Genomic DNA, 72,089 nt, shown 5'->3' on the forward strand with positions numbered 1-72,089 from the left:
CTTGGTTATATTAATGAAGCGGAGATGATGAAAGTGCAAAGGAAATGTCCATGCTTAGAGAAGATGTTCCGGTGCATCTTCTAACCTATCTCCTTTGGTTTTTCTAAAAAAAAATGTCTCTCGACGTCTCAACATAGTACACAAGTAATCTAATATTTAGAAGTGTTATTAAATATGGTTTAATTACTAATAAATAAAGAAAATAGATGTATTATTTAATTTTATTAAAAACGTTGAGGGCCAGTTTTGTTAATATATATATAATGAATCTTCCAAGATCGGAAGAAAAATCACGTTTGCAATTGAGAAGATTTATATTATCACATGTTATGTAGCCATGTGGTGTAACAATTCTCTCTTATTTAGCAATTATATATGTAGCCACCAACCATTTCCCACTTAATTGGATGAATTTTCTTTACCCTGTATAGCTATTTTCTTTCTTTATATATAGTGGAGACAATTAACTCAATTAGTTTGAAGCATTTTACAAAAAAAAAAAAACTAAAAATAAAGCCAACAGAGAGTTTATGTACAAGGTGGATAATATGATCCTTCATTGGGAAGATACATAGAAGATCATTGTTTCACTAACAATCTCAAAATAAACATATGAAAGGTGTGCGAGAGAATAATAAATGTGATAAATATATTAATCTAGTTGAGATGTTTCGGATGAAGTTACTGATCTCTTATTACCTGTTTTTTATTTTAAAAAACATAAAACATACAAAGAAAAAAAAAACATAGAAAAACACAAACAAACATATAAAAACTCAAAGATTGTAGCCTTTTTATTTTATAATTATTATAGATCCATTCGTAGATGAGATCATAAAAGCAACCGTGTATTAATAATTTAGTGTAACTTTCTAAAGGTTTAAAAAAGTGTAAAAAAAAAAGTAGTTATAAACGTTTAGAAAGTCGATTCAAATAAAGGACCGTTAAAGTTAATTAACGTTATGACTTGGTTTTCCACGGAGAATACAGGAAACGAGTCTCGTACTTTTCCTCTTGATGATTATTATCTTCATTCTTAGCATACAAGAGAATGTGGTAGTCATGTCCATGCATTGTGTGCGCGACCGATTCTTTCAACAAACGAATAAATATCAAGTGATGACCTTTATTGTTGTATTCCCGGACTGCCCACTTTGTTTAGTCTTATCACAAGTGCGTCTCCTTTCCGCGACAATGGACGCCGATCACCAACAGTAGCAGTACGCTCCTCCAATGAACTCATATGTAATATTCTTGTTCCTGATAAATCCTAACTTATAATTCTCACAAAATTTATTACCTACTTGTTATCTGCTATGCTTTGTTTTGTGCTTCCAGCTTTTAATTTCAAAACAAAACATAGTCTTAAATTTATATTTACTTCCATTTCTTCCACTTTACGTTTTAACGTAATAAATTATTATTTTTTTTAATTTATGGAATCTAATTCGTGTAATTCCTTTTAAGTATTTATGACCCTAATAGGGCTTTTGCATCCATTAACATGATTTTAAATCCTAATTCAATTAATTAATATTGTTTGAAGGAACAAATATTTCTAATTATAAGTTCAAATGAATATAACGCCCAACTACACATAATGTTTGTTTTATAAAGTTATCTAGCTAGGCTAGGTATTCATTTTATTTTTTTGGCCAAATTGTTTTCAATAAATTAAAGTTTTTGTTTTGGTTCAAGCATTGATCTCGGTGGTGGATGATTTATTGGAACCATTTTCCAAAGTGTTCCTTTTGTAAAAGGCGAAAAACTTTAAAGTGCTATCATCCTTTTTAAAAAAGAGATAGAAATATAAAATTAAAAATAGAGTTGGATTATTTAAATATGCAATAGTATTCTTTATTTTTAAATATATTATTTTTAAAAAATAGAAAAAGTCTGCTTAAAAATTTTGGGAATAAAAATAATAATAAACAAAAAAAAAAGATAAGAGAATATATGACATGGTATTGTTTTAGATAAGATATAGGCCATGTATTGAGTAACACAATTGTGCAATTAATTATGTATGCAATTTTAAGGGATTAGCTTAATTTTTGGGACTTAAGGATTGGATTTAGCTTAAGCACTCAAGATGTGTATCATATCATATGCACTGCTCCCTGTGCTGCAAGGAATAGATTTAAATTTCTATTTGTGTGTCATACAACCAAGGAGACCACTGAATGACAGGGAGATAAATCACATGGAATATATCATCAAAGCCTCCCTCCCAAATATCCAACCAGACATGAATTTAAGCAAACCTCTTTGGAATTTGAAGGATGACAACATCTTCACCATCGCATCGGTGAAGCAGTCCTTACAAAATGATGATCCTATAAATACCCTCAGTACTGATTCCCATAGGTACAAAACTTTGTGGAAGTCAAAAATTTCAAAAAAAATGCAAGTTCTTTATATAGACCATCATTCATGAACAAATCAACACCATGGAAGTCATCCAGAAAAAGTTTCCAAACACATGCCTAAACCCAAACTTGTGTGTACTTTGCAAGTCAAAAAGTGAAGATATGAATCATCTCTTCCTTCACTGTGAAAAAGCAGCAGCTCTTCGGGAAAAAAATCCAGAAAGAGACTGGGCAGATTATCGAGAGCGAAAGCGCAAAAGCTCTATGCCTGCCAATTTGCAATCTCAGACACACAAATAGGAAGAATGTTATTATCTTCAATACAGTACCGGCACTTCTATGGACAGTATGGTTGAAGAGAGACAATAGTATTTTCAACAACAAATATAAAAGCACCGCTAGGTACGGTCTTCGCAAAACATATAATAATTTAGTTGGTTTATGGTCAAATAGACACAATCTATTCAAAGACTATAAACCAAGCACTATCTCTATCAATATATCAATGCCTTAAGATAAGGGAGTTTGTTTGAGGCTTTATCTCTAGCCTTCATTACACTATGTACTACATACATATCAATAGAATTTCGTGGTAATTGGATATGCTGTAAGAAAGCCTGCAGCAGGTTTCCTAATAGCACCTATTATCATGTACGTTTCCTTGTTCAAAAAAGAAATAGATATTAAATTAATCACAAGTTTGAACAAGGCTACAAAAGAAAGCATAAATGATATAGGAAAAGCATATTAAATTAAGGACCATAAACCAAATTTAAAATTGAGTTTATTGATAATTGTCTAGCTAGCTAGCTGGTTCATATATTGTTAATTTTTTTTAGAGTAAAAAGTGATCATAACTTTGATATCAGGAACTAATTTCTTTTCTCTTCCACTCAACGTCAGACTAAAAAGAGTAGTTTATGGATGTTGTTTATTTTATAAGATAGCTATGACTATGAGCCAAAAAATCATTTTGAATAGTAGTTAGATATATGTATATAGAACTCAAAGTTTTTCACCTTTCACAAACAGATCAATCCCTCTGTGATTCAATTGCTTTTAAGACATTAAAGTTTGTAATATATATATACTGTGATATACACATTTCACTTTACAAAATGTGAATTATATTGAATTTATAATATAAAATAGTAAATTTATTAAATTTTTATTAGTTTTCATTTGGATATAAATTGAGAAAAACAGAAAAGTGCACTTTTTCCTACTTTGCAAAATTCCAAAACAAATGTTTTTTTTATTTGTTTTTTTAAAAAAGATACCGTGAGTCAACAGATGCACATGTACATCTCTATTAGGTGGACACCTTCTTGACATCTTTTTCATCTCTGTTTCATTAATATAAAAAGAATTAATACATTAATAGAACTTACGGAACAAATTAACAAAAGAGCCAGATCAGGACTTGGATAAGCCAAATACAAAAGAAGTTATTTAAATTCATAGCTATAAAACTGGCACCATAATATGCAAAAACATAGAGGATTTGAAAGCCCAAAGTCTCAAAAGATCGAGCAAAGATCACTAATCGATTTTTCTTTGTTCTTAAAAATACAATTATTTCTCTCCAACCCAATGGACCATAACATAAATGCAATGGTGTTAAATTTGATGATACTCCTTTTATTGGGCTGATTTATGGACCAAAGATTAGAACAGCGAGGCCGTTGGTGATGCATTTTTGTTTGATCTCATTACACTGTTGATGTTCACTACCTTCGAAGAGGCAGTCTAGGTTATTTGATATCCCAATCCAAGATGCTAGCATTATTCCACATGTCTTTAACAGAACAAGTTTGGTTGGTGGATAAAGCAAATAATCTTGGTTTGTACAGGTATAAGGGGCTGATATCACACCAATTTCCTTTCCAAAAAAGAGAGATTTTCACCATTATTTACAGATCAATTTGATTTGAGCATTGTACTGAATTTTCACCAATTTCCTTTGATAATATTAAACCAAGGAGCTTTCATAGAACTGAATTTTCCAGAAATAGGCAGCTCACCAATGTATGACTGATTATATTTTGCAGTGACACTTTTCTTCCACAGGGGATCAACTTCAGAATGAAATCTCCATAACCATTTCCATAAAAAGGAGAAATTTTGTATCAGCAAGTTTGTGTATACCTAAACCACCTTTTTCAATAGGAAAAGTGGCTTTAGACCATCTAAGGAGGTGGGTAATTAAGCTTATACTCATTTTTGTTTATTTTACTTTTAAGCTGGTACTTTAGACAACAGCGGGAGAGATATCCAAAGGAACACAAAAACAAAAGAACGCTGTAAGTTTATTTTTAGGAAGAAACCTAACCAATCAATCTAGAAAGCAACCTAGAAAGACTGGCCAAAAGAACACTGTAACTTTGAAAAATTCTCTGCAATCATTGTCACTAAATAATTCTGACACGGACTTTGAATACAAATAATCATTTCTCGGTGGCCTCCATCAAATATGCTATTTCTACTTCCAATCAACCTAAGGGTAATATTGCAGAAGGGGTGAGCTATCAAAATTTATGGAAGTCTTCCATCCCCAAAGAGGTGTAAATTTTTTTATCTGGACACTGCTTCATGGATGTATTAACACTATGGATATGTTGCAAAGGAGACTCCCCACTTGGAACTTAAGGCCTTCTTAGTGCATCCTGTGCAAATCGGCAGAGGAAGACAAAAATCATTTATTTTTCTCCTGTCCATTCTCTTCAGAGCTATGGCTTAAATGTGAAGTAAATTTATGGTTCTTCTCTCCTCCAACAATACAACCCACCTCTGCAAAGAAATTACAAGAAAAAGGACAACTCACGAAAACATGTTATCATCCTTCACTTGGTGGTTGCTACCTTATGAAATATCTGGAATGAAAGAAACAGAAGAATTTTTAAAGAAGAGGAAAAATCCCTGTTTTCAGTGTGGAAAGATATACAAGCCACAGCCGGCCTTTGGGCAAGCCGCTCTTCATTGTTTAAAAATTATTCGGCCTCTTCTATTGCTTTAAATTTAAATGTCTTTATTTAATTGGGTTCTAGGGGCTTCTCTCTAGCCCTTTTTGTTCTCTCCTACTTCCTATACTAATCTCTTATTCATTAATGAAGTGAGATTGCTAAGGGTGCTAAGGGAGTGTCCATCTAGTGGAGACGTTTTGATGCACCTTCTGACCCAACGTATATTTATCAAAAAAAGATATACACTTGTAAATTTGATTCATATACTTGATAGATTCACTTTACTGATATGCTTTTAACAATATATTGTTGATATACTTGATAATGATACACTGAGTTACATTACTAATATACTTAATAATACTTTAATGAACTGCATAAAATTTGAAAAAACGAAAATCACTTAGTAAGTATATTAACAACCTAATACATATAATATAAGTATATCACAACACTGATATACAAAATTGAGACAAGGTAAAACAAAAAAATTAATGTAAAAAAATAAAACAAAAACATTTGAAATCAGATTCAACTCAAAATACATATCGAAGAAAGTAAAAAAAATGAAGTTAAATTACTCTGATCAACAACCAATTATATAATATTTCATATTGTAATTATTGTACTATTGATATTTTAAAAAATGAAGGTTAAGACCGAAAAAGTGAAATAATAAATAAATAATTAGTAAAGCATTAAAAAGAGGAAGATAAATAAGTTATTGAAGGGTAGTTTAGGAATAATAACAAATTTAAGATGAAGAAGTGGAAATTTTGTCATATTTGCAAAATTCTAAAACAATTTGCTATAATTGTTATATCATATTTTCATAATGATATCCTATGCAATTTTTCTTACTCAAATAGTTTTGAAAACACCTTTTTTTAAAAAAAATTTAAACACCATTTTTTTCCAAAAAAACCCGAGAAAGAAAGTGGAAAAATAAAGAAGTTTATGGTATTAATGACTTTTGTTCGCTTACTAACGGTACTAAGAGTATTTTTTTTATATATATTTGGAATGGACGTTTAAGAATATTCTTGACAAAAAAAAATGACTAACCATTTTTATCTAAAACTAGAAAGATATGTAAAACTCTATAGGGGTATTTAGTATATTTAAATAGAAAGTAAGATTATTACATGTAACACACAAAAATACAACACTATAGTATAAACAGGTTTCCATGATTTTAAAAATTTGTCATTAGAACATATCTTCACTTTTTTTTTTTAGTAATTTAGGAATTAGATCAACATTTATTTATAGTAATTCAAGTCTGATCACAATATTTCCAATGTCTCAACTAGCTGGTTAACAAATATTTTTTAGTGTCTTCCTCATGCTCTAGTCTAAAAGATCAATGTATTGACAGTGAAAAGATATAAAAGGGTCAAGAAGCCCATAATTCAAGGCAAGAGACAAAAAGAGGGTGTAGAGCAAAGCTATTAATCTTATGACATTTGTGAAATATCAACAAAAAAAAAATGGTTAGATGAGAGAGATGGATAAACATTAGAAATAGCATGGTGAATTATGAAAAAAAAACATTCGAAGTTATCAATTTATTTAAAGTAGAATATAGGAATTAGATTCGTTTAAAGGAAAAAGAAAAAAAAAAAAAGAAGTAGAATTAATATGTTGTTATATAAAGGAGCATAGAGAGAAGGCAACAACTCAAGTGATCAATCCATAGAATTAAGCATATTAAAAATATCAATTTAAGATCATGTCGTCGGACTTTGGAGAACATGTAGGAGAACATGCAGGCAGGAAGTACCAGTTCCGCTCGGGAGGAGCTTTCAGATCCATTGATAACTGTGCAAAGGACAGAGTTGTAGTAGAAATTGCCACATGGTCGTTGACTGTGGTTTCGGAAAAGCTTCAGGTTGAGCTCAAGCTTAGAGCTGTGGTGGCTGCTGCTATTGCTTTGTTTACAAAGGGCAAACTCTATCGATTTAAAATTCAGGTTGATGCTAAAACCAATTGTGGTTCGAGTGTCCAAACATATGATGTTGAAGTTTGGATCCCTCTTGTTGGTAAATGGGAAGTTAGATCTCACAGGCTTTGCTCTTAACAACTTAACCATGAACACCATCACCCTATTTTGATTGACTTTCTAAGCAAGTTTATATAAATAAGTGTTTATAAGTATAAAAACAAAAAACAAAAAAAATAATAATAATAAGTAAATAAAACAGAAGTGTTTGTAAACTATTTTAGAAAGTCAATCTAAACGGGCACTAAATTCCATTACAACTGCTCTCTCATGTACTTAATCAGGTTAGATCTATCTATCCTTGCTTTTCTATATCGCAATCAATAAAATAGTTAACTACTTTTGTTAATGTATATTTGATCTTTTCTTTCTGGTGTGTGAATAATATACATACTTCAATTATATTCTACGTTTAACTCATTTTAGTATTTTTTTTTCTTCTCATGTGTGAATAATAGCGAGAGAGTGGAGAAAGAAAGAGGAAAAATAAAGAGGTAAATGAGTATTAACAATTTTGTTTAATCAGAATGGCAAGGGTAGGTTTTATAGGGTATTCTTAAAAAAAATTAAAGTTCAATGCTTTCATCTAAAATTAATAGTAAAAGTACTTTTGGATTTTTTTGAAGGATGTTTAACTGTATTTACTTTTGACACAAAGACGTGTAAAACTCACGGCTATTTAGAATAGTTTAGGCTAGAATGTATATGAGATAGTATTTAAATAGATCAAAGTAATTAGATTACATATAACAGTCACAAAATTATATATAACTATATCATATCATAGTTTAAAATATTGACGTTGATGGAAGTATCAAAGTCTAGTTTTGAAACAAGACATCTTAACTAGATTAACACTTTTTTAACATCTTTATCATGTCCAAAATGATGAATCTTTGTTTCTTTTTTTAAATATCAATAAAACTTCAATTTCAGTAGATGAAAAAGTCAATTTAATTCGTCTCAATCAACTAATTAGTCCAATTTGAATGGATGAAAAACATATGTATTCAAGTTATCTAAATATTGTATTAAGAATTTGGGCAAATGTTCAGTGTATACTTAACTTTCAAGCACCCTAAATATATATTCATTGGTTCAATCTAGTTTGATTAGAACAATACTAATGGAAATGGATTTTGTATCCTAACCAAACATATATTGCTTTCTATGGATGATCAACATACAACAAATTGTCTATCAATCAAAAGGGACAAACAAGTACGTTAATAATCTAAGTTAAAAAACTCACAAATACATGGCATTAGAATAGGGAAGAGATAGAACCTAAAACTCAAGCTTGAAAGCATAAATTACGAGTTAACCCATAATCGGCATATCTAGCTTACATCAATTGACTCTGATTACAAAAAGATGATGAAAATAACTCGAAGAAAACAAGCGATGATATACTCAAAACAGCCACCAGAACTAAAAGATATGACCTATGTGATTAATTAATTAACTATAACTTTTTCTTTTGTTGGTGGAATCTAATTCGTGTACTTAAAAAAATGAAGACAGCTAGCTTTATTAAGAATATAATTTTGAATCTGCTTCTAATATCCTAATATACTATACTAATACCTTAAAAAACTCCACCAACACTCTATCCAATTCAATTTAAGAATATATATACTATCGAACATGGTATCGTAGTCCATTAAACACAAACAAGTATTCGGTCTAAGATAGGTGAATCAAAAAAGATACCATCTTAAAGGGACATATTGAGATGTTGAGAGTCTCATAATCAATAAACTAAAGAGATTGACTCACATTCTTTAATTAGATGAGCTACTTCCTCTCATAACAAATTGGTTTTGAGATAGAACTCTATACTATCAAACAAGTAGCACATATCTACACTTGACAATTAATTTACAAATAATTAGTATAATTTAAACTAACTCATGTAAGCAAACGACCGTTTAATTACATTAAACGTAAGTCAACTAGAACGTGAGAGATGACATTGTATATCAAAAATTAAATTGTATTATCATTATTATTGTGAATCTTTGTGTCCAAATCAAAGGTTTTTAAAGGTATTTTCTCTTTTTTTTTTTTCCAATTGTATGTCGATTAGGATTTGATGGTAATAACGATAATAATGATAAATTTTTCTATATCCTCGTTCTTTCCCTCTTTATTTTAGAGAAAAGAAAATAAAAGTTAAGAGTTGGAATTGTAAAAAAAATAATGAAATACGTATAAATAAAAAACCGAACATTTTTTCTTATGTCGTTTTCTTTCTCCCTATCTTTTAGAGAAAAGAAAAAGACTAAAGATTTTTTTTAAAATGATGATAAAAGAAAAAAAAGTAAATTGATTTATTTTTGTTTCCTAAAATGATAAAAATGAAATGTTATAAGATATTATGTTATTGTTAATTTTTACCTTTAAACATAAATAAGTTTAGCCATTACTACTAATTTTTTTTTAAAAAAATATGTATAGGATAAAAATAGATGGCTACAGTCAAGATTGAAAAGACTAGCGTACGGAACCGTTAGTTTTCCACCTTTTGAGAGTTGAGAATATTTCCATGGGTTGAGTTTTTTTTTTCTTTTTGGATTTTAACTTTGGTATTATCCCAAAGCTCATAGAATTTGGCTGGCCATCTAAAGGAACACCAAGATAGAGGAATGGAGCGTTTGGGTTTTTAGATTCAAAAGGTCTTCCACACTGGAGCATCGGGCTTCTAAATATTGATTGGACTTAAGGTGGATTTTTTTCTGTTTAATTTTTAGGCCAGAAGCTTTTTCAAATAAATTTAATGTGAACCTTAAGTTTGGGCTTTTAGTCATTCATTCCTAAAACATGACTAAAAGGATGTGAGCTTTTAGACATTGTCTTCAACGAATTAAAATCAGAATATCGTCTGCAAAGAGGATGTGGTTAATGCTGCGCAATGCCTTTAAGAGACTTGGAGGTTTTTAGATGATTTAGAATTGCACTGAGATAATCTATAGCCAGAACAAAGGGTCTCCTTGTCGTAGTCCTCTTTTTGAAGTGATTCGACCCTTCGGTTGACCATTTATAATAATTGAGTAATGAACACCCGTAATGCAAGCTTTGATCCACTTTCGCGATCGAAATGAGAAGTTCTTCTTTATCATCATAAAATCAATGAATTTCCAATTGATAGTGTCAAAGGCCTTTTCAATATCAATCTTAATCACATAGCCTTTTCTTTTGCTTGTTTTTCAGAAATCGGCTGCTTCATTTGTCGTTAAAATTGCATCTGTAATTTGCCTATTTTTTACAAAAGCAAATTGGTTGTCTGCAGTAGCACTTGGCAGAGTCTACTTTAGTTTGTTAGCTTAGTCTTAGCAACCACTTTGTAGAGTCAAATAATTTCCAACCACTTTGTAGAGTTAAATAGTTTCTAATATCACCTTAAATCACCAATTGATCTAAAAAAAACTTTAGAGTGATAGGTGAAAACAAATTTAATATTATATCACCCAACTATATTTTATCTAATTCTTTATGACGCGATGATAATACTTAAACCTACCTATGACTTGTAATACTAAAACATCGAGTGGGACCCATACAACCATGGACATAAAATGAAAGGTATGAAAAAGTTTGCTATTAGAATTTACTAAATTTTATGGGACTAAAAAGTTAATATATATTTCTTAAGTTGAGTTAAATTAAATTAAGGTGAAATTGAAGGTATAGCCCTTAATGCTATAGTTAAAAGTACTTTATTTGATATAATATTCCATCTAACACGAATGTAAATTGAAGTATGTTAAAATAGATTTTACTACTCTATAAAGACTTTATATACATAACTATATGTTCATTTTATAAATATATGTATGAAATAATAGTATTGAAATATGACAAGGGATCCATAGAATGCCTACTTCTAAACAATTTTTGACGACTGTGGAACATGTGAGTTTGTATTATTAGGTGTAGTGTATGTTGTTTATTGTATATATTGTGCAATATTTATTAACATCTCATAAACTAAGAACCAATTGGGTTGTTTAAGTAATTACTTTTTAATTTTAATTTCTGTTTATTATTTATTATTAATGTTTTACCTTTGTGTTTATTTTAATTTTGTTTGATTATTACATTATTTTTAGCATTATTTAACTTTTGTCTTAAATTAATAAATTTTATTTAAAGTTTTACCATGTTTCTAATTTCTAATTTACAGTGTTGTGTTTGGTAAGTAGTGTAAAATTACATTATCGTTGCTTATCATTCACAATCAATCAAGGCTATAGCTACTGATTTCTTGATGATAAAAAGTTGCATCACTAATAGACACTCGAGAAGAAATGTCAGACATGTGTTCGAGGTGTATTGGTGCATGTCGGTGTTCCAAATGCCGATACATGGAAGAAAGATTGCAGTCTGATAAATTTTATCATCGAAGATTACTGACTTTGACCATGAACTTAAACTTAAAGAAAGTATGTTTTTGCCATTGGATCCAACCTCAACGCTACCACTGATTACACGACAAACACCATAAAGCTTGCTTCAAACCTCACTCTTTCTGTTAGCTCAGCCACTGCCCAACTAGGCTAGCTCAAGGACAAATATGTCCGATAATGCCATCCACCCGATTCAGTTTCACACTCATCTTTAATCAATAAGCTAAAAACCGTTTAAGCGTAAGCATTATTATATGATTTACAAATATATATATTCCTTTGTGGATAGTTTTATATTATCATTTTCTTAATTAGAAATGTTTATGTCACATTTCTTTCAGTAAAGTTCTTACACACATTAATTATTAGCATTATTTTACATTACATATATTTATAATTATATTTAAGTTTTCGTCTTAATTATTTATTATATTATATTATTACTTCATTTATTTTCCAAAATTCTGAATTGATTCGAATCACTTGCTCAATATGTTCAACCTGTATACATCTTATTAAATCTAAGCGAGAAAAGCTACACCCACCTTTATATCGAATTAGTTGGAGGTCATTTGAGCTAACTCAACACGTTCACTCCCATTCTAGCTATCTAATTATTGCTTGCAAGGTGATTGCATCGTCATTCCTACAACATGACGAACTTTCTATGTATGTATTTGTGCTTATTGAAAATTAAAAAAAAAAAAAAGAGATGTTCATGTAATACATATAAAATATTTACAAAATATTGCAAAATTTTACATTTTATCTATGCATTTTGATAAATGTTGATCATAAAATTTATCAGAGTGTTGTTATCTTGTGAGGAGGACTCCAAATACATAAAGGAAGAATAATGAAACCAAAAACACATTTGCTTTAGATAAAATTTAAATAAATTTTTTATTGTTCTCTTAACATTATAAATTTTAGACATTTTGGTATGTTTGAACATAGTTTTGTCATTTAAAATGATTACCGTAAAATTTAAATTTAGGTTTACTTTCAAATATAGTAAAATATTAAAGACTATCTACTATGCATATTTATATATGTCATAATAGAAATAAATAGTAATCTAATTCCATCTATGTTAGATGAGTAGTGATATTTTCTTATATTTAAAAATGTTTTTAACAATTTTATCATTTAACTTTTTAGGTATAGGATATTTTTTCAAAAGTAATTATACCAAACATAAAATATAAATGTTATAAAATTGATATATCAAAGTAGTTATCATTTAGTATATATCATATTTATTAGTAGGAAAGTGTTTGTAACGTCCAACCTACGATTTAGACCCGTATATAAAATTCTCATATTTGACAGACTTTGAACACATTTTTCTGTGCTATTTAACATATTTATTCAAATACGGTCATTAATTGGCTTTATTTTACTTTTCTCTTCAAGTTGAATTTTGTAGACGAACACACCAACTTCTTCTTCTCTCATATCATGTCACGCTATATGTAATTATAAAAATAAAATAGAAGAAAAGAAATGCAAAAGACAATATAGAAAATACATAACATACATATATATTGATAGGATTAATTAATTTATTTTATAATCCCATTATTTATAGATCTATATATATTGATAGTAAAGGAGGGGAGTACATAACATACATATGCATAAAAGCAATAACTTTAGGTGGGAGTTACAAGGGATATCCCTTGTCAGCCAGAAGATGGGTAGAATACTACGAAGGATGTGAGCTCCAAGAAATTCTCCCATCTCTTCTCCCACACAACAGCCTCACAGTTTACCTCAATATTATTTTCATCCTTACACTTCAACCCCAGACGCCAATTGGTTCCAGCCACCACTTGCGACTCGCACTTCAATACACTAAGAAGGTACAAGTAAGGACGTTCATGGCGGTGTTTTATGTTGTATTCTGTTACTGCCCATTGTGCTACTTCTTTCGCATGTTCACCATCTGAATTCTCACATGGTCGATAATCTCCAACAATTGGTTCAGGAGACATTTTCTACCTTTCTTTCAATCCACACAAAGCTCTTATGGAATTTTTAATTCGTGATTTGTTTCGAAACAAGGGTGTTTCAAATTTATACTACTCCAATTTATTCCACTCTTTTCCTTCGACTTAATTTATTATTAATTCTTTAATTTGTGGAATCTAATACTCTACTTCTAAAAGGTAATTAAGTAAGAAGGAAAAGTAGTTTATTAAAATATGAGAATTTTGAATTCCAAAAGCTAAACTATATATACATGCTTTTTGTGAGTTACACAACGTATTTATTTAAATAATAATATGTATTATATTTAAAATATATGCTTCAAATAAACTTATGTTCATGTATAAGTGAACAGTGAACATATATATTTCAAGATTTTAAACTTCTGACATGACCTTGATGCATTTTGCTTAATTAACAGGAGGATCACCTTAACATTTTTATTGTCTAGTATTAAAATTTGTACCTACCATTGTCATATATAAATCACATTTAGTAGGTCTTTAGAAGTGAATTTACCTGTGTTTAGATCACTTATATCATCTAAAGCATAGAAATTTGAGTATAGGTTTTCTAGTCTTTCTAAATAAAAGTAAAGGTGTGTTTGGGAATACATTTTCAAGTGTTTTTTAGTTCTTAATTTTTTATAAAAAATTATGAAGAAATGGTGGAAAACCTTCTAATCATATTGAAGTGTTTCGAAAACATGCCAAATAGCGTTTGAAATGTAGTTCAACCAAGTAGTTATATTAATTTTGTTTAAAGGAAATTGCATCCAATAAAAAAAAAAATCGAAAAAAGCAGAACATAGTACATTTTTTTTTCATATTGCAAATATGACAAATATGACAAGTAATTAACGATATTAAGACAACTATCGAAGGGATATGGAGCACTATCAAAGAGTTATTCGTTTTTTAAATTTACCATTTTTGTAATTTAGAAAATGTAGTAACATGAGCTCTATTATCCTAAATTATTTTGCTATTTTTGCAAGTGTACTTTTATTTAAATTGTTCAAAAGTTTACTTTTCTTTTAAGATGTGTTCAAATTTTTGTTTTATTCGTTTGAAAATAGTTGTTTTGTTTAGATCACATGCATGAAATAAAAGATAGGGAGAAGTTGGGATTTTGCATTACTATGTTAAAGTGAAAGAGATACATTCTTCATTATCCTATGTGTGGAACTAACAATTTTTTTAAGAAAAATTAAACATTGATTTTGCCCCAATGATTCTAAATTATCCTTTTTTGTCTTTTAAATTAGTTTTAGAAAAGCATGCAATTCAAGAGGCCAATTTGAGTATATATGTTATTGAAGAGGCCAATTTGAGTATATATGTTAGTAAAAGTATGGATTTGAGGTTTAAAGAAAGAACAAGAAACACATGAAGAAAAGCATTTTTGTTATTTACATGACTTTTCTAAAATGTAATAGACTAATCCAATATTGGTCTATTAATAAAATCGAGGTATTTTAAAAAATAACAAACCATTGAAACTATTTACAAAATATAGCAAATATATAAAAAAAAGACTTAAAAAACGGCTGATACATTGATGAATTTTGTTATATTTTGTAAATAGTTTTATATTTTATTTACAACTGGTTTGATAAATTATTTTTAATATTTTACTCTTGAAAAACCATTAATGTTTTTATCCCCGAAAAGAAAGATGTCAACATTTTTTTAGAGTTGAGTAGAGTAAATAACAACGTTTTTAACCTTTCTTTTTTCTTTTCTTTTTTCATTTTTGAGAAATTCTTATGGATATAGAATAAACTAGTGAATCGGATCCAAATTTATCCATTAAAATAAGGAAAATTTACGTATATATGAGAAAATTGAAACTATCTTTTATAAATTTGAGGAAATATATTAATTTTCTTTTATTTCAAAAATACACCTAACTTTTTACTCAAATATTCGCCTTCCATCTTTTTTTTTTTTTTATCGTGAGTCATTCTTTAGATTTATTCATCCATTGTTTTTATTCTGATCTTTGTTTGTTTTTTCAAATAGTGTCCATCTCATTGCTACAAATCTGACAATATTTGACGCTTACAGTCTTGATATTCTTGACAGTTTTATTAAAAGTTGTCAAGTAGAAAAAAAACGTCAAGAATAACCAATAGGAAAAAAATGCATAAATATTTATTTTTTATTTTTATTTTAAATACTTGACTGATTAAAAACGTCAAAACTAATTTTATTTACTTGACATTTAAAAAATGTCGAGTAATACAAACAATTTTTTTTCAATTTTTTCTCAAATTTTCCATTTTTCTCCAATTTTGTAAAAAAAAAAAAACTTTTTCCTTTTTTTCCCAAGATTTCCTTTTCCCCCAATTTCTAAAAAGCCCTAATTATCTTCCCCAAATTTTTACTCATATTTTCTGCATCCACCAATTCTTCTCCTAACTTCAAACTTTCTCCCCCAAAATTTCTCATCCACGAAAGCCACGACCGCCCACCACAAAAATCCCTATTTTCTTCCTCCTTTCTCTCTACCAATTTCATGAAAATTCCTATTTTTCTTCCCCCTTCTCCAAGTTTTTTTTTCAAAAATCCCTAACTATCCACCGCCCCAAGCTCCACTCCATCGTCGACGGCTGAGACTCCACCACTCGCGCACTCCTCGCCCAACTCACCGTGCTCATCGTAAGTCTTCTACACATATTCAAAGGACTTTCGGTTTTCCTTTATCCACACATTGCAACTTGTCGGGCTCGACACAACTCGCCTACCTCCTTGCTCGATGATGAAGGAAATATTGAAACCATGTTAAATGTTTTATGAATATGTAGAATAATCTCTTTTATTTCTCCCAAGGTTTTTGTTACTGGAATATATATAAGCCATTTGGTATCGGATGTTGTTTTACAACTTAATTTAGTGAGTTTTGATATGTCTTTTATAACGTCATTTACCTGTTATATTCTGTTTAGGTAAAGAGCTTCTCTAGATTGAAAACCCAAAATATCTTGAAATATCTTTTGTCTGTTTTTTCATTGTGGATTCCTCGTTTCATTGCATTTCAAATATTTATACACTCCAAGAAAAACTACCTACTATGCCAGTTGAGTTAACTAAAGAATAGCTAATGTTTGTTACTATATTTAATTTTGAGAGTTTTATTGCAAGAAACAGGGGTGAGAGAGTGCTTTGCATTCTTATACTTGAAGCTTCGATCTCATCTCACTTCTTCCATCGTGTACATGTCTGAAGAAACCTCAACCCAAGTAACTAGGAAAAATTAGTTTGTGGGAATTACTTGTGAGAACAGGATTATATATTTCATGGTTGACATTTTGCAATTGACATTTTGCACTTTGCATGTACAAATGAACACCATCATTTCTATTCATGAAAAATATTCAGGAGTGGTTGTATATATATTGGTTTGATGTGCCCTAAACCTCAACCCTATCTAGTGCTTTATGCACACATACACACACTTGAACTCTCTGTATTTGTCTCTTTTTGTCTCCATGAATAATGAGAAGCCAATACAAACAGATGAATTCTCTGTTTGGTTCTCTTTCTCTATCTCGATGTTGGAAAAGCTAAATATTTGAGGCATTGATTTCAGGAATTGGTGCAAGGGTTTGATCAAGAGGCTGCTGCAGTTGTTGTGGCAAGATTAACTTCATAAAAAATGGAGATGGGGTATTCTTAAATGCTTATATCCCTAAAAATGCTTATATCACTTATATTTATTCGTTTACGTCACCAATAATTCTCTTCAAATATTTTAAACTGCATTGTTTTGGCTTCGGAAACTTAAAAAAGAAATTGGGAGACGACTCCAAGGTTTAGGGAATTTTATATAGGATTCTACCTTCAAAAAGTTTACTTTGTCATGTGTGCTGAAATTCATGCGTTCCTCTATTATATTTATTCTAAGGTGTTCTTTTACAACATAAGCTCGCTCTATCTTGAATTAGTTTATAGATTTTGGTTGCTGATATTAAATTCTACAAACGCTCATCAAGTACATGGTTAGGAAATAAGTTCTTGATTAGAAACAAGATTCATAATATATATAATGTTTCTTTTACATTCACATTACTACATGGTAGTCCTCCATTTTCTTCTTTGTTGTGGTAATGTTGGTTCACAAATGTATGTGTTATGGATGCTTATATTCATGTTGTCTTTGTAGGTTCAACCGGAGTCGACAACTTCATGAGTTTTCTTTCAAAGAACATTTTCAGAGACGAACATTCTCGGTTGGTCGTTTATGCTTCTGCAAAAATCTTGTTAGATGTATTCTAATGCTATTTAAAATATTTTTTGATTAAGGGTTGGATTCCGTACTTGTAAATTGTTGACACTTGATTGGAAATGTACGAATATTATAAATTGTATTATATCTATATATATTAAAGTGTTGGCTACTTTTTTCTATATGGGTGTCAATATTATAAATTCAAAATTTTCATTCTCAGCTACATATTATTGTCATTCAAATGGTTCGTGTAATGGTGGAGCGGCAAGGAGAACAGGAAAAAACTGTAGTAAATTGAGAAATTTGCAACAGAAAATAAATGACGTAATAAATGAATTTGTGACAGTTATTAATTGTTGTCAATCCGAAAACGATGACAGTTGTTTAATAAAATAAATATCACGATTGCCCTATATGTGACAGGAAAAAAATGTCGTCAATAGCAAAACAATGACATTTTTATACAAAAAAAACTGATTAACATATTCATGACAATTAAAAAATGTCACAATAAATGAATTCGCGACATTTATTTAACCGTCGTTAATACACAAATGATGATAGTTATTTGTTGTCATAAAATAAAATATGACAGTTATTTGACGTCGTTGAATTCTGATTAACGACATTTATTTCATATCATAAAAACTTATTTAACAGTTTTAAAAACTGTCAAAAACTGTCATCGAAGGACTTTCCATGACTCCCGCTTCTATGACTGAAAATAATTGTCGCGAATTTCGTTTACGACAGTAAATAACTGTCGTCATAGACCACTTTTCTACTAGTGCATATTCTTACTATTTTCTAAATACTACTTGTAATTAACAAAAATGCTAAACTTCTTTTAGCAAAATATAGTAAAATTTTAGATTATGTCAATAGTAAACAATAAATACTGACAGATACGGTAGGCTTCTATTATTTATGTTGTGATAGAATTTTGTAAATTTTTCTGTTCATATTTTACCAACAATGTCGGACAAAGTGTGTATATATATCCTAGTAATTAACTATAAGGAGCATCTCATTATCTTAAGTTTCTCATTAAAATGAAACGTAGAATACCTTTTTTATTCTTTTGAATTACAAAAGTATTTGAAATATTCGGACTCCTTCTTCGTGTGTTTAATTTCTCACATTGGCCCTCTTGAATTGAATGCTTTTCTAAAACTAATTTAAAAGAAGAAAAAAAAGGATAATTTAGAATCATTGGGGCAAAATCAATGTTTAATTTTTTAGAAAAAATTGTTAGTTCCACACATAGGATAATGAAGAATGTATCTCTTTCACTTTAACATAGTAATGTAAAAACCCAACTTCTCCCTATCTTTTATTTCATGCATGTGATCTAAACAAAACAACTATTTTCAAACGAATAAAACAAAAACTTTGAACACATCTAAAAAGAAAAGTAAACTTTTGAACAATTTAAATAAAAGTACACTTGCAAAAATAGCAAAATAATTGAGGATAATAGAGCTCATGTTACTACATTTTCTAAATTACAAAAATGGTAAATTTAAAAAACGAATAACCCTCTGATAGTGCTTAATATCCCTTCGATAGTTGTCTTAATATCGTTAATTACTTGTCATATTTGTCATATTTGCAATATGAAAAAAAAAGGTACTATGTGCTGGTTTTTTCGATTTTTTTTTCTTGATTGGATGCAATTTCCTTTAAACAAAATTAATATAACTACTTGGTTGAACTACACTTCAAACGCTATTTGACAATGGTAGGTACAAATTTTAATATTAGACAATAAAAAGGTTAAGGCGATCATCCTGTTAATTAAGCAAGAATGCATCAAGGTCATGTCAGAAATTTAAAATCTTGAAATATATATGTTCACTGTTCACATGAACACAAGTTTATTTGAAGCATATATTTTAAATATTATACATATTATTATTTAAATAAATACGTTATGTAACTCAAAAAAAGCATGTATATATAGTTTAGCTTTTGGAATTCAAAATTCTCATATTTTAATAAACTACTTTTCCTTCTTACTTAATTACCTTTTAGAAGTAGAGTATTAGATTCCACAAATTAAAGAATTAATAATAAATTAAGTCGAAGGAAAAGAGTAGAATAAATTGGAGTAGTATAAATTTGAAACCCCCTTGTTTCGAAACAAATCACGAATTAAAAATTCCATAAGAGCTTTGTGTGGATTGAAAGAAAGGTAGAAAAATGTCTCCTGAACCAATTGTTGGAGATTATCGACCATGTGAGAATTCAGATGGTGAACATGCGAAAGATGTAGCACAATGGGCAGTAACAGAATACAACATAAAACACCGCCCTGAAGGTCATTACTTGTACCTTGTTAGAGTATTGAAGTGCGAGTCGCAAGTGGTGGCTGGAACCAATTGGCGTCTGCTGTTGGAGTGTAAGGATGAAAATAATTGTGTGGAAATCTATCAGGCCGTTGTGTGGGAGAAGGTATGGGAAAATTTCAGGCAGCTCACATCCTTCGTACGAATCATACCTGTCCTTTCTCATGAATAAACTTACTCCCTACCTAAACTTATTGCTTTTATGCATAAGTATATACTATGTTATGTACTTCCCCTCATATATAGATCTATAAATAAGGAGATTATAAAATAAATCAATTACTCCAAAAATATATAAGTTATGTACTTACTCCAAAAATGGTGTGATATGATAAGAGAGCGAGATATTAGTCGAAGAAGTTTTGGTGTGTCCTCTACAAAAAGAAAAGTATAATAAAGCTAAATAATGATAGTATTTGAATAAATATGTTAAATAACGCAGAAAAATGTGTCGAAAGTGTCAAGTGTCCAATCTAAGAATTTTGGATACTAGTCTAAATTCTATGCTTGGGACATTACAAACACTGCGGATAGATATGATATATAATAAATGATAATTATTTTGATATATCAATTTTATAACTTTTATATTTTATGTTTGGTATATTAGTTAAGTGATCGTATATACCAAAAATAAAGTACATTTTATGACTGATATACAATAAGTATTGTATTTTGAAATTTTGGACTATATTGGATTGACAAAGCAACTAAACTGAAGTGGCAGTATAGGTAAGCAACAAACGAATGTATGTATATACCTATAATGCTTTCTTTTTAAGTGTTGAATTCACCAAACACGGTATTTTTAAACGCTTGCATTATAATAGAGTTAGCAAATGGTTAACTTATTAACTAAAACAATTTAGATGTTGGTGAGCATTTTTTGAAGATTTTCAAAAAAATAAATCCTTCTAAAAAATGGAAACTAGCTAATGGATGATATTGGTTTCACAATGTATTTTAGCTCAGGACTTTTTCTAACAAAATGGATTTGAAGTTAAAGTTAACTCAAAGTATTTAAAATAAAAGATAAATATTTATACATTTTTTTACTATTGATTATTTTTTACGTTTTTTTTTTTTTACTTGACAGTTTTTATTAACATTGTCAAGAATATCAAAATTGCAAGCGTCAAATATTGTCAATTTTGTAGCAATGAGATAAACATGATTTGAAAAAACAAACAAAGATCAGAATAAAAACATTAGATGAATAAAATGAAAGAATGACTCATCGATAAAAAAAAAAAAAAGGAAGACGAATAATTGAGTAAAACGTCGAGGGTATTTTTGGAATAAAAGAAAATTAATATATTTCCTCCAATTTTTTTCTTGCCATAGGATGTAGATAATTTCAATTTTCTTCTATATAAATTTCCCTTATTTTAATAGATAAATTTGGATCTGATTCACTTATTTAATTTTTATATTCATAAGAATTTCTCCAAAGTGAAAAAAGAAAAGAAAATAGAAAGTTTAAACACGTGTTATTTACTCTACTCAACTCTAAAAAAAATGTTGATGTCTTTCTTTTGGGTGATAAAACATTACTGGTTTTTCAAGAGTAAAATATTAAAAATAAAAATGACTATAAAACTATTTACAAAATATAACAAACTTCATCAAACTATTAGTCATTTCTTTTAAGTTTTTTTTCCTATATATTTATTATATTTTGTAAATAGTTTCAATGGTTTGTATTTGATAAGTCCTAACAAAAATGTAAATAACAAAAATGCTAAAAAAAATAAAAAAGTACAGTAAAATTTTAGATTTTTTCCATGATAAGTACTCACATATACGATAGACTTCTATCAATTTTTATTGTCATACAATCTTGTAAATACTTCGGTTCATTTTTTATAATAATTCACCATGCACAACAAAGTGTGTATATCCTAGAAATTAAGTATATGCACTATTTTAATTTAGATTTTGATGGTTGACAATTTCGTTTTTCATTTTTATCTTTTTAAAATTAAACTTATAACACCTCTTTCACCATCCAACAACTGGTTTGGATATTTATATTTTTACTCATCAAATTTAAAATCTAAGAAAAAATAGTTTTAGATATGAGGGAATTTTTGGAACTCAAATTTTCATCTCATGGGAAAACAACACTTCAGTAGTAAATGAATGCTAAGCTAAAATCACTATTAGCACATAGATTTATTTTTCTTTAGAGATGAACATTTTAAAAAAATGTTTAAGTAAAATTACTACGAGAGAAAATATACTTAATTATTTTTTTTAAAGAAAATAAAAGATCAAACAAAATAGTCACTAGACGAGACTTGAATTTCGATAGTTTTCGAACAACGGCTAAATAAGACACGGAAACAACTACAAGCATGGATATGTAATTTGGTATTTTTCTCATCGTCATCAGGCAGTTGTTGTGAAGAATTGTCTAGAGAAAGAAGTTTGCACCTTTTTTTTTAATTCACAATTTCTCATTAAAAAGAAACGTAGAATACCTTTTTTATTCTTTTGAATTACAAAAGTATTTGAAATATTCGGTGTACGGACTCCTTCTTCTTCGTGTGTTTAATTTCTCACATTGGCCTCTTGAATTGAATGCTTTTCTAAAACTAATTTAAAAAAAAAAAAAGAGGATAATTTAGAATCATTGGGCCAAATCAAAGTTTAATTTTTTAAAAAATATTTGTTACTTCCACACATAGGATAATGAAGAATGTATCTCTTTCACTTTACCATAGTAATGTAAAATCCCAACTTCTCCCTATCTTTTATCTCATGCATGTGACCTAAACAAAACAACTATTTTCAAACTAATAAAACAAAAGCTTTGAACACATCTAAAAAGAAAAGTAAACTTTTGAACAATTTCAATAAAAGTACACTTGCAAAAATAGCAAAATAATTTAGGATAATAGAGCTCATGTTACTACATTTTCTAAATTGCAAAAATGGTAAATTTAAAAAACGAATAACTCTTTGATAGTGCTTCATATCCCTTCGATAGTTGTCTTAATATCGTTAATTACTGGTCATATTTGTCATATTTGCAATATGAAAAAAAAAAAAGGTACTATGTTCTACTTTTTTTATTTTTTTTTATTGGATGCAATTTCCTATAAACAAAATTAATATAACTACTTGGTTGAACTACATTTCAAACGCTATTTGGCATGTTTTCGAAACATTTCAATACGATTAGAAGGTTTTCCACCATTTCTTCATAATTTTTTATAAAAAATTAAGAACTAAAAAACACTTGAAAATGTATTCCCAAACACACCTTTACTTTTATTTAGAAAGACTAGAAAACCTATACTCAAATTTCTATGCTTTAGATGATATAAGTGATCTAAACACAGGTAAATTAACTTCTAAAGACCTACTAAATGTGATTTATATATGACAATGGTAAGTACAAATTTTAATACTAGACCTTAAAAAGGTTAAGGTGATCCTCCTGTTAATTAAGCAAAATGCGAGGTCATGCATGTCAGAAATTTAAAATCTTGAAATATATATGTTCACTGTTCACTTATACATGAACAGAAGTTTATTTTTGAAGCATATATTTTAAATATTATATGAATTATTATTTAAATAAATACGTTGTGTAACTCACAAAAAGCATGTATATATAGTTTAGCTTTTGGAATTCAAAATTCTCATATTTTAATAAACCTACTTTTCCTTCTTACTTAATTACCTTTTAGAAGTAGAGTATTAGATTCCACAAATTAAAGAATTAATAATAAATTAAGTCGAAGGAAAAGAGTGGAATAAATTGGAGTAGTATAAATTTGAAACCCCTTGTTTCGAAACAAATCACGAATTAAAAATTCCATAAGAGCTTTGTGTGTATTGAAAGAAAGTAAGGTAGAAAAATGTCTTCTCATGTAATTGTTGGAGATTATCGACCATGTGAGAATTCAGATGGTCCACATGCGAAAGAAGTAGCACAATGGGCAGTAACAGAATACAACCTAAAACACCGCCATGAACGTCCTTACTTGTACCTTCTTAGTGTATTGAAGTGCGAGTCGCAAGTGGTGGGTGGAACCAATTGGCGTCTGGAGTTGAAGTGTAAGGATGAAAATAATATTGAGGTAAACTGTGAGGCTTTGTGTGTGGAGAAGGAATGGGAGAATTTCAAGGAGCTCACATCCTTCATAGTATTCTACCCATCTTCTGGTTGACAAGGGATATCCCCTTGTAACTACCTAAAGCTATTGCTTTTATGCATATGTATGTTATGTACTTCCCCTCCTTTACGATCAATATATATATATATATATACCTATAAATAATGGTATTATAAAATAAATCAATTAATCCTATAATATATATACGTTATGTATTTACTATGTTGTGTTTTCTTCTATTTTATAATTACATATGGTGTGACATGATATGAGAGTGATGTATTAGTAGAAGAAGTTGGTGTGTCCTCCACAAAATTCAACTTAAAAGAGAAAAGTGAAAATAAAGCCAAATAATGATAGTATTTGAATAAATATGTTAAATAACGAATGTGTCGAAAGTGTCAAGTGTTCAAATTGAGAATTTTGGATACTAGTCTAAATCCTAGGCTTGAAACATTACAAACACTTTCCTAGTAATAATGATATATAATAAATGATAATTATTTTTTTATTTATAAAGATACATTATGAAAGATGATGCAAAGGGAAATCTTCACAAGGAAGACGTTCCAAAGCAGCCCCTTCAATCCTGCTTCATTAAAATATCAAAGGTAAATACAAGAAGCAGGAGATAATAGAGGGCTAGAGGGAAGCCCAAGAAACTTGAAACGCTAAAAAGCATCTAAGTTTAATGCAATAGAGCTAGGCGAGTAATTTTTGAAGAGAGAAGATCGGCTTGTCCAAAAACCCGTTATGGCTTGTATGTCTTCTCATACAGAATCAACTTTTTTTTCTTCCCCCTAAAAATCATTCTGTTTCTTTCATTCCAAATGTTCCAAAGAGTAGCAGCCACCAGGTATTGTTTGATAGTTTGCTTTTTCGTTTTACCTTTTGTTTTGAAGAGATCTTTGCATAAGGTAGTGGAATTTGGAAAGAGCAGGGATTTGCCCAGTATAACTTCAACTTTCTTCAAGAGATTTGTTGAGAAGGGGCAGTGGGTGAAAAAATGTTGTCTGTCTTCCTCAGCAGCTTTGCATAGGATGCACCAAGAGGGCTTTAAATTCCACGTTGGGAGCCTTCTCTGTAGCATATCCATTGTATTGATACACTCATGTAGGAGAGTCCATACGAAGAATTTGCATCTTTTGGGGATGGTAGATTTCCATAAGTTGTTATAGATCTCCCCATCATCTTCGTTGGTCTCGTCTTGGTTGTTTAGAGGTCTTGCAAGTTTGATGGAAGCCACAGTGAAGCTGCCATTGTTGTTTAAAGTCCAACGAGGATTGTCAAATCCTGAATCAGGCAAGGGAGGGAGGGAGACTTTCATATCTTCCCAAAGAACTTCCTCGACACTTCTTAACGGTCTTCGAGGGTAGAGGTCCCAGTCGGCTTTTTCTGCATTCCACATGTTTGCAATGGAATCTCCTTTCTTGGTAGAAAGAGCAAATAATCTTGGGTTGGTCTGTGTGAATGGACTAAGTTCATGCCATCGGCTGTGCCAGAACAAGAGGGAGTCTCCCCTTTTAATGGACCATTTGATTTGAGGAAGGACCCAGTCAACTCCTTTAATGATAGACATCCAGGGTGCTTTGGAGCTGCTATATTTGCTTTTGGTTGGAAGTTCACCCAAATATGATCGATTGTTCATATTTAGCAGTGATTATGCGTTTCCACAGAGGATTATTTTCTCCATAAAATCTCCAGATCCACTTGCTTAGTAGAGCAAAATTTGTACTTTGAACGCTGTTAATGCCCAGGCCACCTTTGTTGATAGGAGACAGCACCGTTGACCATTTGATGAGGTTGGTGTTTTTCTTATCAAAGGTGTCTCTCCAGAGGAAATTTCTCCATATTGTTTCAATATCTTTGTAGACAGATTTGGGGGCTTGAAAACCGAAATGTGATAATTAGGAATGCTAGCTAATGTAGCTTTAATAAGAGTTATCTTGCTACCTCTGGAAAGAGAAGCATATTTCCAGTTGTTGATTTTCTTCTGGAGTTTTTTCGTTGTTTCAGACCAAAAATGTCTAGAGTTCGGTTCCCAAATATTGAATAGGGTAGGAAATTAACTAAGAAGCCCCATTTAGCCCGTCACATAATTTGTTCTCTGTGTATCAATGTTGATAGGAGAGATCGTGGATTTGTTGAGGTTGATGTTGAGACCTGAGGCCAATTCAAAAAGCCGAAGGGCATTCCTCATATTATTTATGGTTTCTTCATCGTCCTCCATAAAAAGAAGGATATCATCAGCAAAGAGGAGATGAGTAAGGTTATGTTTCCCATTGAAACTAACTCTCTTTTATCAAGTTTTGTTTCTCCAAGTGATTAAGAAGTATGCTGAGATAATCCATCACGAGAACAAAAATGAATGGAGAGATCGGATCACCTTGCCGGATGCCTCTTGTGGGTTTAATTTTACCTCTGGGTCTTCCGTTGATAAGGATGGAGTATTGAACACTAGTAATACAAGCTTCAATCCATTTACGCCATTTTTGTGGAAAGCCTTTTTTATGCAGCATAAAATCGATGAAAGCCCAGTTGATTTTATCAAAAGCCTTTTCGATACATGCTTGAGCACATATCCTTTTATTATTATTTTTTTTTTGCTTCTAGAAATCCACAGCTTCATTTGCAATCAAAATGGCATCCGTAATCTGCCTCCCTCTAACGAAAGCTAATTGGTTCTCTGAGATTATATTAGGCAGAACTTGTTTTAGTCTTTCAGCGATAACTTTAGCAATAAGCTTGTACATACCAGTTGTAAGGCTTATGGGCCTATAATCCGAAGGGCTGTGCATGTATCCTTTTTTGCAATGAGAGCAATAAAGGTAGAATTCACAATACTGTTGATGATGCAATTTTTATGGAAGTCATTGAAGATTTCCAATATATTTTCTTTTGTGAAATTCCAAGTGTCCTTGAGAAACTCCATAGTAAAGCCACCTGGTCCCGAAGATTTATTTTTGGGGAAGTTTTTTAGAGCATTGTATATCTCTTTTGCAGAAAAAATTTTGCAGGTCATCATGGTCTGTCTCTTTATAAGAGTCCAGGGGGCGTTGTCAATGAACCAAAGATCTCTTTTCTTTTCCGTATAGATTTCCCCAAAATGATCGATGAAGGTTTTCTCAATGTCCCTATCAGTTGTACACAGCATCTTGAGCAGTGTAAATGCTTGATATGAAGCTTCTCCTTTGCCCAACAGAGTAGATTTTATGATAAAAAGCTGAATTTTCGTTAAGTGATCGTATAACTTTTATATTTTATGTTTGATATATTAGTTAAGTGATCGTATAGACCAAAAATAAAGTACAGTATATCAAACATATTGCCCAAAATACATATTGTGTGATGCACCAAAATCAGGATTGATTTGGAATAATAAAGAATGGGAATCTGCTTCATTATATTGGATTTTGTTTTATCTCTACATTTGGAAATTTTGAAAAAATATTGCTATACCTAAAAATTTAAATGATAAAATTGTTAAAAACATCTAATATAAGAAAATATCACTATCCATTTGACATAGGTGAAATTAGACTATTATTTGTTTATATAATGACATATATAAATATGCATAGTAGATAGGTTCTAATATTTTACTATATTTTGGAAGTAATCCTAAATTTTATGGTAATTATTTTAAATGACAAAGCTGTGTTCAAACAAACCAAAATATCTAAAAATTTTAATGTTAGGAGAACAATAAAAAATTTATTTAAATTTTATCTAAAGCAAATGATTTTTGGTTTCATTATTATTATTTGGACTACTCCTCCCAAGATCACAACACTCTCTTCTATCAAAATACATTGATGAAATCTAAAATTTTGCAATATTTTGTAAATACTTTATATGTAATACATAAACATCTCCGTTTTAGAGTTTTCAATAAGCACAAATACATTCATAGACAGTTCCATTGTCGTGTTTTAGGAATGATGATGCAGTCACCTTGCAAGCAATAATTAGATAGCTAGAATGGGAGTGAACGTGTTGAGTTAGCTCAAATGACCTCCAACTAATTCGTTCAGGATAGCAAATTTGACAAAATATTGACAATATATTACAAAAAATTTAGATTCTATCAATAATAGACATTGATAAACTTTTATCGGTGACATTGTCTGTAGAAGTCTATCAGTTTCTACCTTTAACAGAACTCTGAATTTGCTATAACTTGTGAGTACATATATTTTGCTATTTTAAAAAATGCTCCTATATATATAGGGAAGAAAATTTTGGTGCATCCATGATGCATCCATCTTTGTGTCTTTCTATCTCTCCACTCCATGAATTTAAAATTAAATGTTATTTAAAAAAAAACATTTTGTTTTCTTATAGTAGAGAGATTGGTGGTATGTAGACAGATGCATCCTAGATCATAATTTTCACAATCTACCAAAGATTATTCATAACTAAATATATATATTCCTTTAGATTATATATATATATTTCTAAATGTGTGTTTTGTGATGCGAGCATAAATGGTGGATAAAGATTTTGGGTGTCTATACTTTTTACCGATGATCTTGGACTGTCACTGAGTTTTGATTTTGTTGATGGGCAATGCATGCATGCCAACGTAGATAAAATTAGTGTACACAAAATCTTAAAATCAATCGGTAAGGAAAGGAATAACTCTTTTATTTTACAAGAAATTTGAGTTTCTTTTGTTTTTTCAACGGGGAATTTTCAACATCTTCAACAAAAGTTAGTGGTATATTTATAAAGGTGGAAAGTGGTTGTAGAAAAAGATGTGTGTGGAGATCAAAGTTTGTGAGAGGAGTAGTTTCGGTACGCTTAAACGATTTTCTCACTTATTAATTAAAGATGAGTGTGAAACTGAATCGGGTGGATGGATTATCGGACATACTTGAGCTAGCCTAGTTGGGCAGTGGCTGAGCATAATAGAAAGAGAGGTTTGAAGCGAGCTTTATGGTGTTTGTCGTTTAATCAGTGGTAGCGTTGAGGCTGGGTCCAATAGCAAAAACATACTCTCTTTAAGCTTAAGTTCATGGTCAAAGTCGGTGATCTTTGTTGATAAAATTTATCAGACTGCAATCTTTTTTCCATGTATCGGCATTTGGAACACCGACATGCACCAATACACCTCACATGTCTGACATTCCTGCTCGAGTGTATATTAGTGATGCAACTTCTTATCATCAAGAATTGTTTAGCCTTGATTGCTTGTGAATGATAAGCAACAATAATGTAATTCTACCGTACTTACCAAACACAACACTATAAATTAGAAACATGGTAAAATTTTCAATAAAATTTTATCAATTTAAGACAACAAATAAAATAATGCTAAAAAGTAAAGATAATGTAATAACCAAACAAAATTATAAATATTGAACTATGAGTGTAATCTCGATGTTAAAATGAGATTCTTAGGGTGTGTTCGGGCCCAAATAATCACTGTGGATTTTAGTTATAATAACCATAACCCACGTTGAGGGCCTATTTTATGGAAACCCTAGTTTTAGATGGTTTCCATTTTTCCGTTTTGACTCTTTAATCCACTATGTTGCCTTTTCAACCCTTCACGACTTCGTACAGTATTCTCTCTCTCAACTCATTTTTATCCCTTCTCAACTCGTCTTCAATCTCTTTTCAACACCCACTTCATCATTTCCTCAACCCGTTTCATCTTTTCTCGTCGTCTCTTGAATTGTCTTCAACCACTCTATTTTAGGTTTAATGGTCGAGAAAAAGAAATCCCCTAGTCCCCTCAACTCATCTTCAACCTTTATTGGTTGTTCTTTGGCCTTCATTTTCTTGTGGAGAAAAAAACCCCTCTTGTTATAATATTTGTTTCTCTTCCACTCTTCGTCTTTCAACGAAATGTTAAAGGCTTCGCTCACCGCATTGCCTCCGAAACAAATGAGTTTTCCCTTTCGATTTTGTTGAATGGTTGAGTTTAGACTGTCTTTGAAACTCAAATGCTTGCATGTTCACCACTCGTCTCGGTGAACATGCAATTCTGACTCGATTTTCCTTCTTCCACTTCCCCTTGTCGCTTGGACTTCCATTTGCCAATCGGACTTCTTTTCGCACTGATTTGACATACACTATCCTTACTATCATTTTGTGCATATGGGATGTTCGAGCAAGGTAAGGTTGGAGGTAAGCGACTCGAACTTGAGTTTCTTCAAAGCCGATGATGAGGATTGCCTTGAAACTTGTTTGAATTTTTATTTCTGATCAGTTTTATTTGTTACTTCAATTTGCTTTCATATATGTGCATATTTGGGTGTCTCGGTTAGAAACTACAATGCTTTTTTTTTTAATTGTTTCAATTTTAAATATTTTTATTCTTCTTAGCATTCTTCGTATTGCATTTTTGGGCTCTTTTTTTTTTTTTTTTTTTTTTTTTGCAATCGATGCCTCTTATATTGCCATATCTATTTTGTTTCCATTTCAGCCTTCCTTGTTTACAGTTCCCAATTTATTTGCAATAAAGATGCATTCTGTATCTGGTGTTGTGACATCTATTCTCTTTGCAATCAACTCCCATCCATCCATAACACTGCAATATATTTGTTCAATATCCTTTCATTTTACCTTTGCTTATGCATTTGTCTATTCATAACTTTTCTTTATCCTTAATGTGGTAGTTTTGAAGTTTTGACTATCTTCTCACTTTTGATGTATATATCTGTCATTTGCAAAGATTCTCTTCTTTTATTTTTTTGTTTTGTTTTGAGGTCAATAAAGGCATAATTTATTGGTCTTCTACCCCTCTACATATACCTCTTCATTTGCTCTTTTTTATTGTATGTTGTTTTCCTCCTTTCACATCCTACTTCCTCCTCTATTCCTTCTTGTTTTCGTAGGTAAGTTACTTTTGCTTTCTTTTTTTCAAGTTCCATTTGTCCTTGTATGTTTCTTGTCCATATCCATGTTACCAATCATGTGTGTTGCTGCTCTTGCTTTCAGCTCCATGTTCTGTTTAAGGCATAATATGAGTCATGACTTTCTTACTTTATGCAATGAAAGACCATCTTATACACAACCGTATCCACTAGCATTTCATACTAAACTATTTGTTGTGAACTCTGATTTTATTGGTTGTTCATTTTCTATGACTGTTTGTATGCATTTTCATCCCCTTACTTCGTTGCACCTCCTTTTCATGCATACTTTTTATTGATGTTTCTTTAACTAGATCCAATTCATCACACTGAACGAATTTAATTCAATTGTCAGAATGGCAAGTTCGTCATGCACCCAAAAGCATGTATGGCCAAAAGAGAAGGAGGCCAACCTCGTGAAGTGTCCGGTGGATCTGGTCGATGGAAGTTAGACAATGGGACGTTTAGACCAGGTTACCTGACACAATTGGTTCGGATGATGGTCGTGAAGTTGTCAGGCTACAATATCCACTCTATTACTGTCATCGACTGTCGTATCAAGACGTCGAAGCGAGATATTCTAAGCAATAATAGCCAAATTGTAGGGCCTCGAATGCAATGGGTTCGGATGGAATGATGATGAGAAGTGCATATAGTTGCTAAAAAGAAATTGTTGAACAACTGGGTCATGGTATGTAGATGTTTTAAATGTGACATAAATGTTATTGATTTTTATTAAACGTGATGGAACAACGCATGTTTGATTTTTTTTTATTTACACAGACTCATCCAGCAGTAAAAGGCCTCTTGAACAAGTTGTTCCCCTATTATAGCTGTCATATGTGTTCGAAAAAACAGGGCAATGGGAGGACGTACAAAGACCTTTGCAGACGTCGGTTCCAACGTGCCTAGTGGGTACGAGTATCCACATTCGAATCTGAATGATATGAAATTTCATTCTATCTTCGGACATGGATTCAACATGTCGCAAGAAGACGTTGCATGGCCTAGTCGAGCAAGCGATAGTAGGACAGGTTCAAGTGGCTCAAAGTGAAGGATGAGAGGCCAGCCTGTGGATACTGATGATGTCATTAAGGATGCCAAGGACTATTAAACTTACCAGCTAAGGCTAATTGCAGAGTGGCCACGGTTAGCACTACAGGATGAAAGTACTGCTCGCAAGGACTTAATTTGAGCGTTGCATGTCATCCCTAAGCTAAATAGGTCGGAAAGGGTGTCTTGCACTCACTCGATACTTATGAACAATTTAGCTGATCTGAAAAGTTTTCTTGAAGTGTCAGACGACGAGAGGATTGACTACTGCAGAGTGATCTTACGAGATGGTGTGTGATTGTTTTTGTACTTCCTTGTTTACAGATCGTTATTGTTTTTTTTTTTTAATGCTTCTATTTATGTCTATGTGTAGTTTTCTTATGTTTGTAATTTTCTTCCATCGAACGTGTCCTTAAGAAGACCTTTTATTTATTTTCATCGTAGTGAAGTTATGCTTGACGTTGTATATCTTATTTCCACAAATTTTTATTTCCACAAATTTGTAATGTTTATGGGTTACGTGACATAGAAAAGACAAATGTTTATTTAGTGAAACATGACGACTAGTTGAATAATGTAGAATATGGACATTATCGTTAAAGAAAGTAAGTCGATTTTTTTTCAGGAAACGTAGGACAATTTCCTAAATAAAAAAAAAATATGTATTTTATGTATTGAATTTACGGTATGAATTTGAAAAAGAAAAAGAAAACAAAATAATAATTCAAAATACTACCAAAATAACTCTTTTACCAAACACATATTATCATAACACTACCCACATAGCCCTTTTTCCAAACACATCTTATTTATAATGCTAGTATCATGATCATAACACTAATCCTTCCATAACCTAACCCTTCCCCCAAACGCCCCTTAAATTTAGGTAAAAATTACTAGACAATATTCATTATTACTTATCGAGAAAAAGTGTCGAACCATGATATTTAGACCCAGTTGGAGATTTAAGAAGCAGAAGAAAGATGAAAAAAGAAAAACAGCGACACTAAAAACAATAGTAGAAATATCCTGCTATGTTTATCGATATAAATATAATGATGAATGATGCATAAGAAAGCACCATTTTCATTATACAATAGCATGATTTCATGGTTTTTCATGTTCGTTTATTTCAACACACACAAAGACAAAATGGTTGGAAGGCCAATGGGTGGCCAAAAGATTTTAACCACAGCAATCTTAGTGTCAACAGAATCCAAAAGCTTGACCTTTAGCTTCAACTTAAGGGTAAATGTTTTGCCATTTGAATTAACCTCATGGACAACATCTAAAACAGCTTCAATGTCGACCTCAATTTTAAGTACAGTCTAACAATGATGAATCAAAATCGGAATTAATAGGAATTAACAGCAACCAACACCAATGTCCACTTCAGGTTTCACTGGATGAGTATTAATAGGAACGAATCCAAGACTCAACTTTCAAATTATAAGCTAATTTTGATGATATATTGGATATATATAATTCTTATCTCACAAACTTCTATGATCTCCACTCAACTCTTCACTTTTCTTTATATACACTGTACACTACATGGATCACTTACCTCTCTCTCCTCCAAATATTTTAATATTTTAAAATATAGTTTTTTAATGATAAATTTGAATCCGATTCACTTATTTATTTTTTCTCTTCATAAAACTTTCTAAAAAAGAAGAAAAGAAAAAAAAATAGAAAGGTTAAAAACGTGATTATTACTCTACTCAACTCTAAGAAATGTAGATGTCTTTCTTTTTCCGACTATAAAAGCATTAATGTTCTTTTACTACTATTTTTTTAAAATACTACTTGTAAATAACAAAAATGCTAAACTTCTTTTAGAAAAATATAGTATAATTTTAGATTATGTCAATGGTAAATAATAAATACTGACAGATACAATACTTCTATTATTTCTGTTGTGATAGAATTTTGTAAATATTTCCGTTCATATTTTACAAACAATGCCCGAAAAAGTGTGTGTATATATCCTAGTAATTAACTATAAGGAGTATCTCATTATCTCAAGTTTCTCATTAAAAAGAAACGTAGAATACCTTTTTTATTCTTTTGAATTACAAAAGTATTTGAAATATTCGGTGTACGGACTCCTTCTTCGTGTGTTTAATTTCTCACATTGGCCTCTTGAATTGAATGCTTTTCTAAAACTAATTTAAAAAAAAAAAAGAGGATAATTTAGAATCATTGGGCCAAATCAAAGTTTAATTTTTTAAAAAATATTTGTTACTTCCACACATAGGATAATGAAGAATGTATCTCTTTCACTTTAACATAGTAATGTAAAAACCCAACTTCTCCCTATCTTTTATCTCATGCATGTGACCTAAACAAAACAAAATATTTTCGAACGAATAAAACAAAAACTTTGAACACATCTAAAAAGAAAAGTAAACTTGTAAAAATTTAAATAAAAGTACACTTGTAAAAATAGCAAAATAATTTAGAATAATAGACCCAATGTTACTGCATTTTCTAAATTGCAAAAATGGTAAATTTAAAAAACGAATAACTCTCTGATAGTGCTTGATATCCCTTCGATAGTTGTCTTAATATCGCTAATTACTTGTCAAATTTGTCATGTTTGCAATATGAAAAAGAAAAAAGGTACTATGTGCTGCTTTTTTCAGTTTTTTTTTTTTTTGATTGGATGCAATTTGCTTTAAACAAAATTAATATAACTACTTGGTTGAACTACACTTCAAACGCTATTTGGCATGTTTTCAAAACACTTCAATATGATTAGAAGGTTTTCCACCATTTCTTCATAAATTTTTATAAAAAATTCAGAACTAAAAACATGTGAAAATGTATTCCCAAACACACCTTTACTTTTATTTAGAAAGACTAGAAAACCTATACCCAAATTTCTATGCTTTAGATGATATAAGTGATCTGAACACAGGTAAATTAACTTCTAAAGACCTACCGGATGTGATTTATATATGACAATGGTAGGTAAAAATTTAATATTAGACAATAAAAAGGTTAAGGTGATCCCCCAGTTAATTAAGCAAAATGCATCAAGGTTATGTCAGAAATTTAAAATCTTGTTCACTGTTCACTTCAACGTGAACAAAAGTTTATTTGAAGCATATATTTTAAATAGTATACGTATTATTATTTAAATAAATACATTGTGTAACTCACAAAAAGCATGTATATATAGTTTAGCTTTTCGAATTCAAAACTATCATATTTTTAATAAACCTACTTTTCCTTCTTGCTTAATTACCTTTTAGAAGTAGAGTATTAGATTCCATAAATTAAAGAATTAATAATAAATTAAGTCAAGGAAAAGAGTGGAATAAATTGGAGTAGTATAAATTTGAAACCCCCTTGTTTCGAAACAAATCACGAATTAAAAATTCTATAAGAGCTTTGTGTGTATTGAAAGAAAGTAAGGTAGGAAAATGTCTTCTGATTCAATTAAGGGAGGTTATGGACCATGTGAGAATTCAGATGGTGAACATGCGAAAGAAGTAGCACAATGGGCAGTCAACAGAATACAACAAACACCGCCATGAACGTCCTTACTTGTACCTTCTTAGTGTATTGAAGTGCGAGTCGCAAAGTGGTGGCTGGAACCAATTGGCGTCTGGGGTTGAAGTGTAAGATGAAAATAATATTGAGGTAAACTGTGAGGCTGTTGTGTGGGAGAAGAGATGGGAGAATTTCAAGCAGCTCACATTCTTCATAGTATTTTACCCATCTTCTGGCTGACAAGGGATATCCCCTTGTAACTCCTACCAAAAGCTATTGCTTTTATGCATATGTATGTTATGTACTTCCCCTCCTTTACGATCAATATATATATATATATATATAATAAATATGGATTATAAAATAAATCAATGAATCCTATAATATATACGTTATGTATTTACTACGTTGTCTTTTCCATGTCTTTTCTTCTATTTTATAATTACATAGGGTGTGACATGATATGAGAGCGATGTATTAGTAGAAGAAGTTGGTGTGTCCTCTACAAAATTCAAGTGAAAGAGAAAGTAAAATAAATAATAATTGTATTTGAATAAATATATGTTAAATAACGCAAAAAAATGTGTCGTGTCAAGGGTCTAATTTGAAAATTCTGGACACTATTCTAAATCCTTGGTATGAGACATTACAAACACTTCCATATTTATAAATATGATATATAATAAATGATAATTACTTTGATATATCAATTTATAACTTTTATATTTTGTGTTTGGTATATTAGTTAAGTGGTTGTATATACCAAAAATAGAGTAAAGTATACTTTATTGCTTATATACAAAAAGTATTGTATTTTGAAATTTTGGATTATATTGGATTGACATAGTAAGTAAGCAACTAAACTGAAGTGACAGTATAGGTAAGCAACTCAAGAATGTATGTATATACCTATAATGCTTTCTTTTTAAGTGTTGAATTCATCAAACACCATATTTCTAAACGCTTGCATTATAATTGAGTTAGCAAATGGTTAACTTATTAACTAAAACAATTTAGATGTCAGGGTGAGCATTTTTTGAAGATTTTCAAAAAAATAAATTCTTCTAAAAAATGGAAACCAGCTAATGGATGATATTAGTTTCACAATGTATTTTAGCTTAGAATTTTTTCTGACAAAATGGACTTGAAGTTAAAGTTAACTCACTTGTAAGAAATAAGTGCAATCCAAGATATGAAAATTTTTGGAAGGTTTAGCTATATCATGTAAACCTACTTGTAAAAGAAGAGTAAATGTAGCTTGATCCTTTGAGAGATACGTGTCAATCTCTAGTTGCAACCACCAATCAGATTCACATATAGAAGTAGAGAGGAGGCAACCACCAAAAACACAAGATGTAACAGAAGATTAGTTAGAGAAAAACTTCATGAATATGCAGGGTGAGTGGAAAAAAAGGACAAACACAACAAGCACATTGTATAGTAATCAAAGAAGTAAGAAAGTCATCCAATATAAACTGTACTGTACAGCTCACAACCACAAATTGACTACATTGAAAGCAAAGGGTGGATCAATAGAAAGCGTAATCCAACTACTCTGAATTCAACAAACAGTAAAATACAAAGCTAAGCAGATCAAAACTTATTTTATTTCCTAAAAAACATAATATGATCAAAGCTAAATGAAGAGCACACTAAAGTATGAGCTATGTGTTTCAATATCGACGGAAGAAGAAACAATACAATTTAATTAAAAGAAACATAATATGATCTAAAATCTTAAGATTCAATTTAAAGAAACAAATTGTCTTACCATATTCTAAAATCTTAAGATTCAATTCAAAGAAACAAATCACCTATAGTTTATTTTATTTTCTAAAGAAACATAATGTGATCAAAGTGAAACAGATAGCACATTTAAGTATGAGTTCACTACAACAAAAATGGTCTACAACGACAGTTATTTTCTCTCACGAATAAAATTTTTTACAGTTATTTACAGTCATAGTATCGGGAGTCATGAAAAGTCATTCCATGACAGTTTTTGAAAACTGTCGCAATAAGTTTTTTCGTGACAGAAAATAACTTTCGTTTATTACTATTTTATGACAACAAATAACTGTCATATTCTATATTATGACAACAAATAACTGTCATCATTTGCGTATTAACGGCAGTTAAAAAAAATGTCGCAAATTCATTTATTATGACATATTTTAAATCTCAAGGATATGCCAATCGTGACAGTTTTTTTTATACAATCAAATGTCATTGTTTCGCTATTGACGACATTTTTTCCCTGTCAAAGATAGGCCGATTGTGACAGTTTTTTAATCAAAAAATTGTCATTGTTTAATATTGACGACAATTAAGGAACGTCACGAATTCATATATTATTACATTTTTTCATATTGCAAATTCTTAATTACTATAGTTTTTCCTTGTTCTCTTCTTGCCGCTTCGCCATCACACGAACCATTTGAATGACAATAATGTTATAATACATCAACCCATATAGAAACAAATATATATATATATGCTATAATACACTTTGTAATATTTCATACATTTCCAATCAAGTTTGAACAATTTACAAGTATGGAATTTCAGCCCTTAATCAAAACTAGTGTAAATACCATTAGAATACATATAACAAGATTTTCTACACAAGCATAAACAACCAACCGGTAAGCCTTCATCTTTGAAAATATTCTTTGTTGCTTGAACCATGCTAGCCAGTGTATTTTGATGGTCCATATAAACTTCTTTGAAGGAAAACTCATGAAGTTGTCGTTTTAGTTGAACCTACAAAGCCAACATGAATATAAGCATACATCATAGTGCAAGAGTATAATTCGCTTAAAGAGAGTATAACATGAATATAGCAAACAGTCACAGAAAATTTTACTCTGTAGCAAGCACAAGGAATGTAAAAAAGAAAAAGAATAAGATGTTGTCAATCAAACCCTAAACCCTAAACCCTAAACCCTAAACCCTTTATGGGATCTACATTTAAATACTATTAGTGATACCATAGTTACATTAGTTGCAAAACCAACTATGATGAAATAAATAAAGAAACGTATCGTTTTGCCCTCAATTTATGATATAAGATAGCTAATTCTATATGAATGATTGATGTTAAATATGATGCTCATTCTATACTAAGGATTCATTGTTGGATATCTCATCAACGTCAACCACGAGGTGGGATGAGATCCAACAATGCACCTTTTATGTCTCTCAATACAAATATAAAAGACTGGAGATCCTGACACCACCCCATTTGACAGGCCAGTTCAAAATGAAGATATCTTGTCTATAAAAGAAGAGCAAATTAAACAACAGAGCCATATATGTGAAGTTTGTATAATATTTGCAACTGACCTTAGAGCATGATTAAACCTACAAAACAGAGCAACATTGAAGAATAGAACACCAATAATCTATGACAAATAAACAATAAAAAACCTGAAGTGAAATTAGTTTTGAAGATCAATATCCAAATCCTTTATTCTAGCTAGATTGACAACTACAATGGGTAAAAGTAGCTCAACAATCTCACTTTTAGAAACACAATATCTAGACATAATCTGAAAGCTGGAGAATTAACCCCATCAACAAAAACTCATTGATTGATTAGAAAGCTAAAAAAGAAATAAAATGAAAAAGAGAGAAAAAAAAAACCCTTAGAACTATACCTTTAAATCTCCTCTTGACAAGTATGTAAATTGTTTACCACATGAGTGACACCATCACCAGAGTCAATGACTAACCAGCCAGTAAACTGCCAGCACAAAAAGAAAAAATTAAGTAAAAAATTAGATGAAAACTATAAGAAAAAATTGAGAAAGAAAAATAGTGGAGAAAGATGACAAGTTCAGAAAAATAACTAAGCACAATTTTGACTTTCAATTCATCTTTATAAGCACCTTAAGCAATATAAGTTAAAACTACTTGGATTTGAATGAAGACCCCAGTAAAAGTTGTACTTCTCAAACATGGTCTCACCTATAAGATTAAATTGACCCAACTCATTAAATTGAGCAAATGAAATTGAAATAACATTGAAAGAAATCAAATATCACAAACCATTTTTTCACGTTCTTTGAAGGATTGAAAGGTGGGTCTGTGAGCAAAATTTTACAAACCATTTTTTCATGTTCTTTTAGCACAACATTATGATTTGTCCATGGAAAAAATGTATAAAACTCAAAGTAGGTGGCAAATGGAATTTAAGTATAGTGGAGTATACATTTTTTAGCACAACAAAAAAGGGAAAAAATGCTATATAACTAACCAATCTAAATGATGACTAATGAGATCACACTTGAAGTATGAGCACCAACAATAATAGTTGAGAGTAATACAAGTTTCGAAAACCATACTCAGTAGCAAGCGTCCACATGATACAAAGATATAACCATAACAAATGGCCATTAGAAACAAGAAAATGTGGAAATGAAGATGCAATATTCAATGACAATACACATTTCCAGTCATTAGTGCAAATGGTTACTTGTAACAGAGAAAAAAAATGTTTTTGCCTTATAACTATCTCAATACTTGGCTAGGGCAAATAATATGGTATTCTGCAAGGAAAAACTTTTGCAAAAGGCAACTTGAAATATATAGGAACCGAAGAACTTTAATCATTTCCAACTTTTCTTCTCATATATCAATACTCAACTTATAAGATATAACTCAACTAATAAGCTATAACAACTATTGGGTGCATTCAAGTAGCATATTCTTAAAACTCCATATACCTTCAAGTAGCTCATTGGCAACTGATGAAGAAATTCAGCAGGAAGGTTCCTAACAGCTCTGAATCTACATCTTCAAATCAAGAACAAAATTCGTACATTAGAAAAAAGAGATGTTAGTATAAAACACGAACTAAAGAGAGTGTAAAAATCACGAACTAAAGAAAATCACGTGTATTCTACTTTTTGCATATAAGAAATAGAATCTAGAAAAAGATAGGTTGTCTTGGCTTTCAAGCTTGGGAATGGAAAGAGTTCAGAAAAAAACATTCCAGATTTATCTAAGGTACCTAAATAAAGAAGTTGTAAGAAAGTTTATTCTAACATTCAAGTATTATTCTACCCTCCATTATAAGTTTTTCAGAAATTTTATCTCTACTTGGTTGTATTTGTTGTTCATCACATCCTTTCTTCTTCTCTTTATTTTGAAGTTGTTAGAAAGTTTATTCTAACATTCGAGTATGATTGATGTTTAGATATTAACCTAGAACTTTTGTTTTAACTTTATTCTTCTTCGGTAGTTGCTTTTATTCAACCTTTGGTGAGATTTGTTTAACCTTTAGTGAGATTTGGAATTCCTTTCTTCATCATCTTAATTTTATCCAACAGCTTTCTCAGGTTCATTTCTTTCCCTCTATTTTTCTCTTCTATTTTCATATCTATACAAGACACTTTTCATGGCAGGTCTCTCTGTTTTCTATAATATCTTCAAGTTTAGTGTAGTTTAGTACTTAAGTTCTTAAAGTATATGATATTTTGATCTTATCAATGACATAGTTTCAAGTCTGAGTACTAGCATGCCGATTCGAACATGTTTTATAATCATATATAAGTTAATGACAAACATTTGGATAACTGTTATTAGATAGAAAAATAATAGAGTACGTGTTAAATTAGTTGTCTTCTAAGAGTTTAGGAACTAAAATGGAATTTAAATCATCTCAATCTTTAAAAATTGGTAAATTAATTACAAAAACCACATTCATAGTCATATGGTAAAATTAAAATCCTTCAAACTTATACAAAAATATTAAAATTTGACTTACATAGTTGTTGAAATTGTACACGTTTGTGGGTGTTTTATTGTATAAGTTTGTGGGCGTTCAATTTTTATGATGGAAAGTTTGAAAGTATAATTGCAACTACACCATCATACTTTGGAGGCGGTTTTTTCAATTTGCACTTGACAAATATGTTTATGTCGACAATATGGTAAATAAAATAGGTTTTGTAATGTTGTATGATATAATTTGCCTTCTGTGATGTTTGCTATGGTAGGTGGAATAGTAATAAGTCTTGAAAATCTTTCAACTCGATATGCTTGGGCTTTCATCCGTTTATCAATTACAAAAGTTATCACTTCAAACATAACATTATATACCATTTTCTTTAAAGAGGTACAACTTTCAGCTATATACTTTCTTGATGACAAAACCAACGTGCATGATGCTTACACCATTTTTTAGTTTTCAATTTAGACATGCCCCCTCCTTGTTTTAGAATGTTTGAGTTTCATCCATTTAAGAGTAGTGTCATTATGTTTTGAAGTGCTAAGTTTCGTTTATTGAGTTTAATCATATTGCATTTGTTGCTTTTCATGTAGACATGCCCCTTTCCGCATTATGGACTTTGTTGCTTTCACTTTAGACATCTCCCCCTCCCCCTCCCCCTCCCCCTCTTCTTTTCTCATTGTTTTACACCGTTTCTTTGAATTAAATTGTATAGCTTCTTCTTCCGTCTATATTGAAACACATAACGTTATGTGCTTTAATGTGCTATCTGTTTCACTTTGATCATATTATGTTTCTTTAGAAAATAAAATAAACTATAGGTGATTTGTTTCTTTGAATTGAATCTTAGGATTTTAGAATATGGTAAGACAATTTGTTTCTTAAATTGAATCTTAAGATTTTAGATCATATTATGTTTCTTTTAATTAAATTGTATTGTTTCTTCTTCCGTTGATATTGAAACACATAGCTCATACTTTAGTGTGCTCTTCATTTAGCTTTGATCATATTATGTTTTTTTAGGAAATAAAATAAGTTTTGATCTGCTTAGCTTTGTATTTTACTGTTTGTTGAATTCAGAGTAGTTGGATTACGCTTTCTATTGATCCACCCTTTGCTTTCAATGTAGTCAATTTGTGGTTGTGAGCTGTACAGTACAGTTTATACTGAATGACTTTTTTACTTCTTTGACAACTATACAATGTGCTTGTTGTGTTTGTCCTTTTTTTCCACTCACCCTGCATATTCATGAAGTTTTTCTCTAACTAATCTTCTGTTACATCTTGTGTTTTTGGTGGTTGCCTCCTCTACCCTTATTATATGTGAATCTGATTGGTGGTTGCAACTAGAGATTGACACGTATCTCTCAAAGGATCAAGCTACATTTACTCTTCTTTTACAAGTAGGTTTACATGATATAGCTAAACCTTCCAAAAATTTTCATATCTTGGATTGCACTTATTTCTTACAAGTGAGTTAACTTTAACTTCAAGTCCATTTTGTCAGAAAAAATTCTAAGCTAAAATACATTGTGAAACTAATATCATCCATTAGCTGGTTTCCATTTTTTAGAAGAATTTATTTTTTTGAAAATCTTCAAAAAATGCTCACCCTGACATCTAAATTGTTTTAGTTAATAAGTTAACCATTTGCTAACTCAATTATAATGCAAGCGTTTAGAAATATGGTGTTTGGTGAATTCAACACTTAAAAAGAAAGCATTATAGGTATATACATACATTCTTGAGTTGCTTACCTATATTGTCACTTCAGTTTAGTTGCTTACTTACTATGTCAATCCAATATAATCCAAAATTTCAAAATACAATACTTTTTGTATATAAGCAATAAAATATATTTTACTTTATATATTGATCGTAAAGGAGGGGAAGTACATAACATACATATGCATAAAAGCAATAGCTTTAGGTAGGGAGTTACAAGGGGATATCCCTTGTCAACCAGAAGATGGGTAGAATACTATGAAGGATTTGAGCTCCCTGAAATTCTCCCATCTCTTCTCCCACACAACAGCCTCACAGTTTACCTCAATATTATTTTCATCCTTACACTTCAACCCCAGACGCCAATTGGTTCCAGCCACCACTTGCGACTCGCACTTCAATACACTAAGAAGGTACAAGTAAGGACGTTCATGGCGGTGTTTTATGTTGTATTCTGTTACTGCCCATTGTGCTACTTCTTTCGCATGTTCACCATCTGAATTCTCACATGGTCGATAAGCTCCAAGAATTACATGAGAAGACATTTTCCTACCTTACTTTCTTTCAATCCACACAAAGCTCTTATGGAATTTTTAATTCGTGATTTGTTTGTAAACAAGGGGGTTTCAAATTTATACTACTCCAATTTATTCCACTCTTTTCCTTCGACTTAATTTATTATTAATTCTTTAATTTGTGGAATCTAATACTCTACTTCTAAAAGGTAATTAAGTAAGAAGGAAAAGTAGGTTTATTAAAATATGAGAATTTTGAATTCCAAAAGCTAAACTATATATACATGCTTTTTGTGAGTTACACAACGTATTTATTTAAATAATAATACGTATAATATTTAAAATATATGCTTCAAATAAACTTCTGTTCATGTATAAGTGAACAGTGAACATATATATTTCAAGATTTTAAACTTCTGACATGACCTTGATGCATTTTGCTTAATTAACAGGAGGATCACCTTAACCTTTTTAAGGTCTAGTATTAAAATTTGTACTTACCATTGTCATATATAAATCACATTTAGTAGGTCTTTAGAAGTTAATTTACCTGTGTTTAGATCACTTATATCATCTAAAGCATAGAAATTTGAGTATAGGTTTTCTAGTCTTTCTAAATAAAAGTAAAGGTGTGTTTGGGAATACATTTTCAAGTGTTTTTTAGTTCTTAATTTTTTATAAAAAATTATGAAGAAATGGTGGAAAACCTTCTAATCGTATTGAAATGTTTCGAAAACATGCCAAATAGCGTTTGAAATGTAGTTCAACCAAGTAGTTATATTAATTTTGTTTATAGGAAATTGCATCCAATAAAAAAAAATAAAAAAAAGTAGAACATAGTACCTTTTTTTTTTTTCATATTGCAAATATGACAAATATGACCAGTAATTAACGATATTAAGACAACTATCGAAGGGATATGAAGCACTATCAAAGAGTTATTCGTTTTTTAAATTTACCATTTTTGCAATTTAGAAAATGTAGTAACATGAGCTCTATTATCCTAAATTATTTTGCTATTTTTGCAAGTGTACTTTTATTGAAATTGTTCAAAAGTTTACTTTTCTTTTTAGATGTGTTCAAAGCTTTTGTTTTATTAGTTTGAAAATAGTTGTTTTGTTTAGGTCACATGCATGAGATAAAAGATAGGGAGAAGTTGGGATTTTACATTACTATGGTAAAGTGAAAGAGATACATTCTTCATTATCCTATGTGTGGAAGTAACAAATATTTTTTAAAAAATTAAACTTTGATTTGGCCCCAATGATTCTAAATTATCCTCTTTTTTTTTCTTTTAAATTAGTTTTAGAAAAGCATTCAATTCAAGAGGCCAATGTGAGAAATTAAACACACGAAGAAGAAGGAGTCCGTACACCGAATATTTCAAATACTTTTGTAATTCAAAAGAATAAAAAAGGTATTCTACGTTTCTTTTTAATGAGAAATTGTGAATTAAAAAAAAAAGGTGCAAACTTCTTTCTCTAGACAATTCTTCACAACAACTGCCTGATGACGATGAGAAAAATACCAAATTACATATCCATGCTTGTAGTTGTTTCCGTGTCTTATTTAGCCGTTGTTCGAAAACTATCGAAATTCAAGTCTCGTCTAGTGACTATTTTGTTTGATCTTTTATTTTCTTTAAAAAAAATAATTAAGTATATTTTCTCTCGTAGTAATTTTACTTAAACATTTTTTTAAAATGTTCATCTCTAAAGAAAAATAAATCTATGTGCTAATAGTGATTTTAGCTTAGCATTCATTTACTACTGAAGTGTTGTTTTCCCATGAGATGAAAATTTGAGTTCCAAAAATTCCCTCATATCTAAAACTATTTTTTCTTAGATTTTAAATTTGATGAGTAAAAATATAAATATCCAAACCAGTTGTTGGATGGTGAAAGAGGTGTTATAAGTTTAATTTTAAAAAGATAAAAATGAAAAACGAAATTGTCAACCATCAAAATCTAAATTAAAATAGTGCATATACTTAATTTCTAGGATATACACACTTTGTTGTGCATGGTGAATTATTATAAAAAATGAACCGAAGTATTTACAAGATTGTATGACAATAAAAATTGATAGAAGTCTATCGTATATGTGAGTACTTATCATGGAAAAAATCTAAAATTTTACTGTACTTTTTTATTTTTTTTAGCATTTTTGTTATTTACATTTTTGTTAGGACTTATCAAATACAAACCATTGAAACTATTTACAAAATATAATAAATATATAGGAAAAAAAACTTAAAAGAAATGACTAATAGTTTGATGAAGTTTGTTATATTTTGTAAATAGTTTTATAGTCATTTTTATTTTTAATATTTTACTCTTGAAAAACCAGTAATGTTTTATCACCCAAAAGAAAGACATCAACATTTTTTTTAGAGTTGAGTAGAGTAAATAACACGTGTTTAAACTTTCTATTTTCTTTTCTTTTTTCACTTTGGAGAAATTCTTATGAATATAAAAATTAAATAAGTGAATCAGATCCAAATTTATCTATTAAAATAAGGGAAATTTATATAGAAGAAAATTGAAATTATCTACATCCTATGGCAAGAAAAAAATTGGAGGAAATATATTAATTTTCTTTTATTCCAAAAATACCCTCGACGTTTTACTCAATTATTCGTCTTCCTTTTTTTTTTTTTTTATCGATGAGTCATTCTTTCATTTTATTCATCTAATGTTTTTATTCTGATCTTTGTTTGTTTTTTCAAATCATGTTTATCTCATTGCTACAAAATTGACAATATTTGACGCTTGCAATTTTGATATTCTTGACAATGTTAATAAAAACTGTCAAGTAAAAAAAAAAAAACGTAAAAAATAATCAATAGTAAAAAAAAGTATAAATATTTATCTTTTATTTTAAATACTTTGAGTTAACTTTAACTTCAAATCCATTTTGTTAGAAAAAGTCCTGAGCTAAAATACATTGTGAAACCAATATCATCCATTAGCTAGTTTCCATTTTTTAGAAGGATTTATTTTTTTGAAAATCTTCAAAAAATGCTCACCAACATCTAAATTGTTTTAGTTAATAAGTTAACCATTTGCTAACTCTATTATAATGCAAGCGTTTAAAAATACCGTGTTTGGTGAATTCAACACTTAAAAAGAAAGCATTATAGGTATATACATACATTCGTTTGTTGCTTACCTATACTGCCACTTCAGTTTAGTTGCTTTGTCAATCCAATATAGTCCAAAATTTCAAAATACAATACTTATTGTATATCAGTCATAAAATGTACTTTATTTTTGGTATATACGATCACTTAACTAATATACCAAACATAAAATATAAAAGTTATAAAATTGATATATCAAAATAATTATCATTTATTATATATCATATCTATCCGCAGTGTTTGTAATGTCCCAAGCATAGAATTTAGACTAGTATCCAAAATTCTTAGATTGGACACTTGACACTTTCGACACATTTTTCTGCGTTATTTAACATATTTATTCAAATACTATCATTATTTAGCTTTATTATACTTTTCTTTTTGTAGAGGACACACCAAAACTTCTTCGACTAATATCTCGCTCTCTTATCATATCACACCATTTTTGGAGTAAGTACATAACTTATATATTTTTGGAGTAATTGATTTATTTTATAATCTCCTTATTTATAGATCTATATATGAGGGGAAGTACATAACATAGTATATACTTATGCATAAAAGCAATAAGTTTAGGTAGGGAGTAAGTTTATTCATGAGAAAGGACAGGTATGATTCGTACGAAGGATGTGAGCTGCCTGAAATTTTCCCATACCTTCTCCCACACAACGGCCTGATAGATTTCCACACAATTATTTTCATCCTTACACTCCAACAGCAGACGCCAATTGGTTCCAGCCACCACTTGCGACTCGCACTTCAATACTCTAACAAGGTACAAGTAATGACCTTCAGGGCGGTGTTTTATGTTGTATTCTGTTACTGCCCATTGTGCTACATCTTTCGCATGTTCACCATCTGAATTCTCACATGGTCGATAATCTCCAACAATTGGTTCAGGAGACATTTTTCTACCTTTCTTTCAATCCACACAAAGCTCTTATGGAATTTTTAATTCGTGATTTGTTTCGAAACAAGGGGTTTCAAATTTATACTACTCCAATTTATTCCACTCTTTTCCTTCTACTTAATTTATTATTAATTCTTTAATTTGTGGAATCTAATACTCTACTTCTAAAAGGTAATTAAGTAAGAAGGAAAAGTAGTTTATTAAAATATGAGAATTTTGAATTCCAAAAGCTAAACTATATATACATGCTTTTTTGAGTTACACAACTATTTATTTAAATAATAATACGTATAATATTTAAAATATATGCTTCAAATAAACTTTTGTTCATGTAACAGTGAACATATATATTTCAAGATTTTAAACTTCTGACATGACTTTGATGGATTTTGCTTAATTAACAGGAGGATCACCTTAACCTTTTTATTGTCTAGTATTAAAATTTGTACCTACCATTGTCATATATAAATCACATTCAGTAGGTCTTTAGAAGTTAATTTACCGGTGTTTAGATCACTTATATCATCTAAAGCATAGAAATTTGGATATAGTTTTTCTAGTCTTTCTAAATAAAAGTAAAGGTATGTTTGAGAATACATTTTCAAGTGTTTTTAGTTCTTAATTTTTATAAAAAGTTATCAAGAAATTGTGGAAAACCTTCTAATCATATTGAAGTGTAGTTCAACCAAGTAGTTATATTAATTTTGTTTAAAGGAAATTGCATCCAATCAAGAAAAAAAAATCGAAAAAATCTGCACATAGTACCTTTTTTTTCATATTGCAAATATGACAAATATGACAAGTAATTAACGATATTAAGACAACTATCGAAGGGATATTAAGCACTATCAGAGGGTTATTCGTTTTTTAAATTTACCATTTTTGTAATTTAGAAAATGTAGTAACATGAGCTCTATTATCTTCAATTATTTTGCTATTTTTGCAAGTGTACTTTTATTTAAATTGTTCAAAAGTTTACTTTTCTTTTTAGATGTGTTCAAAGTTTTTGTTTATTCGTTTGAAAATAGTTGTTTTGTTTAGATCACATGCATGAAATAAAATAGGGAGAAGTTGGGTTTTTACATTACTATGTTAAAGTGAAAGAGATACATTCTTCATTATCCTATGTGTGGAACTAACAATTTTTTTTAAAAAAATAAACATTGATTTTGCCCCAATGATTCTAAATTATCCTTTTTTTTTCTCTTTTAAATTAGTTTTAGAAAAGCATTCAATTCAAGAGGCCAATGTGAGAAATTAAACACACGAAGAAGGAGTCCGAATATTTCAAATACTTTTGTAATTCAAAAGAATAAAAAAGGTATTATACGTTTCATTTTAATGAGAAACTTAAGATAATGAGATACTCCTTATAGTTAATTTCAAATTGAATGTGGCTGTGGCATAATATTTGAGTTATGAAGGTTATTGGATATGAAAACTTCAAATTGAATGTGGCTGTGCATTATTATTGGATTTAGACCGAGAGAAATTGGTGAATTAGATGGGGTTATATGTGTATTTGCATTATATATTATACAAAAAAAGACAATGTGATCTGTTATATATAATTTCTGCATTTTCTATTATCTTAATACCAAACTAACTTCTTCACATATTTTCCTTCCAAATCCACAAGTTAAAAAGCTAATATAATTAGAAACTAGTAGGTACTCGAATTAATTATATTATGTGTGTTATGAAATTTTAGAAGTTTAAAATTCTAGTTGCAACTCCTTAATCAAGAAACATGTCAACAGAAATTTAAATTATAAACATGTTTGACTTGGAGCAATAGTACGTACTAACACATTTCTTTAAGTAATTAGAAATTCAATCCAAACATTCCATAGATTTGTGCACTTAGCATAGCAAATGTTGCATGTAATCTTTCATTTTTCATCTTTGGCAACTCTTGAAATATATCAAATTGAGTTATGCTTTTATTATTGTCATTATCGAAACACTATCAACACGTATGTTAGTGTTCTTAGCTGAAAAGTGGTATTTGAATTGTCATTCTTATGATAATTACTTTTCTATGGAGACACTAATGAATTTAGAGAGTGCTATAATCTCATCTCCTTTAGATGTAGCACGAAGAGTAGACGAAGAGAGGTTAATTGCAGTCATGCCACCGTAAGCTTTTATGTGTTTCTCTTCCACTATCTCTATGGTTGTTCTTTAAATGTTAAAGCATATCGTAGCTTGAGCTTCACATTTTGATAAATATTTTTTTCCTGATGTTTCTTTTTTTATGCTTGCTATACCAGATTGACCAAAGAACATATCCAGGTAATCTCCAAATCATTTTGCATCTTTCCTTGTTATCCTTTTCTTGATTCTATAATGCCTATATGGTGAACATTTCTATAGGCTATGTGTAAGCTGGTCACCAAGTGTTGTGAAGATTCCAGACAAAGCATACGACGAGCTCCTCAAAAGGTTATTTTAGCTACATCTTCACTTCATAAATTAATTTTTCAGAAATTTTGAAAGTAACCATCTAGAGCGTAAAATATCTTGTACAATTTCTATTGGTTCGTGATGTACTATCTTGTGTGGTAAGATAAATAGTTTTAGAAGTCCCAAGAGACATTATTTTTATGACGCTTACCCAAACGAAAATAATAATTGGTTTAATTTTATTTTTGGGTTGGATTAGAAGTTTGGAGGGTTTCAACTGTCCAAGGGAGGTGAAGTTCTTTTTGGTTTGTTTTGTAGATGAGTTTTTAAATAATTACAAATCTTATATTGGTATAGTATTTCAATATAACATCTTATATGGTTCATAAGATTTAGGAAAACTTTGGCAAATTTCTCTTTTTGAAACTATTTCTAGTAGTTTTCGTATTCATAAAAGATGGTTTATTGAAGTAATTATAACTGTTGTGGTTTGATGAAAATTGTGGGCTAGATAATAATTCAATATCATACGAGTTATTTTTATTGATTATATTACTTGATAACCCATTAAGTTATTTTATTACTTGCATTACAAAAAACTAGTACTAATATTTTGTATAATTAGGGGTCATTGGGCACTGCTGGCCATAAATGCGTATGATGATACAGTATTTTACCTCGACTCACTAAGGACAACATCGAAGTCAACTATAAGATACGTCACTGACACGTAAGTTAATCTAGTATTTCATTTAGTGTTGATTCTTATATGCATGTACACAATATTTAAACTATTTGTTCAATCTTATCTTGTCAAAACAGAGCAATAACGATGTTTCAGTGACAAAAGAACATTAAAAAAAAGTAGAAAACAAACTTTATGGCGAACAGTAAAGAAATTGTGACTAGGGGAAGCATTGTCATATTCGATGCAATATGTTATATATCAAACTATTGATTTTGTGAGTTAATTGGTTTATTTGTATAGTCAGTTAATTCATTTAATTTATTTTGCATGTTTATAGATTGATACACGAAGATCATACTCACAGGCAGAACTAGACGAGGTGCGAGTCGAGTTAGCTGACTTTTTGGGTTCTTACATATGATTATGACCAATATTTTGTGATTCTGAAGTAGGAAATTTTTTGTTGTGTCGCTTCTTTATGACCCTAAACTTTATGTATAAAAACTTTAGCCGATAATTCTTTTGAATTGTTCATATGGAGGAAGGGAGAAGGGGGGAGGGGGGTTCATTCGTATATACTTTTGATTATTGTTATAGCTAGCATGTTTTGTGACTTTCTAAGTTGATTTGGATTCATGGCAATGTAATGCCATATGAAATCTTATGTAAAATTTATTTCATTATGTATATGTAAAGTCTTTGAATTGAATATATATGGTGAATGGTTTTATTTATATATGTTTGAGATTTGAAACTATATTTGATGAATATTAAATATCTATGAAATTGTTGCTGGACAATTACAGGACAATCAGAATATATTTCTTTCAATTACAGCATAATTCAATTACAATTTTTTTTAAAAAAATAAAAAATAAAAAATGCTTGACGGTTTTAAAATGTCATGAATAATTGCAAGCTTGACGGTTTTAAATCTGTCATGAACAATTGCATTTTTGACGGTTGACAAATGTCAAGAACAATTACATTCTTGACAGTTTTAAAATGTCATGAATATTAAAATTCTTGACGGGTTTAAAAATGTCATAAACCAGTTCATCCTTGACGGCTTTAAAATGTCATAAACAATACCAGTCTTGACAGTTCTAAAACGTCATGAACATAAGTATATTTGACGTTTATACAACGTCAACGTTCACTATTCTTGACGTTTAATCAACCGTCAAGAACTTTGCCATTCTTGACGCTGGCTTCAACGACGTTTTTAAAACCGTCAAGAGAGCCGTCTCTTGACAGTTTAAAAACGTCAAGAAAGCCTGTTTTTGTAGTAGTGATAGCTAAACCTTCGAGAAATTTTCATATCTTGGATTGCACTTATTTCTTACAAGTGAGTTAACTTTAACTTCAAGTCCATTTTTTGTCACAAAAAATTCTAAGCTAAAATACATTGTGAAACTAATATCATCCATTAGCTGGTTTCCATTTTTTAGAAGAATTTATTTTTTTGAAAATCTTCAAAAATGCTCACCCTGACATCTAAATTGTTTTAGTTAATAAGTTAACCATTTGCTAACTGAATTATAATGCAATCGTTTAGAAATATGGTGTTTGGTGAATTCAACACTTAAAAAGAAAGCATTACAGGTATATACATACATTCTTGAGTTGCTTACCTATACTGTCACTTCAGTTTAGTTGCTTACTTACTATGTCAATCCAATATAATCCAAAATTTTAAAATACAATACTTTTTGTATATAAGCAAAAAAATATATTTTACTTTATTTTTGGTATATACGATCACTTAACTAATATACCAAACATAAAATATAAAAGTTATAAAATTGATATATCAAAGTAATTATCATTTATTATATATCATATTTATAAGTAGGGAAGTGTTTGTAATGTCTACGCCTAGGATTTAGAATAGTATCCAGAATTTTTAAATATACCAATTGATTTATTTTATAATCCCATTATTTATATATATATATATATATATATATTGATAGTAAAGGAGGGGAAGTACATAACATACATAGGCATAAAAGCAATAGCTTTAGGTAGGGAGTTACAAGGGGATATCCCTTGTCAACCAGAAGATGGGTAGAATACTATGAAGGATGTGAGCTCCCTGAAATTCTCCCATCTTCTTCTCCCACACAACAGCCTCACAGTTTACCTCAATATTATTTTCATCCTTACACTTCAACCCCAGACGCCAATTGGTTCCAGCCACCACTTGCGACTCGCACTTCAATACACTAAGAAGGTACAAGTAAGGACGTTCATGGCGGTGTTTTATGTTGTATTCTGTTACTGCCCATTGTGCTACTTCTTTCGCATGTGGACCATCTGAATTCTCACATGGTCGATAACCTCCAAAAATTACATGAGAAGACATTTTTCTACCTTACTTTCTTTCAATACACACAAAGCTCTTATGGAATTTTTAATTCGTGATTTGTTTCGAAACAAGGGGGTTTCAAATTTATACTACTCCAATTTATTCCACTCTTTTCCTTCGACTTAATTTATTATTAATTCTTTAATTTGTGGAATCTAATACTCTACTTCTAAAAGGTAATTAAGTAAGAAGGAAAAGTAGTTTATTAAAATATGAGAATTTTGAATTCCAAAAGCTAAACTATATATACATGCTTTTTGTGAGTTACACAACGTATTTATTTAAATAATAATACGTATAATATTTAAAATATATGCTTCAAATAAACTTCTGTTCATGTTGAAGTGAACAGTGAACATATATATTTCAAGATTTTAAACTTCTGACATGACCTTGATGCATTTTGCTTAATTAACAGGAGGATCACCTTAACCTTTTTATTGTCTAGTATTAAAATTTGTACCTACCATTGTCATATATAAATCACATTCAGTAGGTCTTTAGAAGTTAATTTACCTGTGTTTAGATCACTTATATCATCTAAAGCATAGAAATTTGAGTATAGGTTTTCTAGTCTTTCTAAATAAAAGTAAAGGTGTGTTTGGGAATACATTTTCAAGTGTTTTTTAGTTCTTAATTTTTTATAAAAAATTATGAAGAAATGGTGGAAAACCTTCTAATCATATTGAAGTGTTTCGAAAAACATGCCAAATAGCGTTTGAAGTGTAGTTCAACCAAGTAGTTATATTAATTTTGTTTAAAGGAAATTGCATCCAATCAAGAAAAAAAAATCGAAAAAATCTGCACATAGTACCTTTTTTTCATATTGCAAATATGACAAATATGACAAGTAATTAACGATATTAAGACAACTATCGAAGGGATATCAAGCATTATCAGAGGGTTATTCGTTTTTTAAATTTACCATTTTTGTAATTTAGAAAATGTAGTAACATGTACAGCTCTATTATCTTCAATTATTTTGCTATTTTTGCAAGTGTACTTTTATTTAAATTGTTCAAAAGTTTACTTTTCTTTTTAGATGTGTTCAAAGCTTTTGTTTTATTAGTTTGAAAATAGTTGTTTTGTTTAGGTCACATGCATGAGATAAAAGATAGGGAGAAGTTGGGATTTTACATTACTATGTTAAAGTGAAAGAGATACATTCTTCATTATCCTATGTGTGGAACTAACAAATATTTTTTTTTAAAATTAAACTTTGATTTGGCCCCAATGATTCTAAATTATCCTCTCTTTTTTTTCTTTTAAATTAGTTTTAGAAAAGCATTCAATTCAAGAGGCCAATGTGAGAAATTAAACACACGAAGAAGAAGGAGTCCGTACACCGAATATTTCAAATACTTTTGTAATTCAAAAGAATAAAAAAGGTATTCTACGTTTCTTTTTAATGAGAAACTTAAGATAATGAGATACTCCTTATAGTTAATTACTAGGATATATACACACACTTTGTTTGTCGGTCATTGTTCGTAAAATATGAACGAAAATATTTACAAAATTCTATCAGAAGAGAAATAATAGAAGTCTACCGTATCTGTTAGTATTTATTATTTACTATTGACATAATCTAAAATTTTACTATATTTTTTAAAAAGAAGTTTAGCATTTTTGTTATTTACAAGTAGTATTTTAAAAAATAGTAAAATATGAAAAATAGTAAAATAGTAAAATAGTAAAAGAACATTAATTAATGCTTTTATAGACGAAAAGAAAGACATCTACATTTCTTAGAGTTTGAGTAGAGTAAATAATCACGTTTTTAACCTTTCTATTTTTTTTTTCTTTTCTTCTTTTTTAGAAAGTTTTATGAAGAGAAAAAATAAATAAGTGAATCAGATTCAAATTTATCATTAAAAACTATATTCTAAAAATATAATATTAAATATTTGGAGGAGAGGTAAGTGATCCATGTAGTGTACAGTGTATATAAAGAAAAGTGAAGAGTTGAGTGGAGATCATAGAAGTTTGTGAGAGAAGAATTATATATATCCAATATATCATCAAAATTAGCTTATAATTTGAAAGTTGAGTCTTGGATTCGTTCCTATTAATACTCATCCAGTGAAACCTGAAGTGGACATTGGTGTTGGTTGCTGTTAATTCCTATTAATTCCGATTTTGATTCATCATTGTTAGACTGTACTTAAAATTGAGGTCGACATTGAAGCTATTTTAGATGTTGTCCATGAGGTCAAGCTTTTGGATTCTGTTGACATTAAGATTGCTGTGGTTAAAATCTTTTGGCTACCCATTGGCCTTCCAACCATTTTGTCTTACTGTATGTTGAAGTAAACGAACATGAAAAACCATGAAATCATGCTGTGTAAATGAAAATGGTACTTTTTCTTATGCATCATTTTCATCTTTTATATATCTATCAATAAATATGTAAAACCGCTTTAAGAATGGATATTTCTACTTTTTTTAATGTCACTCTTCTTTTTTTTTTAAAAAAAATCCTTCTTCTACTTCTTAAATCTCCAGCTGTGGATTCAAATTATGATCGGCTCCACACTTTTTCTCAATAAGTAAGAATGAATATTAGCTAGGAATGAAATAACAATGTTGTTTTCTAATATCATCTGTTTTTTTAGGAAGGAAATCGAGCCAATCAATCTAGAAAGAGACCTAGAAAGACTAGCCTTATCTTTTTTTTAGGGTGGAATGACGCTTAGACGAATCTCCTATCAGATTGCACACATCTTCCCAAAGGTTAACAATGGATTTAGACTTTTCCTTAAAAAATTTGTTGTTTCTCTCTAACCAAACTGTCCAAAACAGAGCAGCAACTGCATTGACGCATATGACATTTCTTCTTCTTGCTTGTTTCAACCTGCTTAAAGATCTATTTAGGAAATTCAGGTTGTCTATGTTTGTAGGTCCTCCAATTTGTCCCAAATCACTTTTGTAACCTTACATTCTATAAGAAGGTGGTTGATAACTCTTTGTTGTTGGAGTAACAAAGCACACGTCTATTTGGACTTAGACATAAGGAAGAGCATTTCTTTTTTATGACATCCAGCGTATTGATTTTTTTTGTGGATTTGTCCATAAGAAAAATTTTACATTTTTTTGGGACAGCCGAAGACCATAGGATTTCAAAGATTTGTAGGTTTTTCTGAAAGGAGGGTTGGTGATGATCTTCTTGGAGGGCCTTTGGTGTAGTTGCTGGCTTGCAATTGATCATACCAAATTTTTTTAGAAGATCCTTGGCATACTTCTTTTGTGAGATAAATATCCCACCATCAATTTGACAAACTTCTAAACCAAGAAAAAAATGTAGCAAACCTAAATTTGTCATCTCAATTTTGTTCTTCATATGTGATTTGAATTCAGCAACAAAGAGATTTAGAGGAACTAGCATAAATGAATAAAGTGTTTACCTTCTAAAGAATCTTCTTTCCCACCTTGCAGTTCGAGGGTGATCAATCATTGAGAAGGATTGAGAAAGATGGAACCTTCATTTACAATCTAGAGTATATTAAGATAGCACAATTTCACAATTTTGACAAAATACTGGAGCTGTACAATTTCATTTCTCAAATGAGATCTCCAGGGAAAAAAGAAGCAAAAAAGAAGTAACGTTCTTCCGGTAGACAGGGTCTTAAGCTTCCTCCTTAGTAACTGTCCGATCATTCATCCACAAGTCATTTTAGTAAGTATTTTCATAAGCTGGTTAAGAAGCTGAACAAAGAATTTAGAGTAAGAAAAATGAAGATAAAGAAGCATTTCAGGCATAGCTCAAAATAACCATGCTTCATAAATAGCCTTATTTTAAAATAACACTTATATTTTCTTCTATGGGAGCATGTGGTTCCAATTCATGCATATTCCATTACCAACCTCCAGAAGGCCAATTATACAAACACAGATTCAAAATAAATAAATTAAACAAATAAGAAATGCAATCGCTGTGAAAGGACTGAAAGGTAGTAAAAAAAGTTTGTCTTCACATTACAAGTTCAACTATTTAAATAATTATTGCGACCATGTATGGTATACAACTTCTAATTTAAATAACCCACATTTCCCACCTTGCAGTCCGCCGAAGGCTGTTATATCAAAGCCACAAGAGAACTTTCCCCTGGCATCAGCTCAAATGACATACGTAGTTAGCTTTTACATCTCCAACATATCTAATAGATCATGTACGAAAATCGTTTCACACTTTCAATAATTAAACACAACACATAACTAATTCATGCCAACAATCGTAGGGCATTTATGTCTCTCCACAAACCACTCTCAACTTACATATTTAATATTTTGTAGTCCGATCATCTCAAAACATACACATAAAATAATACTATGAAAGGGTTACGCATCGAAAATGTAAATGTTGTACTAACCTTCATACGGTGAAGAATCTTCCACTTACACTACAACAAATTTAGTTCAACCATTAAAACAACAATCCTCGAATATTTAACAACAACAATATTATGAAGTACCCAAGAAAGACAAGGATAACCATAAACGAAGTATTTAACCAAGTCAAAATACAAGAATTGTATGTCAAATTTTAGCTTCTATATGACATATACTATAAAAAAATTTGTAGTTACAGCAAATATTTTAACCTTTCAATAGGCTTAAATATCATGAACATTCACACACACATATATAAGAAAATAGAAATATTGACATGGAAATTTTTATTAGACTTCAAATTGGTAATCAGAGCTCATGTGGATTAGAAATATAGTGAACCAACATGTAATATGGCACCGAAGTTTGCAAACTTAAGAGGAAGGAAAACTATCATGGGTTCAATTTCTACTTCAAAATCTGCAAAATCAATTGAAGCTTCGCCAACAAAGCTAGATTTTGATTATTCCTACACACAAACAAAATGAGAATTTTACAAGTTGCTCCACCAGATGCCTAGTTACAAATTGGAAAATTTAAATTTAAATTTAAAGAACAAATAATTCATTCACAAAATACAATGTTATAGTTCAAGTACAATGTTAGATAAGATAGAAATTTAATTTAAAAAAATATATACAACGCTTTCAAGTGAATTAAGCTACCAAAATATTTTGTTTCATGGCTGTGAATCACTGTTATCTCATAAAAATGTTACCATCCATTTCAACTTAAAAACATGTATAGATATATGACACAATAGGGGCATGGTGGCACAACATTTCTAAGAAATCTAAAGCATGAGCTTCAAAGAATTTAAAAATCTTTATGTATAACTTGAATATTCCATAAGGAATACTTAAAACATCATATATGGATAAAGCTTCAAAATCATAATCCTTTAATGCTATCAACTGTTTATCTTTTTCCTTTTTTCTTTAAAAGGTCATATGAGAAACAAGAAACCAATTTAAATATAATATAACAATTTTCCAACACTATAAGAAAACAAGAGGTAGAATAAGCAATCTTGAAGATGGAGCTTCAAAGTGGAATTAAGAGAAGAAGCCAAATGCTTACTTCTCCTTAAATATAATATAATAATCAAAACAATAAACAAACCTTGAGCTTCAGCTCTGGGGTTCCATGACTCAGGTTTATAGAATTCCTTTTTCCATCTTGGTTTGAGAGAGTAGAGATTCTCTCTAACTATAAACTGATTGTCCAATTTTGTTCATAATATACTATTATGTTATGATAAATTTCAGCACACATCCACCAAGCACTCAAATTCAGTAACCGAAGGAAAATAAAAGATATCCAAAAGCGTTAAAAGAGTAGTGCAATTCCTATATTTAGTTGGAACATGCATAAATTATATTTTAGCAAGAACTAGAACTTAAAAATAAGCATATAATGTCATGAAGGCCCAAAAACTCCAATTGTTAATATCACCAAAATTTAGTTCCAAATGCAAAATAGGATGTAGACTTAGCTACAGCTACAATTACCTAACTTGCAAACCTTTATGAATTTTTACATAGAATTCAATAGTAATATTAGGTTTTTGCTTCTCCAAATGGACCATAAATTTTGAAAGAAAAAAACAAACATAAACAAAATGTGATTAACAAGCAGTCAAACAAATGAGTAACAAAATTTCCAACGCACACTAAATTAGTTCTCATCACGTATCAATAATTTTTTAAAAATGATTAACAAATAATGTTATGAGAATAAAAAAGATATATATAAAGAGCAAGAATATTTTGAACATAGAAAAAGACTCCATACCCTAGAAGCAAACGTTTTACTCAAGCAAAAAAATGATGAGAATGACATATTTTGAATAAGAAAACCATACCTCTCAGCATCATTTCACTGATATATGCTCCGTCCAATTAATCTCAATTAACAAATGAAAATACACATTAATTTAAATCTTTAGAAGAATTTAATCGGAATGATATTGTAACTAAGTTGAATATATAACTTAACATTTAAGGTGAATGAAGGTTTTTGCATGAATACAAAAAAAATATAATCCCAACAAATATTGCAACTCTATTAGAATAATAAACAACTTCGTTAAAACTTTGAACAAAAAATTTTCATACATAGATACAGGTTAAAAAAAGAAACTTCATCAGTAAAATTATGGGCATTTCATTGAACAATTGGTGGGCAACACAAAAGAATATTCATTTACATAGTGGCGGCCATAAAACTAGAAAAATTAAGGAATAAGTACAAAAATTTGTGAAGAACATATCTTAGATGCAATGTTGAGAATTGAGTTTCAAGTTTAATTGAAAAAATCGGTAGGAGCAAGAACTCGATTCTTCTTAAATTTCGACCATGGGATTTTGTGTCCAGAAACCACTTTGCAATTTTAGCAAATAGCCCAAAAGTTTTACTCAAATGCCATAAAACTATTTTTTCTAGGATGACTTACTCAAAGAGAGTAAAGATTAGATCCATAAATACTTGAGAGACCGCCACAGATGATGAAGATAGGAGATGGCCGACGGTCTAAAGAGTGAGAGGGCAGTGAGTGAGAGAGGGCAAGACGACGATGGACGGAGGAGGGTTTTGATATGAGTGAGACAGTTGTGAAGAAATACACGCTGCAAAGAAGCATAAGATGGAGAAGCCTTCATTGTGGGCAAAATTGCACGGAGGAGCATTCACCGCAGTAAGCACCTTGAGCTATCACCGAGCACAGGAGCCTGGTGGAGAAGGGGAATCGTATGAATATGAGGGGAAGAAACAAAAAGAAGAAGGGTTTTTTTTTTTCGTGAAATTGGAAGAAAAAAAAGGAAAAACTCTTTTTTAAAAAAATTGAAAAAAGAAAAGTGGTTTTCACGTAAATGCAAGGTTTCCCTCTTTTTTTTTTCATTATTTTTCTTTTATTTTAAAATAAATATTTTTTTTATTATTTATATTTCAGTTAAAAAAAACTGTCATAAATTCTCAAAATCCAAAAGATTTCCGTCTTTTCCCACAAAAAACACGGATGTTAACATTTATGACAGTTTTTTCTTCCCTCAATTTAATTTGGAATATGACAGAGTAAGTCATTTTTGTTGGAGTGAATAAAGAGTAATTACTTATTTCACATTTAGATTGGCTTAACTCAAATCTAATAACTAAGAACCAATTGGGTTGTTTAAGAAATTATTTTTAACAATATTTTGTAGTCTTAATTTCAGTTTATTATTAATGTTTTGCTCTGTGTCTATTTTAATTTTCTTTGATTATTACATTATTTTTAGCATTATTTAATTTTTGTTTTAAACTAATGAATTTTATTGAAAATTTTACCATGTTTCTAATTTATAGTGTTGTGTTTGGTAAGTACTGTAAAGTTACATTATTGTTGCTTATCATTCACAATCAATCAAGGCTACACATTTCTTGATCATAATTAAGCTTAATTAAGCTTGGTGTCAGCGTTTGATAACCCAGCAATAACCTTGTATGAAGAACCATCAAGGAATTTTAGGCATGCTTATTTTTATACCTGAATCGTAAAGTTTGTAACTTGATGATCTTTTTTTTTTTGTTGTTGTACATCATGATTTAATTAAACCCCTTTTATTTGATCACATATCAACGAAGTGTACTCTGTGATGCTCTTGATTTTGAAGTAACAATGATATTTTTATTTTTATTCCTTTGTTTTGAGAAAGGATCAGAATCTCACAAACATATTGTGTAATATAATCTACTCTCTTTTCATTTATTACAACAATATTGACCCCAGATAATATTGAATTGGATTCACGTCTTATATTAGATTCAACCGTATAAAAATTTATTTGAATGAAATACCACCATATCTCTATTGCCATTCCATACTACAAAACAGTTATATAAATACCAAACAACTACTCTAGATCATGACACAAACAACCCAAATAACTATCAATATTAAAACTTAAATTGGATTTCGAGGTAGTTGCCCCAGGACAAAACGATGCGGTTGCTCTAGAACCGATGTGAGTGAGGCTGTTGGGAACCGATCAAGAACGTCCTCGAGCTGTACGTGCCAGAGATGGAAAGGTTTGCAGTGATAGGAACATACAAAGATGCCAGTACAGAAGTATCAATGAAGTGTTTTTTTGTGGTGAGAGTGGGACAATGTGCCAAGGCAAAGACTACAAGCTTGTTTGTTGAAGTGACAGAACAGGTGATTGTAACTTGTTTGGTCTCCAATGGTCTCAGCTTCTATCAAGTCTTACTTAGCAATATCATATATGTTTTGAAGAAGCCATTATGTAAATCTTGGCAACTCATAGCTTTTGAAGCTTGTAACTAGAGTTAATTATGGGGCTTCGGCTTACCCCTTGCATGCCTCCTCTTGTTGTTTCATGAGGGATAACGGCCAAGGTTTCAGATGCTTATGACATTACGATCATTGTGGTTAAAATCTTTTAGCCATTCATTGGCGCCTTCCAAAACTTTTCTTTCGAGTATGGTGAAATAATCCACAAACAAAAATCATGAAATAGTTCGAGTATCCACCATAAAATGATATAACCTATTTGTCTCTTATATATCTATCAATAAATACGTAAACTCTCTTTAACAACACAATAGGAGAATACATTTTAGTTTACACTACATTTTTACTTTTTTTAATGTCGCCTTTTTTTTCTTTTTTCTTTTATTTTTCTTCTACTTCTTAAATCTACCATTGTCGATTCGAAATATTATCACTCTTGTAGTTTAAATATACATAGCCCTCTAGACATTTATCATCAAAAGTATTGAATGGTTCCTTCTACCGATTAAATGGAAAATCAAGAGTGGTGATACCCTATCTTTTTGACAAAGTCTTTGGCATGAACACAATCCTCTTTCTTTACACAATCCAAGGCTTTATGCTCTCACTAGCAGAAGATGGGACTCAATAAAAAATACGTGGAATGCTGAAAATTCGGAAGGAAACCTTTTTTCTAGAAGATCGTTGAGAAGTCTTGAGACACATCTCTCGAATGAAATGAAAATCACCCTCAACTCCCCCATGCTTGAAAATATCCCGGACTTCCCCATTTGGAGCTTGAATGCTAATGATAGCTTAATAATTGCCTCCATTAAATAGACTTTACGTAACAGTAATCAAGCTGATCTAAACAACTCAAATTAGCAGATTTATCAAAATCTTTGGAAGTCGATCATCCCAAAATAATGAAAATTCTTTATCTGGTCCCTCCATGAATGTATCAACACAACTGGAATTTTACAAAGGAGACTATCATTGTGGAGCTTGAAACCATTGCTATTTATTGTTAGAGTTAGATAATGATATTTCTTTTTATTTTTTGTTAAGTGATTGATGTGTGGAGAAAATATTGCAACAACACATATATGTGGGATTAGTTTGGTATTGCTACAATTTGAACATCTTTTTTTTATCATATCAAAATTTGGGGATTATATATATATGAAGTCATTTTGTTTGAATTAAGAATTTACTTTTTCTAATAGTTAAGGATTTGTTGGAACTTATAAGGGTTATGATTATTTCAAACCTTGAATGAATATAATGCCTTTCTTTTTCTTGTATGTTATAATTTTGAATATTTTAGTTATAATTATGAAGGTAGATTTTGATGATGTGACTTATACCTTTCTACTGTGGGGAATTGAGCTGTAAATATCTATATGATTATAATTTGATTTTTCAATAATAATATTGGATAGTTGCTATTAGATCAATTATAGTTATATGTTTGTATTATTACAAAAAAAAAAATGCTATAGAGGTCCATCAACAATAAAGTTTGTGTGTAAGAATTGGGTCTTTACAATTTGTTTTCATTACGATGAATTATGCTAATAAAAATAAGAATCTTTTAATAACTTATCTAGTTTTTTATAACGCCTTTTTATTATTATAATAAATTTGTAGGGTACTTTTTTAAGACCATGAAACGTTTCCATAACAGTGAATTAAAGCTATAATATATCAACTTTTTATATTGTTATTAATAACTCTACGAATACCGCTATTAAAGTCTTTATAAAACGCTTCAAAAAAATTGTTTATAGCATTTTTTTCTATGTTATTAAAATAGCTATTGGATGATTTTGATAATGTTTTTCGAACGCAATAAAAAAGCGCTACAAAAAGGCTTTTATAGCGTTTTTTCGATGTTATTAAAAACGCTATTGAAACATTTTTATAACACTTTTCAAATGCAATAAAAAATGCTCTCTGATTTTCAGTAGCGTTTTTTTAATGTTATTAAAATAGCGTTTGAAACGTTTTGATAACACTTTTTGAACGTTATAGACAATGCTATGAAATGTCTTTTATAGCATCTTTCCATTGTTATTGAAAACACTATTAAAATATTTTGATAGCGACTTTTCAATGCAATAATAAACGTTATCAAAATGTTTCAATAATGTTTTTTTTTTCACGTTATAAAAATCATTAATAACATCATATGTGTGCTATCACTGGGACATATTATAGCGTTGTGCATAGCGTTGTAAAAAACTCTATGAAAAGTCATGGACTTTCAATAACATCAGCTACGACAACATTTAAAAAATGCTATCGAAAATCAACGATAATGTTTTTTTTATGCTATCATTGCTGATATTTCTTGAAGCGAGAGGGAAAAACGTCAGAAAAGGGAGGGAGAAGAAAAAGTGAAATTAGGTTTTTTTTTCAAAAAATTTATGGCCATGTTATTTGTGTCGCCACATGTATAACTTTTGCATCCCCATAAAGATGTATAATAAATGTAGGATTTCTCGCCACGTAAATTACGTCAGCAAATGTTTCAAATATCTGCCTACACAAAATATGTGGCCATAAACTAAAATAAACGACGTCAGAAATATAAATTAAAATTTTTCTTTCCACCACATAAATTTTTGCCCACGTATATAATTTCATCAGCAAAAACAATAATGTTCCCACGCAATACATAATTTTTTGTCCACGTATATATTTTTGTTGGCAAAAATGAAGATGTGCCAATACAATGAATTCACATCGGCATATCATGAATGAGATATACTGTTGGTTATCGGATGTGTGTAACTAACAATTTCTTTTTTCTAATAAAGCATTGATTTTGGCCTAATGATTCTAACTTATCCTTTTTTTTTAATTAGATTGAAAAGAACATTCAATTCAAGAGGCTAATTTGACTGTGTTAGTAAAAGTATGGATTTGAGGTTTAAAAAGAGAACAAAAAGGAGTCCGTGAACCGAATATTGCAAATACTTTTGTAATTCAAGAATAAAAAAGGTATTCTAAATTTATTTATGTATGTATGTTAACTGTTTTCTTTGAATAATAAAAGTGGACATGAACTCCTTTTTTAAATTACATCTTATGTTTGGATCCCTAATTTTCTTATATACAAATTTGATCTGTCACACACTTAAAAGAAGTTGCAGATTAAAAAATATATATATATATACAAACGAGTCGTGATCACACACAATTAATTAGGGCTCAATTCAATTTTATGGAGCAAGCTTTTCAATTAATTTTGTATGGAGGAAACTTTCAAGAAGATGGTGATTTTGAAATTTAAAAATTCTCTCATATCTAAAAAAAGGTATTTAAAAAGAAAACAATGGTTATTCTCTAGCTTGTTTATATTGTACTAGTGGAAAATTTTTGTTATTCTCTCGTGAAGATTTCATAATTTTTGAAATCAACCACCCTCGAAGATTGAAGCTCTTGGAAGATATAGTCATTCTTTCAAGATTTCAACTTCAATAACATTATGTGTTTCGCTTTCTTCAAATCAACCGTAGACGTTCAATCAAGAGAGAATCATAAGATTAAATTCTAGAGATCAAACCGTATCTCATCAAATTACAAATACAATGACATTAACTCATGTTCAACTCCACGAATCAAATTTCTCCGAAAATCTCGTTCAAACAACCAATTATAGAAAATGAACTAAAATAGTATGGACAAATTGTAGGAGAATTTTCAAATATAACAAAATAAACTAAAATATTTACAAAACTCTATCATAGTAGAAATTGATACAAGCTTACTATATCTATCCGTACTTATCTCATTAATAAAATCTAAAATTTTACTACACTTGGTAAATATTTTTAGCATTGTCATTTACAATAACTTTTCTAAACTATATAGTTTTCTAATCAAATATAAATAAAAATAAAAATAAGTTAATTTCAAAAATAAAAAATATTGAAACTATTTATAAAATATATCAACAAAAAAACTTAAAAGAAATACAGAGATGGATGAATATATTTTGTAAATAGTTTTTTTCTTTCTATTCATAACAATTATCCGTTAGAAAATATATCGGCAAGTTGTTTGATAAATGAATTATTTTTATTGCCCAAAAGAAAGAGACCTCTGAATATGTGTTAAAAGAATAAAAAGAAAGTGTAAAATGTACAGAAACACACCCAACAAAAAGTGAGAAAAGAAAATAAAAAAAAGAAGTTATTTCTTACTAGAATAATAAAATAAAACAAAATATTCATTCTTTACTGACAAAATTTTACTCAACCAATCAATTTAGGTCGTGTTTGGTTGAGATTCTAAAAATTCTAAAATATTTTGTTCTTAATTCAATCCAAACGAGTAAATATTTGGTAACTTTACCATCTACTTATTAATATGTAATTAAATATATAGAAGTTGAGAAGTTGAGGAGAGATAATTAAATTTTTATAAAGATTAGTAACAACACCTGCTATGCTGTCAAATGTCAACATTTTATTAAAAATTTAAAACAATTTTTTCAAATAAAAATTATAATATTTTTTTTTTAAGGTTTATAATCCACTTTTATTTTTATAGAATTGTTTAGAGTTAAAAAGAAATTGTGCTAATGAAAGAAAAGTTCGTTGGAAGTATCTGTGTATGATTTTTACCTATTGCTAATAATTTTTTTTATACTAATAATCATAAGTTATTAATTATCATTTTTTTTAAAAAAAGACAACCCATGGTTATGAAATACAATAAAAACAAATCTTAGATTCACCCGCTCATCTTGCTTGTACGTGATTTGATGATCCAATAGTGTGGCGTTGAACATTTTCATATTTTTATATCATTGTTCATCATCGTAGACTTGAGAGAATGATATTTTTCAGTTAGCATAGTAAAATTTATATAACGAATGAAATTTGTAGAATGAGAAGAGACCTTAGATTTTTTTTAAAAAAAAATATTTATTATCGACTTTAGATCTTAAAAAAAATTATTTATTATCAGTATGAAGTATCTCATTAATATAGTTAGTGATGGTTTGGTGACAAAAAAAAATAATCAGTGAAAATAAATTTTAAAAATAATGAATGAAAGTGTAGGAAGCTAAAAGAATTTTGAAATTTAAAGGAATAAAGCGTAATTAATATTTAATTAATGTATTTAAATTTTAATTATTAATTAACTTAACAACTCAGATCACTTCACAAATTTCTTATAAATTTTTATTTGTTAATTAACTTAACAACTCATATGTCTTTACAAATTTCTCATGAATTTTTAAAACGGACAAAATTACTATTAACGTTATACTTAGAAGTACTTAAATGAAAGTAGCAAAATGGGGAGAGAAAATTTCTCCCCATAGATCTTTTTATATATAGTATAGATGATCTACTAACGTTTTTATGATCAACGATTCGTCTTTCATAAAGATATAAAATCTAACATTTTGTTAATTATGTCTATTACTACCCTATTAAGGGTGTGAACATTTCTCAATTGTACACACATTTCTATAACTTAACTTAGTTATTGTATTAGAAAGGGTCATGTTTATGGTTGCGGAATGCCCATTTTTAGTGTGATCTTTAATTTTAACTTATATGATATATTTATTTTTTATCCTAATAAAATTTAATCAATTAAGTTGTAGTTATGTATGGGTTTTCAATCTGCAACTTCAAATTAATTATGTCACGTCAAACATCTAATTAAATTAGACGTAAGAGGGATCAACATTCCAAGTCAAAAGAAAGAATGCATTTAATAACATTTGCCATTTAAAATTACAAAAGAAATAAAAAAAAACCTTTAGCTTGAATAAAAGTTTGCTTAAACATTTATTTAAGAATAAAAAAACTTTTCCATTTGGCTAATTTTTTAAATCTTGGGTAAATTTTGTTATTAAGAGATATATATCAACCTTAAACTTAATGGTCATTTTCATTACTTGTGTGTAGAGTTAATAGCCACAAATTTAACCTTTTTTTAGTTAATATATTTTTCATATAGAGAGAACCAGCAGTCACCACATACATTTTTCAGTTTTTCTTACCATATTATTCCATCACTGGGCATGAAAACCTAATTGTGAAAAAGCTATGAAACCTGAAAGAAATAAAGTGTATATGTGTTTTGATTTGGAAGGGGGAGCAGTTATACATTAAACTTAAACATTAAAAGTTGAAATCACAATAATCATTCTTTTTAAATATCATGCATTATAACACATTAACACAAAATTTTCTCTCACAAAGAGAAATTAGAAGAACAGAAACAAATAGAAAGTGATCATATGATAATCATATATATAGTTAGTTTTTTAGAAAACAAAAGCTTACCACACTCAACTAAAATTTATATGGCTTAAGAGCTAAGATGAAAGTGCTAAAAAATTGTCTATTAATGGACATGTGTTTGGGTACACACCTCTGGGTGACGGGGTCCATCCTATCATTTTTCAAAAACTTTTACTACTAAAGTTTAGATACCGAAATGGTTTTAACTACTCTATATAATAATTTAAAAGTAATCATAAGTTTATTTTATAAAATAATAATAATAATAATAATAATAATATATAAGCATTAAATTCTTAAAAATTGACAAGGGATGTATTGTCTCCAATATGTGTAATAACACCCCCTACAACTTTAAGAATGACATTCCAATGTCATATATTGTATATATACTTAAGATGAACATAAAATTAAACTTTAATTTCAGAAATATAAAATTATATTTGTATAAGTGAAAATTCGAAGAACCACTTCTGTTTGTCTAACATTTCTAACCTAAACTCAATAGTTTCATTTTATACATGGATGATTATCACATTCATTCAAATAGATGCATTTTTATTATCTTAACATCTTTCATCGAACACTCATATTTGAAGTGTAGATAAAATAGACATTTAAATAAAAATGTAACAACAAAGGAGAAAAATATATAATCTATTTACTATACTTTAAAAGAACTAATATAATCTACATATTATTAATTATATAAATGATCTTTTTGTCTCTGTTATAAAAAATAAAAAAAGGTGTGTGTATTCTATTATTATTCTGCAGACATTTAAATATAATATTCTATAGACTTTTAGTAAAAAAGGTGAGTGTATTCTATTACTCTCAAATAAATAAGTGAATCAGATTCAAAATTATCGATTAAACAAAAAGAAAACTATATTTTAAAAGTATAATAGTAAGTATTTGGAGGGAGAGAGGTAAGTGACGGAGTGTATATAAAGAGGAGTGAAGAGTTAGCAGAGATCATAGAAGTTTGTGAGAGAATTAGAATTATAGATATCTAATATATATATCATATCAAATTAGCTTATAATTTGAAAGATGACTCTTGGAATCGGGATTGGTGGTGGCATTCAAATTGGAGCTCCTTCAGTGGACAAATCGGTTACAGACGTACTTCTTCCTCTTGTGATTAACCATTGTCTGACTGTACTTCAGATTGAGGCCGAACTTGATGGTATTATAAGTTGTGATGTTGAGGGTGGGCTAGCTGGCAAAACATATATCCTTCAGTTGAGGCTAAAGTGCAGGGTTGGTAATATTTTTGTTATTAAAATCGTTCTGGTTAAAATCTTCTGGGCATTGAATGCCATTCCACTGGTTGTGTCTTTCGAGTATCTGGAAGAAATCAACATCTAGAAACCGTGAAATCATGCTATGTATAATAAAAATGGTGCTTTCTTATGCATCATTTCCATCTCTCTCACCTATCTATCAATAAATATATAAAACTGGTCTCTCTTTTAACAATGCAATAGGAGGATATTCAGTTTATATTATATTTCTACTTCTTTTAATGTTGCTTTTACTTTTTTTAATCTTTCTTTTACTTCTTAAATCTTTCCTGGTGGGTTTGAAATACTATTACTCGACACTTTTTCTAACAGAAATCTGTGAGAACGACGAAATAAGATAGTACAGTTTGCAAAATAACAAATTTAAAAAATAATTTGATTTTTAGCAAAATTGTAAAAGATATATATTCTTTTAGAATTCTTCAACCAATTTTACCTCTTGATAGGATGAATGTCATTTTAATAATTACAATGTATTTATAAACCGTAAAACAATAAAACGTAACACATAATTACACTATGTATTTGGATATCATTCAATTTTATAATAATATTAAATAAATATTTATTTTATCTATTGATCTCATTTAACTAAATTCTAGATTCATGGTTTAAATTTATAATCGATTATCATGTTGCTTAATCGTAGGTTTAGTTGGAAGATTCAAAATTTTGAATTTAAAATAATATATTTTACCTAAAATTATGCATTTTATATAATAACATTTTTGGATCATTTATATTCCAAACTATTTATAAAGTTATTGAATTTAAATTTTTTATTTAAATACCTCCAAAAATACGTATCGCTTATAACAAATAGTTTTTTAAATTTTATTTTCCTCGTGCTAATTGGTTTATTTTTATTTTTTAAAAATTGTTTTATTGTGCCAATGGTAGGAATAAATATTGTGAGACGTGTTTTTAAATTACGTTAATATCTACGTTTATTTTCATCTAGTAAGAGTCTCAAATATCATAATTGTGAACCACAATCTTTAAAATCTTATAGTCATCTATTATACAAACATATTCCAATCAACAGATTTTGGACACACAAAAAAGATAAAAAATTTGGTTATCAAGATGTAGTATCATTACCCATCTTGATTTCACATATTCCAAATACAATTTATTTCAATAAGTCAAAAAACGGGACATGATATTGAAAATAGCACAAATTCACACTATTTTATAAATAACATTCAAATTTGGTAAATCTTAACTAAACATGTTATTTTGTACAATAATTTATTAAATAATACATAATATAGTGTTAATAACAATTTGAAGTTAAATTTTAGATCCTTCCCTAAAATTATGTCAAATATAAATACAAGAATTTCACTTTTTTTTTTATATATTTTTAGTCGATTTTACTTGTATACAGAAAAATTCTTATCAGATAGATATAGTGTACTTGTGTAGGTTAAAATGAAGGAATATGATGGAATATAACCCAGAATCACGAATACATTCTATTTGCAAATCATTCAGTTGTGTAAAATATTAAATAAATATTTATTTTCGAAATGAATTTGATTGAATCAACATCCCCTACACTTCAGCCTACAATTTATTGCAGATTTTCTTGTTTGTAAGTTTCAAATCAAGTAATTAACAATTTATTTAGTTGTGGTTGTTAAAATTAAAATTGTATCTTACTCATATAATTATGATGCATTTAATGTATATAAGATTATTCTAAGAAAAATATAATCTTCCCCTATAATCGTGGTACTTGATTGATTTCCTAAAATAATGTCAAACATAACTTCAAAATTTTAAGATTATATTGTTAATATCCTTTATCTATTTTTCATAATTGTTATTTAAAAATAGATTTTAAATTTTGATTTGAAACCGCCAAAATATTAAAATTGATTTAAAAATTTATAAAAGTAGTTATGGTTAATAATAATTTGAATTCAAAATTTTAGCATCCCTAAAATCATGTTAAGATTATCATTATATCTCCGAAATAATAGCAAACATAAATTTAACATTTTCGAATTATTTATATTCTAAAATATTTATAAAAATATGAATATTTTATTTTTGGAAGGAATTAATTGAGAATAAAATATTTATTTTATTTAAATTGGAAAAGACAAAAAAGGAAAAGGAAGATATTTAAGTGAAATAATAATATAATAATATTATTATTACTATTCATCATCATCTTCTTCACTCTCACCAAACCCTAGTCGCCGCCGACACCTCCATCTTCGTTCAAGTGTTCTTCGTCCAATCGAGATCTCCACCTTTGTAGCCATCTCCTCCATTATGTTGATCGAGAACTAAGTCGCAAGGAAACATCTCCTCCACTGCACGCCGCTAGTCGCATGTTTACTTCATCCGAAGCCTAGTGCCTTTGCGCCGCTTGTTCCTTTGTGTGTCGCACACCCAGCCGTGTCGGTCTCCTTCATATGCATTCATTCACTGATTATGTCAAAACTTCCAGCCACCATCAGTCGTCGAATTTTAGTGACTTTGTTG

At 29.6% G+C, this 72,089-nt stretch overlaps 2 protein-coding genes and 1 long non-coding RNA gene across 3 annotated transcripts; 2 read left to right on the top strand and 1 right to left on the bottom strand.

The window, feature by feature from the left end:
* Positions 1-13,266: 13,266 nt before the first annotated feature.
* LOC116404372 (cysteine proteinase inhibitor 1-like) lies at positions 13,267-13,743 on the bottom strand. Its single transcript, XM_031886687.1, has one exon. The coding sequence runs from the start codon at positions 13,738-13,740 to the stop codon at positions 13,429-13,431; it is 312 nt and encodes a 103-aa protein (XP_031742547.1). The 5' UTR covers positions 13,741-13,743; the 3' UTR covers positions 13,267-13,428.
* Positions 13,744-20,094: 6,351 nt separating this feature from the next.
* Positions 20,095-47,892, top strand: LOC116404373 (cysteine proteinase inhibitor 1-like). The gene is made up of 2 exons (XM_031886688.1): positions 20,095-20,396; positions 47,770-47,892. The coding sequence occupies exons 1-2, from the start codon at positions 20,171-20,173 to the stop codon at positions 47,853-47,855; spliced, it is 312 nt and encodes a 103-aa protein (XP_031742548.1). The 5' UTR covers positions 20,095-20,170; the 3' UTR covers positions 47,856-47,892.
* A 2,092-nt stretch (positions 47,893-49,984) lies between these two features.
* LOC116404733 lies at positions 49,985-51,113 on the top strand. The gene is made up of 4 exons (XR_004217766.1): positions 49,985-50,023; positions 50,158-50,179; positions 50,261-50,329; positions 50,916-51,113. It is a non-coding gene; the product is annotated as an uncharacterized LOC116404733 (long non-coding RNA).
* The last annotated feature ends 20,976 nt before the right edge of the window (positions 51,114-72,089 follow it).

Source organism: Cucumis sativus, chromosome 6, assembly GCF_000004075.3.
Source record: "Cucumis sativus cultivar 9930 chromosome 6, Cucumber_9930_V3, whole genome shotgun sequence".
Classification (NCBI taxonomy): domain Eukaryota; kingdom Viridiplantae; phylum Streptophyta; class Magnoliopsida; order Cucurbitales; family Cucurbitaceae; genus Cucumis; species Cucumis sativus.

What these genes read in the sequence shown, in the direction of transcription:
- LOC116404372 (XM_031886687.1), bottom strand. Translation starts at nt 13,740, where the DNA reads ATGTCTCCTGAACCAATTGTTGGAGATTATCGACCATGTGAGAATTCA.
- LOC116404373 (XM_031886688.1), top strand. Translation starts at nt 20,171, where the DNA reads ATGTCTCCTGAACCAATTGTTGGAGATTATCGACCATGTGAGAATTCA. An exon ending in TGAAAATAATTGTGTGGAAA is followed by an intron (nt 20,397 to 47,769) that starts TCTATCAGGCCG and finishes AATGACCTTCAG; the next exon opens with GGCGGTGTTTTATGTTGTAT.